General features: G+C 48.0%; 1 protein-coding gene across 7 annotated transcripts; it reads left to right on the top strand.

The window, feature by feature from the left end:
* Positions 1 to 4,851: 4,851 nt before the first annotated feature.
* Positions 4,852 to 28,230, top strand: CHST1 (carbohydrate sulfotransferase 1). 7 transcript variants are annotated; one of them, XM_080641565.1, is made up of 4 exons: positions 4,852 to 5,340; positions 23,968 to 24,116; positions 24,920 to 24,993; positions 26,105 to 28,230. In XM_080641565.1, exon 4 carries the CDS (start codon positions 26,147 to 26,149, stop codon positions 27,380 to 27,382), a length of 1,236 nt encoding a protein of 411 aa, XP_080497691.1. In that variant the 5' UTR covers positions 4,852 to 5,340; positions 23,968 to 24,116; positions 24,920 to 24,993; positions 26,105 to 26,146; the 3' UTR covers positions 27,383 to 28,230. The 7 variants fall into 7 exon arrangements, with proteins under 7 accessions (XP_080497691.1, XP_080497692.1, XP_080497697.1 ...); XM_080641566.1 differs by having other exon boundaries at positions 4,890 to 5,340; positions 23,974 to 24,116; XM_080641567.1 differs by lacking the exon at positions 4,852 to 5,340 and adding an exon at positions 5,684 to 5,938.
* The last annotated feature ends 42,796 nt before the right edge of the window (positions 28,231 to 71,026 follow it).

Raw genomic sequence — 71,026 nt, forward strand, 5'->3', positions numbered from 1 at the left:
GCATGTTCACCATAAGCTTCCTGAAGTATACAATAACTTTCAGTAGCACTTTTCTTCAAAATAAAGTAATGAATTAAAACTTGTCATTGTCCCCCATGAGACAGGGGAAATTGAGGATCCCCGATGCAGATCTTAAAGCCTGGACCATCAATCTCCCAGAACAGATTGAAGTATCAAGGTGGGTGGCACATACTACCCCTGCATGGACAGGCAAGAGATATTAAAAAGCTGAAATCTTGAGCCCCCAAATCCCTTAACCAATTTCCAAATACCCTAGGGATCTGCCTGCTGAGGGGAGAAGAGGGTCTTTGGCCATCTTAGCCTTGTTAGCCATTGGTCAGTCTGTCTGTCTCCTTGTGGCTCTGTGGCCGGCTGTCTCAGGGTCTGGCCTGGGTGGGGAGCCTGAGGCGGAAGTCTCCTCCAGATGAACAAAGGCCGGCCTGTGGCCACCTCTCCACTTCCCAACAGGCAGGCTCTGGAAAGCACCGGGAAGCGTGGGCCCTGGAGCACCCCTGGATTTTCCCTAGCCTGGGCCCCCAGGGGGCAAGTGTGGCAATGCCTGCAGAGTGGCTTAGGGAAGGTCAACTTCTCTGCTGGACCTTTTCCCTAGAGGGCAGCAGGAGCAGGCTCTTCCTCAAAAGGAAGTGGACGCCTGGCCTCTCTGACCTCTTCTTCCTCCCAGAAACTTTGGGGCTTGAATGAGACTCGCTTTGGCAAGATCGGGCCTGGATCACGTGAGGCCAGAGGAAAGAAGAGGGAGCCTGGAGGATGGGATAGGGACAGCGTCAACGGGCTGAGGACCAACACAGACCACTCCTATCTTCCCCTATGAGGCCTGAAAGTGCAGAGCCCTGGGGTGCCCAGGACGGTCTGGGCAGCAAGCGTGCTGTGAATTAGGTACTTACCAGAAAGAAATCAGTTTCCATTTCCTCCCATCCACCAAGATTAGTTGGCATAACCTCTAATTTACCTGGTGGCATTTTATTCTGTAATTAGAGCATGAGAGGGAATGTCTATTAGGGGTGGTTCCAAGAAGTCCGAGGAGGAAGATGGGAACGATATCCCCTCCTCCCTGGCCCCTTGGCTTACATTTGAGGCGAGGGGTTAGCTGTTGCAGCCACCAGCAAGACAAGCTCTTTGTAGAGAGGTCTTGGGAGCCTGGGGCACAAGCACTTAAGCTTCGGGACCTTGGTTCATAGGGCCCCTGTGTTGGGGAGATGCTGCTCTTTCAGCCTCTGGAGGCCCAAGGACTGGGGCTATGGGAGCATGAGGAGTCACCCCATGGCCTGGATGCTAGCTTCTCCACAAGGGCCATCATCAAGGAAGCATGGCGAGGGGTGGGGTTGGGGGTGGGGGATTCCCTCAAGTAGCCTTGTGGTCTTTGGCAAGTTCTAGGACAGGAAGAGGTAAGCATGACAGATGGCCAGTGGGACTGCAGCGGATAGGCTGGTCAGGGAGCAACGCCACGTCCCTTTGGTAGATTCTCGGAAACCCTTGTCAGTGGGGCAGGGAGGTGACGTTTCAAGGGGCTTTGGCTGAGAAACTGATAGGGTAGGAAAGGACAAGGACAGGAATTTTAGGGTTTGGGCCAAAATAATATTGTCTTTTGAATCAGGAGCTGGCCAGGCCTGGCGACTTCTGGGCCCAGTGACCCATGGGGATCTTATGAGGAGGAAATGGGATCATACATATCTGAGGAACCAGTTTAGTATTTGGCCCAAGGTAAGGTCCTCAAGTATTTGTTTTATCTCAATCACAGAGGAGTTCAGGTCCTCGATTCACCCAGAACAAGAATTCATCTAGAACATGGCAGAATTGAAAGATGAAAGGTATATAGTAGTCCTTTGTCTCAAATAGCTGGAGACCCAGCAGAAGGTTTAATTCATTTCCTGTTGGCCTTGGGTATGTCACTTAACCTCTCTGGGCTTGGTTTCCTCATCTATGAAAGGAGGGAGTTGGTTCAGCTCCTCGGCGGCACCCCTTTCACATCATCTATGAGGAAACTGAGGCTCCAGAAGACGGGTCCTTGGGCCTGGCTGCCTCTGCCCAGGCTTTTCTGATTGGAACCTTCTCTACAGGTGCTGCGAACTCTCAGGCCTGAAGTTCGGGAAGAAGGAGCCATCCTCTGTGTGACGGCTGCCTTGTCATTGTCCCCAGAGAGACAGGGGAAATTGAGGATCCCAGACGCAGATCTTAAATCAAAGCCTGGACCATCAATCTCCCGGAACAGACTGAAGTAACAAGGTGGGTGGCACAGACTACCACTGCATGGACAGGCAAGAGATATTAAAAATCCTGAGCCCCCAAATCCCTTAACCAATTTCCAAATACCCTAGGGTTCTGCCTGCTGAGGGGAGAAGAGGGAATGCCTCATTTTAGATTTCCCAGGAGGGTTTGGGGGCTCTATTTCAGGAAAATCCTCTGTCTGGGGCCTTCTGAAGGCCTTACCCCCTGCCATTGTCTTCCCTAGCCCACTCCACCTCCTGTTCCTCCCTGCAAATGGGAATGGTAATACCTACTTCATGGGGTTGTTTTAAGAGTTATAAAAATAACCCATACCAAACAAATAGCACAGTACCTGGCACAGGATAAGATCTCAAACATTAGCCGTTAATATTAATCTTCCTATTATCCCACAAGTAAGCTCCATTGGACTGCTGTTTCCTCTCACAGGCTCTGCTGCTCTTTTGCCTTTTTACACCTTATCCATCCCTCAAGCCTCAGTTTCACTGCCTCCTCCAGGAAGCGTTCCCTGAATGACTCTCCAAGGCTCCATCTTCTTCTGATTTTGAAGGCTACATACTAGTATTTTAGACTCAATCATGTTTTCAGCAACTGTTCTTTGAAGCTTCATTGTGTGGGATAAAAATTCCCTGAACAAAGACCTCTGCTTCTGCATTCTCCTCATCTCTTAACACCTGCTACAGTGTAGTGCACACAGTAGGTGCTCACAAAACAATTATGCTAGTCAACTGGGAGATTCCAGGAAACTGGAAACAGAATCCCTGTGTTCCCAAGACGAGGCTTTTTGTCTATTTTTAGAGTTTAAATGTTTTTTTTTTTTAAATATTTTTCCAAATTCCACTCTGTCTTTACATTACAACCACACCAATCTTTTCATGTCAGCCAGATGTACATTTCTTCCTCTCCACCCAAAATATACCAGAGTTTGAAAAATGAGGTGCTGGATCTGAGAGCACGAGATAGAGAAAGTGCTCTCTAAACCCTGCCTATTCTTGTCAGGCTGAAGACCTGGAGGAATTAGCTCTGGGTGAAAGGGAAGGTTCTGATGGCTCAGCTCTGGGCCGTTAGACGCTGGTTTTCTATGGAGGGACAAATGGGACTTTGAAACATGAAGTCCTTGCTTCTGGAGGGTCAGCACTCTTGTCAGGCACCTCAGAGCACTCCTCAGGGGACAGGCGGGGAAACATCTGGTCACACTGAAGTCAGGATTGAGGATTGGCCCTACTACCCTGGCTGCGGTGGCCACTGCAGGAAAACACTGGTTCACACGCCGGCTTGATGGGGGTCCATTGCCGGGCTGGTGGTGGTGGTGGTAGTTTATAAGTACAAATTTGCAATTGTCACCAAGATAAATGACCATTTGGCCTGGTGGGACCCTGGAGGCAGGGGCCTTCATCCCATGTGGTTCTGGGTGTCTGGAGAGACTTGATGGTCCCAGTACTGAGTCCTCCAGAGGAACACAGAGGCCACGGTCTCCTCTGGGTGAGTGAGTGAATGCTGGTTCCCGGCTGCCCTGAACACCAACCAGCCAACAGCAGTAACAAGACCGCACAATTATTAAGCACTCATCATGTGCCAGACACTGTGCTGAGTGCTTTACATGTATTTTCCCACCTGGTATTTTACAGTAGCCCTGAGAGGTGAGGACTAGCGTCTCCATCTTCCAGATTAGGAACCGCCTCTGAGGTGGCCAGCCCCGCAGTCATAGGTGACAGCAGAGCTGGGACTCCCCGTGTCCTCTCCAGCCCAGGGGCCAGTGATCACATGGTGTCTCTGCCCCTTTGCCAGTGCTTCTCCTCCACTACACTTTGGGAGGCCAGGGGTCCGTTTGTCTTGTCACCAACGAGTCCCTGGTGCCCATGCAGGCCTGGCCTGTGGGAGATGCTCAGTCAATATTTATTTATGCAAAGAGTAAAGGACTGAGGTGCTCAGCCTGTCGGCTGTGTCGCCAGGTCTCCCTTCATAAGGACAGCAGTGGCTCCCGATTCCCACCTAGGGGGCCAGCAGTGGTCCTTAGGAAGGAGATGGGCGGTGGGGTGCAGGACTGGCCTGGAACGCTGTCTGCCAGCAAATCCACTCTAACACCCCTGAACCGCCTCCCCGCCCGCCCCGCCCCTTGACCCTGCCCAAGAGGCACAACTGGAGTCAGTCCTTCCCATACCTGAGAAGTGAAAGGGTGGGGGATGGGCTGGGGTGTGTGTTGGGGTATTGGCGCTGAAGGGTGGTTGGCTCTTGTTCTGGGTTCTGGAGTTCCTCGGCTGCGGCTCCAGCCGGACTGGGGGGTGGGCACTCAGGCCAAGGCCTTAGAAGAGCGCCTCGGTGCGGGATGGGTGGGTGGATGGGAGGGCAGGGCAAGAGGTGCTAGTGCGCAGCCTGCGTCCTCGAACGCCGGCCTTCCAAAACCTGGGGTGTGGGTGTGGCTCCCCTCGCGCGGGGTGGGTGGGGGCTGGCACAGGAGCTGGCCTGCGGAGGGGGTGTCCGCAGCGCTGGTGGCTGGGGCAGAGCGGGGGTTAGGGGGCGGGAGCGGGCAGGATCGCGCGGGGAGCGGAGGGCGCGCGCTGGCGGGGTGGGGAAGAGCAGGGGGCGGGCTGCCACCGAGGGGCGGGCGGCTTTGGGGGGGTGGAGCCGGGACCGCAGCTCCCGCTGCTGGGATCGGCGCTGTAGCCGCCGCCGCCGCTGCTGCTGCCGCCGCCGCTGCTCTGGGCTCGGGACTCCGGACTCCAGGCAGGCGGCAGGCGCTCGGCGAGGCTCCGGCGCCGCGGCTGCTGCTCTTCTCCGGTGCCCGAGGCTGCGGCGCTCTGGGACCCGGCTGCTGGCCCGGTACCCCTCCGTTCGGGTCCCGGGTCCCGCGTCTTGCCCCGGAGAAAGCACTCCGCCAGCTGAGCCGCCCGGGCTCGCGCCCTCGGGCCATGAAGTGGGGCCAGTGAGGGGCGCGCGGAGGAGGTGGAGGAGAGGGAGGCCGCGGAGGAGTGCGCGGGAGGCGCAGGATGCCGCCGCCACCGCCGCCGCCCGCCGACCCGGGGCGAGCCTGACTCCAGACCCGAGGATGGAGCCTGCGCTGGGCGCTGCGGCGGCTCCCGGTGCGCCCCCGACCAGGTATCGGCCGGGCCGGCTGCTCCCGGGGTGGGCGGGCGGGCGCCGACACTCGCTGCAGCAGCCGGGAGGGGCGCGGGAGTAGCGGGAGACGCCCCTCGGCTCGGGGACAGTTGCTACGGGCTGTGCGCGGCCGGGGGACAGCGGCGTGTTGGGCGCAGGACGGCTCCCCGGCTAGCGGCGAGTAAGCCCCGCGATCACCCTAGCCCACCCGCCCCCAGGAGGGAGGGCAGCAAACTTGAGACGCGCAGCAGCTGAGAACTCGGGGGCTCACTGTCCCGCAGCCTGCCCGCCTCCGAGCTGCTGAGTCGCCTGGAGACCCTGAGGTCCCCACACCTGCACCAACTTTCCAAACCAGGGCTGCACTCAGAGTCAGGGGGCTGTCCCTCCTGATTGCGGCTCCCAGTCCCGGCTCCGCACCCCCACGACCACTTTGCCGTGGGCCCCCGGGCCCGGGGATGGTGCAGAGCCCCCCATGGGAAGCCAGAACCAGCCGCCCACTCTTCCCCCGCAGGACTCTGGGGCACCCTTCCCAGGCTCTAGGAACCCAATGCCTGCTTTCACAGTAACAGCCCAGAACAGCCTGGCTGGGAAGCCAATGGTAAGACCCGAGGGTCCTCGTGGGGTGGCATCTTGGTGGCCTGATTTGCTATGCCACAGGGTGACCCTCCCCCCATCCCGGACCTGCCCTTTCCCAGGACTGACTCCTCCTCGCTGGTGCCGGTTTTCTTCCGTGGATTTAAACACTGCTCCTAAGCGGGAGGCTCCTAAGAAGGGCGACAGGGGAGTCCAGGTGCCAGAGGATGGGTGCCGTTGACGGAGAGGTGGAGGCAGGAGAGGGGAAGGCGGATGTCCAGTCAAGGACAAACATTGAGCCCAGCATCTTTCCGAGGGCTGGTAAGGGCGGGGGGGGGGGGGGGGGGGCAGGGGGACCTAGGACTGTGGCCAGGAGATGGGTTCCCTGGCTGGGAAGGTAGCTGCTTTGGCAAGCCAAAGGAAGCAGTAGGTATAGGAGGCAAGCAGGTGGGGACTGAGTACAGGTACCTGCCCCTAGGGGTTCCTCAACCCTTCCAGTAGGGCCAGGTGTCTCAGGCAGAGAGCTTACCTGGGCAGGCAGGTCCCAGACTCCAGTCCTCAGTAGCTGGGGACATTCGCAGGCATCACCATGACCCTGTTTCTTTTCTAAGCGCTCGCACTCACCGTCATGACTCACACATTGGATTCACCAGGGAGGTATCAATCCTCAACCTCTTTTCTTCCCTTCCCTCCTGGGTCTTCAGGGAGCTGCCGGGAAAGGAGGGGGCAGATTTGGGGGCCTTAGTCCCCTGTGGAAGGCCAGGAGCCTGGAGATGCAAACTTTCATTTCTCTGCTATTGTCACAATCAGGGCAAGTGAATGGCCATTGGTCAGGCCAGGGTGGAGGGCAAGTGAGAGGAAGTCTCTGCTAATGATCCCACTAACCCTGTGGTGGTGGGGCGGTGGGGGGAGAGGGAAGGTAGGCTTTGAAATCGTGGCCAGTGCCTGCTCCCAGCACATAGGCTAACTAACACCCAGCCGCCTCATCTCCATGCAGAAAGAAACTCATTTCTCCCCCTAAATTCCAAATTTCCCTCTTTGCTGAATGTTGCAAAGCTCTTGGCCAGAGGTTTCCTCCTTAGCATCTGAAGTCAGGCTTCTCTTGTAGACAGCTTCCCTTCTCCCCAGCCCCCTGCCCCCTCAGCCATTTGAGGTCCTCATTAAGAGGAATGTAGAGCCCCCTTACCTCCTGCCCTCCCCCACATAGTGCCATAGTTCCATGGGCAGGCTGGTGAGGATGGCGCCGATGTTGGGGTGTGTGTGCCAGCTGTGCACACATAGAGGAGGTGTACATCTGTGCTCCACTGAGTCTGCAGGGGACCCAGATGTTAGGCTCTCACGGGGGGGGGGGGGGCAGGCTTACGCCCCCTCTCCTTGCCTACTTCCCTGCCTTCCTTCCTTGCCTACTGTGTCTCTCTACTTTTCCAACTCACTTTGCATTGGTGCGGGGAGGGAGCATTTGATATTCATAATCTGGTTCAGAGAAGGTCCCGAAGCCCTGAGTCACTGTATGGTTTCCATGGAAACAGACTTGTTCAGAGGACTCGGTGTAGTGCGGTGGTGGTGGGGAAGAGGGAAACATATAGTAAAATCAGGCTCCACAAGTGTGGCAGGAGTTGGATCAACTCCCTTCAAGGGGGCCAGGGAGAGGCTGGGCAAGGCACTGGGGGCCTCATAGGAGGGGCTGCTTATCCCACCCATTGGAATCTCCCATCAGGGGCTGCTCATCTCCCCTGTGGCTCTTGGCAGGCTGCTGCTTCTCCCTTGGGCCTTCTGTCTGGGTGCTAAGGCTCCTGGCTGCTACTCTATGCCTCAGTTTCCCCCTCTGTGAAATAGAGAAAAGAGCACCTACCTCAGGGCTGCTGGGAAGGTCAAACATGTTACTATGAAGAACACACTCTGAATGGAGAGCTATAGTAAGTGTTCATAAGTGTCATTTTTACCAGTTCAGGGCCTTTGAAGACACTCCCCCAGCACATTCATCTGGAGCCATCCTCTGTGTCCTGGTAGGTGGTCTTGACATCTGGCAGGTCTGGCCTCGTGCTTTGGAAGAGCTGCCCTCAGCAACCTGGTGCACCCCCAGCTGGGAACCAGCCGTCCATTTCTTCCTCCCACCGAGCATTTATTAAGGTTGCTGGGGGCCTGGCACCATGCTAGGGAGCCCTGGCTCCCGTTGAGACCCCACCTGTCTAGGAGCTTTATGGGAACAAATCCAAGTCCAGATGAATGGGCAGCTTCTTGCCTTAGCTCGCATGGTATCGGGTAGAGGGCGAGGGGAGGAGAGTCCCAGCTCTGAGGACAGAGAGAAGGGATGGGGGCAACTTTCCTCGATCCTGGAGAGGCCAGTTCACGTAGCTGGAGAGGCATCTCCCTCTTGATGATCTGCCCAAGAGGGATCAGGGAATTTCAGAAAAGTAACAAACCCTAACCTTCTCCCCCGTTCCCCACTTCCCCGGCTCAGGTTAAACCTCTATCACATAAGTGTTCCCAGCATACCATACAGGTCTGGACAGGCTCAGGGCTCCCGCCTGTCCCACCAGCAGGCGGGGAGAGGGGCCTGACCACTGCTGCTGCTTACCTGGGGCAGTGGCTCCGGGACATTCTGGGTCCCAGTGACGGCTCAGCCAGCGTCTCCCTCACCAGCCTTCTCCATGCTGCCCGCCCCTCCCTGGCCTGCAGACAAGCCCTGCTCTTTGTGTCACTGGTCCTCTCCTCCCGTGAGGTGGGCTTCAGCTCCAGGCTCCCATCACTGCCAGCTCTCAGAGCTGCAGGGCCTCCTTCCTCTCCACCAGCCCCGTGTTACAGATGGGAAAACTGCGATTCTTGAGGTTGTCTGCTTGGCTAGCTGTGGCCGCTCCCAGCTCCACACAGCCCTGGGGTGCCCTTCCCTCTTCCCGGGCTCTCCAGGTAGCCCCAGATGCTGGCTAGCACCCCGCTTCCCTCCCCCCAGACTCTCAGTTTCCTGCCAAGTTCTCCCCCCCAGGTCTCTCTGGACTGTTTTGCTGTCCTCATTGGTGTTCACAACACCTTCCAATGTAATATCCTCTGCAAATTTCATTAACGGACTGTTTACTCCCTCTCTCAGGATCATTAATGAAGATGTTAGATAAGATCTGACCCAGGCTGGGTCTTGGCAGCCCTGCCCCCACATCCAGACTCTGTCCCTCAGTCCTTCATCCTGTACTTGCCTCCTCCACTTGGGACCCTTGGGACCCACCCCCTCCTGCTTTTGGCCACATGACAAGTGCTTAGGGCCAAGTCTGTTTGAATTAATTTTGTAAGATTACTCGGGGCGCTATATCAAATGCTTTGCTAAAAATCAAGATATATTACCCTGCCTGCATTTCCTTCATCTACCAGTCTTGTAATTCTATCAAAAAAGCTATCAAGTTTGTCAGGCATGATTTGTTCTTTATAAATCCCCACGGTGCCACGTGGGGCACAGAGTTCCCGCGCTTTCTCAATGTTTAGAGATTCCCTCTTTGTGTTTGCTCCTTGATTAGAGCTGGGAATTGTCAGGATGCTCACTGTGTCCTCCTCGGGGATGGGGAATAGGGCACAGCCCTTCTCTACTCGGGTTCTCTGCTGGGGGAGGTAGTCTGGGGTCCCAAGCTGGTCACCAGGGTGATGGGTGGTGGAGGGAGGGCTGGTGCTCTCCCTTATGGATTCTGCAGGCAGATGAGGCGACAGACAAGTATGATGCCAACACTCCAAGGCATCATTAACTGAGTAATTGCTGTGTCCCAGGAAGTATGCTAAGAGCGTGATGGGTGAGGGGATCTCATTTAAGCCCCTCACCTGCCCTTGGAGGTGGGCTACTGGGGCTCAGAGAGAGTCAGGCTGTCCAGGACCCGAGGTCTGGGTTGCACACACTGCTGAGTTTCCTGTAAGCACTTACAGGATATGTACAGGATCAGGGGAGCTGCTTGGGGTGGTTCAGGTCAAGGGTATTAGGAGGTCAGAGGGGAAGGAATGGAAACCTGTAGGGAAAACCTTGGAGGGTGAGGACCTCGCGGCATTTGCACGTTGCACACAGCGCCCATAGTCTGAACGCAGTTCCCACCCTGCCACCTCCCAGCTGTGGGAGCAAGTCCCTTAGCCTCTGTGAGCCTTGGTCCCACACCTGTGGGATGGGTCCCTGGTGAGCAGCTGCCATTATGTCTACTTATGAGGTCCCTGTTGATGTAGGGGCAGGAACACTCATCGGTTGTCATGTTACCAATGGGTGGCTCTCCCTAAGGCTTGTCCAGGCGACAGAGGAGTGACAGGTTGAACTGTGCTGGCATCCGTGGGACCAGCTGAGGGCTGGGGGAGTTCTGAGCTTAAGGAGCAGGACGACCTTCTCTGGGCCTTGAGCCCAATCCGGAGCCCCAGTCCAGACCATTCAGGCCAGGTGGTAATGAAGACGTGCTTGGTGTCTTCTGGCTGCATAGGATCTCAGCATTCCTGGGCTCCTGGACCACGAAAGCACCCACTCCCCCCTGGACTCTCCCAGCCAGCCCTGGAGCCCCAGGCTGCAGAGGGGGAGGTGTGCTGGCTGCTGTCTATCAGGTGCTACAACAGGCAGGTCCCTTCTAATCTGTGATAATCTTCCTTTTTGCCATTCAGCTCGGGAGAGAACTGCCAGGGAACCAGGCAGGAGGGGCCATGAGCAGCCTCTCATGTCTCCAGCCGACACCCGGGGACCTGATCCTCAGAGATGGTCGGTCAATGGGTGTTTGTTGGATGAGCCCATGCCTGGGCTGGGATAAATGCCGAGGTTAAGGTGGGCACCAGCGTGTCCTGGGACCCTGGTGGCCACCTCAGCCCTGCACTCCTTGCCCCTCCCTCCTGGTCTCCAGGTGCTGGGTGATGCTCTTGCTCTTGGGTGGGGTCTGGAGGCTTAACTTTGTGCTTAGGGTCAAGGCCAAGGCCAGGGCTCGGAGCTGAGCTTGAATCCTGGCTGCACCACAGATGAGCTGCGCGTGCTTGGACCAGCCCCCTCGCTGCTGCTCATCTGTGAAAGATGGCAGTTGAACCTGCGGTAAGGGCCCACTTGATGGGAGCCAGGACCCTGATCATCTCTGAGTATCCATTCCTGTAGCCCCTCCATCCTGTGCTCAAGCCCCAAGGGCCAGGTGAGCCTCCCACATGCCCAGCCCTCCCTTCTCCCCAGGGCCCAGCTGGGCCTTAGGCAGGTGGCTCCGAGACTGGAGACTCTGAGATCCAGGGACAGACGGCCCTCCTCCCGACCCCTCTGGCAGCAGCTGCCTGTACTTGAGCTCCTATTGGAGGTTTCCCATCCTTGAAAATGGGAGGATGGGGCCAAGCCCCGGTGTCTAGGGGGTGAGGCCTCAGTACTATTCCCACTCTGACCATGGCTGCTGGGGAGGGGAGGGAGGACAGGAAACCAGGCCTTCTGCCCAGTGTCGGGGCAGAAGGGTTCCGCTTGCCACCCGCCAGGCTGGCTATAAGACTGGCCTGAGGGAACTGGGCCCTTCTGACTCATCTCTCCCCCAGCGGTGCCCGGCACTCTGGGCCTTGTGCCAGGAGGTCAGTCACTCTCCCCACTGCTGGGGAAAACTTTCCTCAGGTCGGGAGCTGGGACCCCGCTGGCTGGCTGGGCCCAGGGCAGGACCCCAAACAGCAAGGGTCCCCAAGCACACAGGCAGGGTGAGCTTCAGTAGGGGAACCTTTAACATTTCATGTCCTTCAACATTCGCAGGCCACTGTTCCCTGTTTGCAGGTTAAAGTATCCCCTAAAAGTCACGCTCAGGATTCCCACTTCCCGGGTACTGCTTGGTGCCCAGCACTGTGCTCAGCTGTTGGCATTCATCAGCTTTCTGTCTCACAACCCAACTATTGGAAATACTCTGTGGTCCACTGGCTCATTTCATAGATAACGGAGGCCTGTAGAGGGCAAGTGCCTTCACCAGCGTCTCACAGCGATAAAGCCCCAGCAGTGGGAGTCAAGTCTGAACCCAGCCACCCCCCCAGCCTGCCTCTTCCCATGCACAGGTGTCCCCAATGTCATCACTGTGGGCACTGGAGTGACCTGCTCTGGAGACACACGAGCTCAGAGAAGGCAGCGGGCCAGTCCCTCCTTGTGCTTGTCTTTGGAGCCAGGATTGTGAGAACTCATCCCCACTGGAGTCACTGAAGGATGTACTGGTTCTGCCTGTAGAGTCTGTGGGTAGGCCTTGGGGCCCAGGGTCTCTAGAGATTGCACAACACAACACCATGTTTGTGTTGGTGCAGATGCTGGGGAGAAGGTCTGTAGACATCACAGTGTCAGGGGCATGACCCCACAGCGAAGCACTCATGCCTCCAGTCTCCGGGGGCTGACCCAGGCCACGAGGCTAAGTCTGGACACCAGATCGCCTCACCTGCAGGGTTGCATTGGCTGGATTACGCGCTGGCACACTGCTCACCTTGAAGGATGCTCTAGGACACAGCCCCAGGAAACTTGTCCGGGGGCTCATTAGGCTTGGGGCCTGGAGGACGGGAAGACATGCTCGGGGCTCCCGAGGAGACCCTTCAGGAGAAATTTCATGCTGAATTCAGTATCAGGAATAGCTGGGTATCTCCTGAGCAGATGCTTTAATCTTCAACTCATGGATCCTCTGAAATATATCCATGAAATATTTCCCTTTTCCGATTGGCTGCCGGGGAGCTTTGACCTATATGTGAAGCCCAGAAGTAGCTTGGCTCTTGCACACTGACCTGACTCCTATTTCTTTCCCTTTCATATCCCCGTTTTCTACTTTCCGCATTTCATCGCCTCGTTTTCTGTAGGAAGAAAAAACCTGTTGTTTTATGTTTTAGTCTTGAGCAAACAAACAAACAGACAAACAGTGGATCAGTGCTGGCTACTCCAGACATAGGGATTATGCATTTCCTTTCTGCAGTCCCCATCCCAGAGGTCTGTTTGCCAGCTCCTCCCTCCCTGTCCAGTTTCCCTTGCCCCTTGCTCCAGTTCCAGGGACTCCAGAGCCTTGAGGTCCATCCATACCAGCTCCTGCGTGTGGTTAGAAATATGATATTCAGATTTTTTTCTTTGCTTTCCCTACCTCCCTAGAGCTTCACAAACTGTTTTTAGGGAGAAGAAGCTGGGAGGGCAGTCATTTCCCCAACCAGGTCCCCTTTGAGGTCTCGCTCCTTTTCAGCTCCTGCTCTGTCTCAGCAGCCCCAGCTGACTGCTGTCCTTAGTGGCCTGTCTGAGCAGACAGAGCCCCATTCTGGCGGAAAGGTGGTGACTCTGACCCCAGTGCCTTGGAAATGGAGGAGGAGAGAGCTGGCTGGCAGTGCCCCGGGGACAGAATAGTTGGCACAGTGAGGTGCCAGTGCTGATTTTTGGACCCCACCCTGTCATTAGTCCTCGGTTCTTATATGGGTGGCTTCACTCCATCCCCAAAAGTTAATAAACTCAAACTGAACCAAAAGCTCAGTGTAAACTGTGCCTTTCTCGTACCCCTGTCTCCTAGTGGCCTCCCTCCCCGCCCTCACCCCAGGACTTCTACAGTTACTGGCTCAGCACAAGTTCTTTCAGTAGTTGTTTATGCACATACACACACACACACACACACACACACACACACACCCCTGTTCAAAAGTCAGCAATGGTGATGTAATATTGCACGCGGGTTTCTGGCCCTAGTTGTTTACTTAATAGCTGGGTGATGTGTGTGGAGCTTTCTCTGTTGGTGTTAATTGAAAAGAAAGTCTTAGAGTTGGGAGAGTGCTACTAGTAGAAGGTTCCTGGACCTCCTGAAGCCCACTCATGGGTGCCCCTTTTCCCTAGAGGCTTAACCTCTCCAATCCTGTGTGTAAAATTGTGGGCACAAATGGGTCTTTCTGGGAGGAGGCGTTGTGTCTCTCCAAGGAGTTTGTGGCCCAGAAAAGGCAGAGTCACAACTCTGGGTTGCATGGGATTTTATGGGGGGAGGGGGGCGGGAAGGGATGAGGCTGGGGACAGGGTGGGGCAAATGCAGCAGAGGGCAGAGCCCCGTGTTTCTGGGTCCCACTGGGACAGCTGTGGATCGGACTGAGGTGGGAGGCAGAGCTGCCCAGACCTGGTATTTTCTTGGAAGATGCCTGGGGCCTTACTACTCCCAAAGAAGGGTCCCCTGTGTTCAGTGAGAGTGGCCCTGACTCTGAGAGTGGAGTATGGGGCCTTCCTTGGATCAGAAATGCCATGGTCAGACCTGGGAGTCACTGGATCTATGGAAAAACAGAGGCACAGAGACCAGGGGGAAAGTATAAGATCACAGGCCAGGGAAAGGCAGAGGCTGTGGGCTGCCCCTGCCTGTGACAGTTCAGTGTTCCCTCCCCTGCCAGAGCAGAATGAGACACGGGAGGAGAGGCCCTCGGGATGAGGTTTGGCTGCCTGTTGCTGCTTGCCTTTTGGCGTGTGGATAAGGAAGAGGGGGGTGCACAGAGCAGAGACCACAGCCAGGGTGGGCGTGTAATCATCACACCTCACTGCATCCTGCAACCTCACCTCCCGTTGGCTGCCTCCTCACATTAAGCTGCAGCCAACCAGGCAGGAATTCTGAACCGGCAAAGACGCAGGACTAAGAGCTGCACTACAGAATATGACCACTAGAGGGCAGCAGGAGCGCCATTGCGGTAGCTCAGCATGAGAAGGTAGCCGGGCTGGGAGAGGAGCCCCTGAGGAAGGGATGGTGGGCAGAGGCCTCCTGGCAGAGGTCTGGGCACAGAGGTCAGGGAGAGTGTGTGCCACAGTCAGTGATGATTTGTTCTGAGGCGTACCTCGAGATAAAAACCAAATACTACATTTAATGATGATGATAGTCAGTTACATTCATTGAGTGCTTACTCTATGCTAGACACTATTAATGAATGAATCCTCACAACAGCCTTGTTAAAATTATTCCCATTTTGCAGGTGAGAAAACAGAGGTCAAGAGAAATTAAGAAACCTGGCCATCAATGGGGCTGGTGTCAGAGTCCATGTCCCAAGCCTGAGGCTGTGCCATATTCTATGCCTGGCATTGACTAAATGCTTTAAGTTCTTCGATTCTATGATGAGACCCACTTTACAGATGGGGAAACCTAGACTCAGAGACAGTGAGTCACCCGGGTCCACACACCTGTTAAGTGACATCTAAGTGAGTGTGGTTCCATGGCTTGAGCTCTTGGCTCGGAATTACAGTTCTCCCCTGCAGAGGTGTTTCCCACCCCCTTCCCCCACCATGCCATAATCTGTGCCCTAATATTAAGGTGGCTGACACGGAAATCTGAGCTTTCTGCTGGGAGTGGGAGTTCACCAAGTCTCCCACCTTCCAACAGAAGTTACAGATTCTAGGTCTAAGATTTGCCTGGATTTCAACTAACCAGAGGTAGAGGGAGGCCATGCCAGAGGCTGCTAGAAGCTCAGGGAGGGGACCTGGCTTTGAGGTGGAGGGCCTTGTGGAGTCCCTTGCAGTGATCAAAGCTCCCCTGGGGACAATGGGACCTGGTTCCAGGGCCTCTGTTTTTCAGGGCACATGCCTCTAGCATACCAAAAAGGTTTGGCCAGCCCTGGCCCCTGCTCTGCCAGGCCGGCAGGACAGCAGGGGCATTTCTAGGAGGACCGACTTCCTCCATCCTGCCGTTCCCATGCCCTGGTGTTGCCCTTCTGGGGGAAAGGCGATGGCTGGCAATGGGGCCTTTGAACGCATTCCCCTCCTTGGTACCCAGGCTGCACCTTATGAATCTGAGTCCCACTTTCTTAGGGATTTAGAACATCGAGATGCTTCAGTTACTTCTGCTTCATTAGTAAAGGCAGTAGCTTCCAATCCTGCCTTAAGTTTCTCCGGGTGGGGGCAGGGAAGGAAAAAACTGAAACGGTCCCCTCCTTGCAGCATGCTCCTCTTTATTCTGTTTCTGCAACTGGAATTCTATAGTTAAATGAAGTCTCTTTAAGGGCTCTGTTTCCTGTCCTGGTGAGGACCAAAGAGGGTGGAATGTGAGTGGAATAGGGATCAGGGAGGAGGATTCGAACATGGACTCCAGAGCACAGTGCCTGGGCTGGAATCCTGACTCTACCCCCTACTAGAAATGTATCAAACCTTTCAGAGCCTCAGCTTCCTTATCTGTAAAATGGGGATATTACAGCATCAGTCTTACATGGTTGGCACGAGGGTGAGATGCGCTGCTGCCTGTGAAGGGAGCATATGCCCGGGAGAAGCATCATGAATGCCCAGTAAGTGCTTGCCTTCCTTTGTGCTTTTACCCATAGTGCCTGTCTCATGCTGAGCCACGGGCAGATGTCTGCCCCCTTCCAATGTCCAGTCCCTCTCTGGCTGGTTCACAAATGGGCTGGGGACATTGATCAAATGCATGTTTGAAGGCCAAGTATGTGTAAGCTGGAGGAACAGAAAGTCAAATCTCCTTCGAGGGAAAACAGTGTGGGCTCTGGAGAACCTGCTAGATGTGGGTTAACCTAGACGTGAGATCAAACAGTTTTCTCCACTCTCTGTGCCTCAGCTGCTTGTGAAATGAAGCTTATACTGGCTTCCACAGGAAGTTCTTTTTTTTTTTTTTTTTTTTTTTTTTTTTTTTTTTTTTTTTTTTTTTTTCATGGAAATGAGAAAAGTTAAAGCCGTTCCATTTTTATTGGTATTGATAAATAATAATAGTCAATCCATTGACAATAAAGCCTTTGAATATCTCTTGTTGAGTCAGGGGAATAGGATCTATTCATCTAATTAGGCATACTCCACATTAAAAATAAAATATTTTGCATATAATTTCCTTTGTAATTAAATCTAAAAACTATAATTTTGAGAAGTAGCCATCATAACTCTTTTTTTTTTTTTTTTTTTTTGGCTTATAGAAATCCTTACAGAGGATTTTCTTTTATTTTTTTTTTATTTTTTTTTTTTATTTTTTTTTTTCAAATTTTTATTAAGGTATTATATGTGTACATATCTTACCATTGCCCCCCACCCCCACCCCACTCCCATACATGCCCTCACCCCCCAATGTTTTGCATCCGTTGGTTACTCTTATATACATGCATATAAGTCCTTCAGTTGATCTCTTATTTCCCCCACCTCTCCCTAACCTTACCACTGTAATTTGACAGTCTGTTTGATGCTTTACTGCCTCTGTAACTATCTTTTTGTTCATCAGTTTATAATGTTTTTCATTATCCCCAAATGAGTGGGATCATGTGGTATTTTTCTTTCATTGACTGGCTTATTTCACTTAGCATAATGTTCTCTAATTCCATCCAAGTGCCTACAAATGGTAGTAATTCCTTCTTTTTTACGGCAGCGTAGTATTCCATTGTGTAGATGTACCATAGTTTTCTGATCCAGTCATCTGCTGATGGGCACCTAGGCTGTTTCCAAATCTTAGCTATTGTAAATTGTGCTGCTATGAACATAGGGGTGCATATATCCTTTCTGATTGGTGTTTCTGGTTTCTTAGGATATATTCCTAGGAGTGGGATTACTGGGTCAAATGGGAGTTCCATTTTCAGTTTTTTGAGGAAACTCCATACTGTTCTCCACAGTGGCTGCACCAGTCTGCATTCCCACCAGCAGTGCACGAGGGTTCCTTTTTCTCCGCATCCTCGCCAACACTTGTCGTTTGTTGATTTGTTGATGATAGCCATTCTGACAGGTGTGAGATGGTATCGCATTGTCGTTTTGATTTGCATCTCTCGGATAATTAGTGACTTTGAGCATGTTTTCATGTGTCTCTTGGCCTTCCTTCTGTCTTCTTTCGAAAAGCTTCTATTTAGGTCCGTTGCCCATTTTTTTATTGGATCATTTATCTTCCTTTTATTAAGTTGTATAAGCTGCCTGTAGATGTTGGAAATTAAACCTTTATCAGTGATACCATTTGCAAATATGTTCTCCCATACAGTGGGGTTTCTTGTTGTTTTGTTGATGGTTTCTTTTGCTGTGCAAAAGCTTTTTATTTTGATGTAGTCCCATTTGTTTATTTTCTGTTTGGCTTCCATTGCCCTAGGGGCAGTATCACTGAAAAAGTTCTTTTGGCAAATGTCTGAGATTTTGCTGCCTGTGGATTCCTCTAGTATTTTTATGGTTTCCCGTCTTATATTTAAGTCCTGTACCCATTTTGAGTTTATTTTTGTGTATGGTGTAAGTTGGTGATCTAGTTTCATTTTTTTGCATGTATCTGTCCAATTTTCCCAACACCATTTATTAAAGAGACTGTCTTGACTCCATTGTATGCTCATGCCTCCTTTGTCAAATATTAAGTGCGCATATTGGTTTGGGTCGATATCTGGATTCTCTATTCTGTTCCATTGATCTATATGTCTGTTCTTGTGCCAGTACCAGGCTGTTTTGATGACAGTGGCTTTGTAATACAGCTTGAAATCTGGTATTGAGATCCCTCCTACTTTATTCTTCTTTCTCAGGATTGCTGTGGCTATTCGGGGTCTTTTTTTATTCCAGATGAATTTTTGGAGAGTTCTTTCTAGGTCTGTGAAATACGCCGTTGGTATTTTAATGGGGAGTGCATTGAATCTATAGATTGCTTTGGGTAGTATGGACATTTTAATGATGTTGATTCTACCAATCCATGAACATGGTATGTTCTTCCATCTGTTTACATCTTCCTCTATCTCTTTTTTCAGTGTCCTGTAGTTTTCCGCATATAGGTCTTTTACCTCCTTGGTTAGGTTTATTCCTAAGTATCTTAATTTTTTTGGTGCGATGGAAAATGGGATTGCTTTTTTAGTCTCTCTTTCTGTAAGTTCACTACTGGTATATAGAAATGCCATAGATTTCTTGGCGTTAATTTTGTATCCTGCTACATTGCCGAATTCATTTATTAAGTCTGTTAGTTTTTTGATGGAGTCTTTCGGGTTTTTTATGTACAATATCATGTCATCTGCAAATAAGGACAGCTTTACTTCTTCTTTTCCAATTTGGATGCCTTTTATTTCTTCTTCTTGTCTAATTGCAGTGGCTAATACTTCCAGTACTATGTCAAACAGGAGTGGTGAGAGTGGGCATCCCTGTCTTGTTCCTGTTCTTAGGGGAAATGGTTTTAGTTTTTGCCCATTGAGTATGATGTTAGCTGTGGGTTTATCATATATAGCTTTTATGATGTTGAGGTATGATCCTTCTATTCCCACCTTGTTGAGAGTTTTTATCAAGAAAGGGTGTTGGATTTTGTCAAATGCTTTTTCTGCATCAATTGATATGACTATGTGATTTTTATCTCTCAATTTGTTTATGTGATGTATCACATTTATTGATTTGCGGATATTGAACCATCCTTGCATTCCTGGGATAAACCCTACTTGGTCATGGTGTATGATCTTTCTGATGTACTGCTGGATCCGATTTGCTAGAATTTTGTTGAGGATTTTGGCATCTACATTCATGAGGGATATTGGCCTGTAATTCTCTTTCATTGTGTTGTCTTTATCTGGTTTTGGTATTAGGGTGATGCTGGCTTCATAGAAGGAGCTTGGAAGTGTTCCTTCCTCTTGAATTTTTTGGAATAGTCTGAGGAGGATAGGTTTTAGTTCTTCCTTGAATGTTTGGTAGAACTCTCCTGTGAAGCCATCTGGCCCCGGGCTTTTGTTTGCCGGAAGCTCTTTGATGACTGCTTCAATTTCTTCCATAGTTACTGGCATGTTGAGCTGTTTAGATTCTTCCTGATTGAGTTTTGGAAGGTTATATTTTTCTAGGAATATGTCCATTTCCTCCAGGTTGTCCAGTTTGTTGGAATAGAGTTGTTCGTAGTATTTTTTAACAATCCTTTGTATTTCGGCGGGATCTGTTGTTATTTCACCTCTTTCATTTCTGATCTTGTTTATTTGGGTCCTCTCCCTTTGCTTCTTGGTGAGCCTGGCTAGAGGTTCATCAATCTTGTTTATCCTTTCAAAGAACCAGCTCTTGGTTTTGTTGATCTTTTGTATTGTTTCTTTGGTCTCTATGTCGTTTATCTGTGCTCTGATCTTTATTATTTCCTTCCTTCTGCTTACACTGGGCTTTTCTTGTTGCTCTTTTTCTAACTCTTTGAGTTGTTGGGTTAGGTAATTTATTACCCCTGTTTCTTGTTTTTTGCAGTAGGCTTGTAGAGCTATGAACTTCCCTCTCAAGACTGCTTTCGCTGTGTCCCATAGATTTTGGATTGTAGTGTTTTCATTGTCATTTGTTGTCATGATGTTTTTTATTTCTTCTTTGATCTCTCTGGTAACCCAGTCATGGTTTAATAGCATGCTGTTTAGTCTCCATGTGTTTGATTTCTTTGGGTTGTTTTTATTGTAGTTGATTTCCAGTTTTATGCCACTGTGGTCTGAGAAGATGCTTGATATGATTTCTATCTTCTTGAATTTGAAGAGACTTTGCCTATGTCCCAACATATGGTCTATCTTTGAAAATGACCCATGTGCGCTTGAGAAGAATGTATATTCTGTGGCTTTGGGGTGAAATGTTCTGAAGATGTCAATTAATTCCATCTGGTCTAGTGAGTCATTTAGGATTGATGTTTCTTTGCTGATGTTTTGTTTAGAGGATTTGTCCAATGGTGATAGTGGGGTATTAAAGTCTCCTACTATGATTGTATTGCTGTCAATGTCTCCCTTGATATCCTCCAGGAGTTTTTTTATGTATTTGGGTGCTCCTGTATTGGGTGCATATATGTTTACCAGAGTTATTTCTTCTTGTTGGATTGCTCCCTTTAGTATTATGAAATGGCCTTCCTTATCTCTTGTTATGTCCTTCAGTTTGAGATCTAATTTGTCAGAAATAAGTATTGCTACCCCAGCTTTTTTTTCAGTTCCATTTGCCTGGAAAACCTTTTTCCATCCCTTCACCCTCAGTCTGTGTGCGTCTTTTTTTCTGAGGTGGGTTTCTTGTAGACAGCAGATATATGGGTCGTGTTTTCTTATCCAATCTGTTACCCTATGTCTTTTGATTGGGGCATTTAATCCATTTACATTTAAAGTTATTATTGATAGGTACTTATTTGTCGCCATTCCTATTCTTTACCCCTGTGTTACTTCTTCGCTTCCTGTTTCTTTCTTTCTTTCTTTCTTTCTTTCTTTTTTTTTTTTTTTTTTTTTTTTTTTTTACAGTAGACCCTTTAGCATTTCTTGCATTGCTGGTTTGGTGGTAATAAATTCCCTTAGTCCTTTTTTGTCTGTGAAGCTCCTGATTTCACCTTCAATTTTGATTGACAGCCTTGCTGGGTACAGTATTCTTGGATTCAGCCCCTTCCTTTGCATGACTTTGTATATTTCATTCCATTCCCTTCTGGCCTGATGAGTTTCTGTTGAGAAATCAGTTGCTAGTCTGATGGGGGTTCCTTTGTATGTAACTTTCTGTCTCTCTCTTGCTGCTTTTAAGATTCTTACTTTGTCGTTGGTGTTTGCCAATTTAATTATAATGTGCCTTGGCGTCGGTCTTTTGGGGTTCATTTTGCTTGGGACTCTGTGAGCTTCTTGGATTTGTGTGGGTTTTTTCTTCCCTATATCTGGGAAATTTTCTGTCATTATTTCTTCAAAGAGGTTTTCTATTCCTTGCTCAGCTTCCTTTCCTTCTGGAACCCCTATTATGCGGATGTTGTTTTGTTTCGTGTTGTCCCAAAGTTCCCTTAGACTCTCCTCCTGCCTTTTAATTTTTTTTTCTAGAAGTTGCTTTTCTTGGGTATTTTTTTCCATCTTGTCTTCTAGCTCACTGATGCGGTCCTCTGCTTCTTCTAGTCTACTCTTGATGCTTTCTATTGAGTTCTTTACAGCAGCGATGTCATTTTTCATTTCTTCTTGGTTCTTCTTCATTTCCTCTTGGTTCTTGCTCATATTGTCGAATTTGTCTTCCATTCTTTTCAGCCACCTTATGACCATTTCTCTGAATTCTTTTTCTGGAAGGTTGCTTGCCTCCATTTCGTTTACTTCCTTTTCTGGTGATGCCTGCTTTTCTTTCATATGCGGGCTGCTTCTTTGTCTCCCCATGGTCTCTCTTCTCTGGGTGTCTGGTTATGTAGTTCTCTCTCTCCTGGGTTGATTTAAAGGCACAAAATACAGCACTACCAGGTACAACTCACAAGGCACTGAACAGGAATGTATTCACGATATTAATAACCTCCAATAAAGGTGACCTCCAGAGAAAGGCAAATTAGGTGATAGGAGAGACAGAAGAAGAGGAAAAAAGAAAGAAAGAAAGAAAAAAAGAAAAAAGGAGTGTGAAAATGAAATTGGGAAAAGGGAAAGTAAAGAGAAAAAAAAAGAAGTAAGAGACAAGAAATTGACTAAGAGAGAAAGGGGAACAGACTATATATATTGGGGATAAAACTCCAATAGAACAATCACTAATCCCAGCAAATGCCAGCAACAAGTGCCTGGGGATTAGTACAAACTACAACACCAACTAATATGGAGTGAGGCAAGGTTAAGCTGAAGCACAAAACAAACAAAAGAATAAACAAAAGAAGAATAAGCAAAATAATCTCACAAAAAAAGCATAAAAATTGGATATAATCTACATTCAAGCAAACAACAACAAAAGGACAGAGATAAGGACAAGTTTATGGATAACTCAGACAGCGAAGGGAGAGGTGTATGTGGACTTGGAGCAGGGGATTGGAGATTAGATATGTAAGTAGGGTGAAATTTTAACAAGGGGTAAACAGAAAGAATAGGGAAAATCTAAAGCAGTAAAAGGGTAAGACAAACAGGACACTGAAAAGGGGGAGGTTAGGAAGAGAGTGATGGCCTAAAGGTAGAGTTGAGATAGAGTAAAACGATGCTAAAGGAAAGATAAAAAATAGAATGTAGAACCCTAATCCCAAAATAAAATGAAGAGAAAATAAAATGACACTTTAAAAAAATAAAAAAAAAAAGATAAAATAGCAGTAGTAATAATACGGATTGAAAATAAAAATGTAATCATTAAAAAGGCAAAATCAAGTGATGAAAAAAGAAAAAAAAGTTTCTTGATTAAAAGATGCAAAAAATGAAAATTAAAAAAAAAATAAAAAAATAAAAAAAATAAAAGGTAAAAATAAAATGTGGAGTAGTGAAGGTCATTCACTTCCTCTGTTTTTCTGTTTGGCACACCTGTTTCTCAGTCCAGACAGTATTGCAGTTCCCTGCGATCCACTGCTCTTCGGTGTTGTAAGCCAGTCCTGATTTTAAGCAGGCGGTGTGTCTTAATTTCTCGTATTCCTTTATTTTTGATTACACAAGAGTCAATTTGTGATTCAGCCCCTGGGTGGCAGTGTTTCTGGATTGACTTCCGGGTCTATCTATGGCCTCTCTAGGCAGTGTTAGAGCCTTCTTTCCCTGTGGCACTGGGGCCTGTGGGAGTGGTCTGCCTCAGAGCTGACTCTCTGATGGTCACTCCCCGCTCCGATCCCCAGGTTCCAGAAAAACAACCTTCCCCTGCAGTCTCCCAGGGTGTCCCCAACTGGGTGATCCTATGTATTGGGCTTAGTAATCAGAAGCAGGGATTTGAAGAGAAAAAAGCCTAAGTGTGCGAACTCCGGGACTGCGAGTAAGCCCAGGCACCCAGGGAGCGCACGGGCTGCGCGTAAGTCTGGACTGCCTGAAATTCTTAGGGTGTCCCTGCACTTCAGATCAAAATGGGTTGCTTTTTAGAGTGCCCTTCTCTTAGCAGCTCTGAGGACCCCTTTCCACAGTCACAGATCACGCCAGCCCCTACAGCCACGGATTTTTCTAGGCACAGACTTCCCTGGTCCTCCAGCTCCCGCAAAACGCGCGTTCCTCTCTCCCGCCGGGACCAGAGACCTCACCTTATCCCAGGCGAAATCTGACCTTTCCGTGGTGGAGTGTAGAGCTTCTCTGAACCCGTGTGGTTGCGCCAGTTGGGGAGCGTTGTTCTGGGGCTCGCAGCTGTTCCTGGGGTGCCGCAGTTGTGGATTCTCAGGCTTCAGATAAGCTCCACTTTCCGGATCAAGATCCACAGGAAGTTCTTGCGAGGAATAAATGAGCTCCCAGGTAAAGGGCTTAGCACATAGGCTGCACTCAATAGATGCTAACCAAAATAATGCTATGATCTTGGTGTTTTAACTTAGAATCATCGGAGAGCATGAAGGTCACGTTTACTTTTGCTTTGAGTTTCAGGTAGCCTTTCTCCATCGGGCGTGGTTGGCAGAAGACCCTCCCTCCCCAACTCTCGCTTCCTGCAGGGCTCAGCATCTGGGCTGTTGTGACTGAGCTGCCATCCCGCCCCCTGCAGTCCCCCCCCACCCCCCCGGAGGTGTGAGGTGAGCCCCCCCGCCCCCTGCCCTTGCTGATTTCCACTAACCCCCTCCTGGGTAGTTACTGAACAAGTTGGAATTTGAAAGGTCAGGCTGTTCTATTGATTTAAAATGCAGAACCAGCTGGGGTTGTGCGCCAGCCCAATTTCTGGGATAAGTTTGACATTCTGTTCCATCATTAGAGGCTGAGTGCTGAGGCTGGTTGGGTGGGTCTGGTCACCAGAGCTGAATGGACAGAACCAGCTAGGCCGGGAGTGTCTGTGGCCAGTGGATTTCTTTGCAGCTCCATTGTGTGATGAGTGTGTGTGGGTGCCTCCCTGGGGTGTTTTTCCATGTGGGGTACCAACTCTTGGTCAGCTAGGGGTGCAAGCTTGCCAGCTCTCTGCCCACTGGTCCTGGTGTGAGCGGAGGGACTGTGGCTGGTTAGGAGGGCATGGGTAGGTAGGTGGGGAAAGTGAGAGGAGGGGTATGATGTAGCCCAGGACTCAGAGGGCTGGATGCAGGGGGTCAGAGATGGCACTGGGTTATTTGGAGCCCTGCGTCAGTGATAGATATGGGAGAGCAGGCAGCACCTTCATCACCCAGCCCTCCTGGGGGACAGGGGGGAGTCAGTAGAGCACAGGACACATGAGAGGGGAGGGGACCTGGCTTTGAGGTGGAGGGCCTTGTGGAGTCCCTTGCGGTGATCAAAGCTCTCCTGGGGACAATGGGACCTGGTTCCAGGGCCTCTGTTTTTCCCAAGGGGTAGGAAGGGAGGTGCTGGGAGCCCAACCCCGTTTACAGACCCCCTCCTCTCCCTGTCTCTGCAGCTTGCTGGCCACAGGGCTGCTGCACAGGAGACCTGGCGGCTGTGGACTCCCCAGCTCGGAGCAGCCCCTCTTTGGTGAGTGGTGGTCCCTCCCTGCATTTGCCCTTGGAGTAGCCCCAGCCCGCCCCCAGGGCCTGCAGCTGAACTAGCCTCTCTTGGGGGGACTTCCAGATGTTCAGGTTGGCTCCTTGCCCCGAACCCTGGGCACACCGTTCACTTTCACAGCTCTTCTCATCCCCATGCTTTCCTTGAGGTGCTCCTTCTGGTCCACACCCTCCTCTTCTCTCTGGTTCTCTGGGGCCATTGCTGGGCTACCGGTGGGTCCCCGAGCTCACTCTGTGCACAGAAGGGGCTGAGGGCGCTTGAGGACTGGCTGAGGTGGAGGGGTCAGTTAGCTCTGCTGTCACTGGGGGTCACCTGCCCATGGCCTGGACTGCTTCCCTCTGTGGCTGGGAGCAAACCAGGAGGACCCTGGGGCCTGGGAAAGGATGATTCTCAACAGCCCCTGGCCTTGTCTCTGCTCTGGGCCAGGTGACTCTTAGAGCCCCCACGGGCCCCAGGAGTCCTCATGTGGAGTAAGCTGGTCACTGCATCCATACGTCAGGGGATGGTGGTGGTTGACACAGTTGTCCTCAGCGGGCATGGCTGAGTGGATACTGGCAGCTCACTGACTCACAGAGCACCAGGGTCCTTTCCGCACGGGGCTTAGGAGGCATCTGACATGGAGTCTTCTTCCTCCAGGGGGTGAACAGGGATGGAGGAAAGATGACCACGGGGCTCCGTTTGTGAGGGTGGGAAGAAGATGCAGGTGGGCCCAGGAGATGCCAGCAGGGGCGACAGGTGGTGGCAGGGGAATGGCCACACCCTATATGTGGGGTTGGGGGAGTTAGTGTCTTGCCCTAAGGGCCCCACTAAGGAACTGAGAACTTCTGCTGGGAGGCCCTGCGGCCTTCCGTAGCTTAAACCCTGCAGAACAGGGTCCAGGGAATCGGTTTGTTCAGTTCAGTGACTCCCCCAGAGAATGGTGCAGCCCAGGGTAGAAGCTACTCGGGCCTTAGGTGCAGTGAGTGAGCCCTGGGCAGGGAGCAGGGGGGACTTCCCTGCACCCCCCTGGAGTCTGACTCTTATTCTGTGTGAGGCACCCAAGCCTGGCTGCCCCCTAATGGCTGCCCGCCTTTGCCTGCAGAGCTCGAAAGGTGGAGAAGCAGCCCCATGAAGGTGCCCAGCCATGCAATGTTCCTGGAAGGCCGTCCTCCTCCTCGCCCTGGCCTCCATCGCCATCCAGTACACGGCCATCCGCACCTTCACCGCCAAGTCCTTACACACCTGCCCGGGGCTGGCCGAGGCGGGACTGGCCGAGCGGCTGTGCGAAGAGGGCCCCACCTTCACCTATAACCTCTCCCGCAAGACCCACATCCTCATCCTGGCCACCACGCGGAGCGGCTCCTCCTTCGTGGGCCAGCTCTTCAACCAGCACCTGGACGTCTTCTACCTGTTCGAGCCCCTCTACCACGTGCAGAACACGCTCATCCCCCGCTTCACCCAGGGCAGGAGCCCCGCGGACCGGCGGGTCATGCTGGGCGCCAGCCGGGACCTCCTGAGGAGCCTCTACGACTGTGACCTCCACTTCCTGGAGAACTACATCAAGCCGCCGCCCGTCAACCACACCACCGACAGGGTCTTCCGCCGGGGGGCCAGCCGGGTGCTGTGCTCCCGCCCCGTGTGCGACCCGCCGGGCTCCGCCGACCTGGTGCTGGAGGAAGGCGACTGCGTGCGCAAGTGCGGCCTGCTGAACCTGACCGTGGCCGCCGAGGCCTGCCGGGAGCGCAGCCACGTGGCCATCAAGACAGTGCGGGTGCCCGAGGTGAACGACCTGCGGGCTCTGGTTGAAGACCCCCGGCTAAACCTCAAGGTCATCCAGCTGGTCCGAGACCCGCGGGGCATCCTGGCTTCCCGCAGCGAGACCTTCCGGGACACCTACCGGCTCTGGCGGCTCTGGTACGGCACCGGGAGGAAACCCTACAACCTGGACGTGACCCAGCTGACCACGGTGTGCGAGGACTTCTCCAACTCCGTGTCCACCGGCCTCATGCGGCCCTCGTGGCTCAAAGGCAAGTACATGCTGGTGCGCTACGAGGACCTGGCCCGGAACCCCATGAAGAAGACGGAGGAGATCTATGGGTTCCTGGGCATCCCCTTGGACGGCCACGTGGCCCGCTGGATCCAGAACAACACGCAGGGCGACCCCGCCTTGGGCAAGCACAAGTACGGCACCGTGCGCAACTCGGCCGCCACTGCCGAGAAGTGGCGCTTCCGCCTCTCCTATGACATTGTGGCCTTTGCCCAGAACGCCTGCCAGCGGGTGCTGGCGCAGCTGGGCTACCGGATGGCCACCTCGGAGGAGGAGCTCAAGAACCCCTCCATCAGCCTGGTGGAGGAGCGGGACTTCCGCCCTTTCTCGTGACAGGGGCTCGTGGGTGGGGGTGAGGGGCACATGGCGTCGGTTTTGATAAAATGGACCGTTTTTTAACTGTTGCCTTATTTCCCCTTCCCTCTTCCACCCTGTCTTTGTGTCCTTCCTGCCCCTTGCCCACCTCCCCTCTCCCCCCACTTCCTCTGCCTCTTTTGTCTCTGAAATTTGCACTATGTCTTGGACAGGAATCACTGGGGCAGAGGGGGAGTGAAGTGGGGTACAGCCCACCCCCCACCCCACCCCATTCAGACACACGGATGTTGGGTCTCTGTGTGGATGGTGACAATGTTTACAAGCACCACACTCACACATTCACATATGTGCACATACACACAGGCGCCCACCAGGAGAGACACCCCGAACCACACAACTTCTGAAACTTTTGAATAGACGAGTGGTCAGGGCACGGTAGTTTTTGCACTGTCTTACTTCTACAAGGTAAGAGGGTCATAACAAAAGGCCACCGCTCTCTAATTTATGAATGGTGTCTGTCCCTCCTCCTCCTGCTTCTTGCCCCCAATGCCCGCTGCCCCCTTTGGAGCATAGAAACTGCCCCCTCCTGCCCACCCTTGCCTGTTGGGGAGCAGGTTTTTACTGTGAGGTGAATGTGGACCTTGTTTATTTTTTCCAGACTGTGGCAATGCTGTCTGTCTGTCTGAGTCTTGTGGCTGCCCCTGGACCAGTGATGGCTGATAAATCTTATGGGTTTCTGATTGATATTGGGGTCCATCTGTGATACTTCTTTGTGCCAAAAAGAAAAAAAAAGAGTGGATCAATTTGCTAAATGAACATTGAAATGCTTTATCTGTGTTTTCTGTAAATAAAAGAGTGCAATAATATCTGGGTGTGATGGTGGGCTATGCTGCGTGGGTGAGGGCAGGCCTGGGTGGGGTCTAGGTGCTTCTGGCTTTGGGGAGGAGAGAAGGAGTTGGAGGTGGGGATTCAGTGTCTAGAGCAGCCGTGGGCAAACTACGGCCCGCAGGCCGGATCCAGCCCGTTCGGCTGTTCTATCCGGCCCGCAGAGCCGAAAGAGCGGAGGGTTCTCTTGCTCTCCCCTCCGCTCCTTTACTTTGAATTTATATTAGTTCACACAAACACTCCATCCATGCTTTTGTTCCGGCCCTCCGGTCCAGTTTAAGAACCCATTGTGGCCCTCGAGTCAAAAAGTTTGCCCACCCCTGGACTAGTCCCTGGCTTTAAGAACTCATGTCATCCCCATCACCCTCCACACTGAATTCAGGGCTTCATTTCCATTCACCAGTTGAGACCAGGCACCTTAAAGCCTGGGGTGATATTCCAAACATTTAACAAGTGGTATGTCCAGAGGTCAGGAAGAGGTCCTGGTGACCCCTTCCTATGCCACGCATCACTCTTTCAATTGCTGGGTCTGGGGCAAAGATAGCTGGGGAGGGGAACATTTGAGGGATGGGTTGGGTCAGGGCAGTAGCTGCTTATCACCTGGCCTGGAAGTATTTCAGTATTTTAACAATTAGTGCAGGTGTCTACACAGGTGGAACATCAAACATGCTTATTTCCTTGGCAATCTAGCAGCTTCCTCCAAACAGCTTCCCCAACTCTTATTCCAAGAAAACAGCTGGTTCCTGGGGTGGGGGCCACAGCTCTGTTGTCCTGGGACGATAAGAGTACCTGGAATGAGGAAGCTCCAGTGGTCCAGGGCTTCCTGAGGAAACCTGCTCCTGGCCTATGTTATATGAGTCAGGAGGGTAGAGATTCAGCCGCCATAGCAAATACCTTAGAGCTACTCAAGATGGGCTATTTTGTTTCATTCTCACGAGCAGTGCACGTGTCATAAGCTGGTCAGAGCTGATATGGTGGCTCCCAGGTTGTGTGCCCAGATATAAGGGACCCTGGTTCTTTCCATGTTACTGCTGCTCCATTGTTCTAAGGTGTTGCCCTTGGCTCTGTGGTCACTAGGCAGTGGTAAGGAGAAAAACGAGGCACACCTCTGCCCTTTGTGAGTAAAACTCCAACGTTACAGACATTAGTTCCAGTCATGACACATTTAGCTGCAAAGAAAGCTGGGAAATGTAGTCTTTATCTGAGAGGTCTTGACTTAAAGTGGCCAAAGGGTCAAAGGCTTATCTCTCTGGGCTTCAGGTGTCTTTTCTGTAAAAAGGAGAGTATGATTTAAACCAGGGGTGGGCAAACTTTTTGACTTGAGGGCCACAATGGGTTCTTAAACTGGACCGGAGGGCCGGAACAAAAGCATGGATGGAGTGTTTGTGTGAACTAATATAAATTCAAAGTAAAGGAGCGGAGGGGAGAGCAAGAGAACCGGATAGAACAGCCAGATCCGGCCCGCGGGCCGTAGTTTGCCCACGGCTGATTTAAACCCTCATGTTTCAAGACCAGGAAGCTGGTATGGAAACATCTCTGTTAAGACTGGTGGGCAGGGCCTGGAGCTTTTGGGGCCCACTTCTCAGCCCTGGTTCACAGGGGTTGCTTCTCCAGCTTGTGGTGAATGAGTTATCCTGTGGGTTGGCTTCCTGGCACCAGTGCCTCCCACATGCCCCTGGTCAGCTGTTCTAGCACCCAGGGAAGACCTGCTCCAGTGGAGGCCACCGAAGGTTGGCTCTCTCCCTGTTATGTGCTGTGCCAGCATGGCCAAAGGGTGAACCTGAGTGGAGGCGGTGAAGGATTGAGAAAAGACAGACAAGAGAATGAAAGCTGGGTCTCAGTGGGACACTGTTTCTCTGAGAGACGGCAACGACGCCCACAAGCCGTGTCTTTATTTTATAGCAGATGCCACGAGGCAAAGTAAGGGTGTGGTCAAGATGTTTACAACAATCTCCTGGGTTTCGATCCTACTCAATTACATGCACCTGATCAAGCTTTGTTTACTTGCAGCCTATATCACTTAGGCCGGGCGGCGGGCACATGGGGCCACATGTTCGGACCATAGGGTCAGGCTTACAACTACAGCTGTTGGCTATAATTGTGCTGGGAGGGCTCTGCCCTCCAAGCTGGGACTTGCACGTGGCCATGAGAGGACTGTGTCCTCTCATTAGTCCGAGGTATGAACCTGTCCAAACACTGTAGCCGCTCTTCACACTGTTACAGTAAATGATGTTGAGCACTTGTCTCCCAAGGACCCCCTTCTCTTACTCCCATACTGCCATGCCTTGGATTGCTCCAGAACCAGGGGGCTTTTCTCCTCTGGGTGGGTGGCTTTACGTTGGAACTGGAAGGGAGACACTGGAGCTTCTGGCCTTCTTGGAAAGACACCCTCCCCTCAACTGTCATGACAAAAGACTTTAATAACACTGGCTGGGGCTTTCAGAAGAAAGTCCTGTTTAGTGATGGAATCATTCATTCATTCATTCACTCAAGTGTTTCTGACTTTTCTATGTGTGGGCTCTGAGGTTATGGGCACTCCCTAAAGAAAGATAGTCTAGTGGGTGTTAAACATAAAAAGGTTACAGCGTGGGCAAAGCACTGTGCCCACAAGTGTGTGCCATATAGGTAGGGCTGGGTCATGCGCCAACCTGGTTTTAGAAACCACAAGGCCAATATAGTAAGTCCCAGACTTATTCCCTAGGCCTCCTGGTGTCATTTGATGTGTCCCTTGTCTTGGGGCTTAGAGACGTCAGGGAGAGTTTCTCTGAGGTGGTGGTGCCTGAATTGAGTCTTGGGAGATAGGAACTGGCCCTAGGTAGGGTGTGAGAAGATTGTTCCCAGCTGAGGGACAAGGAGGTGCTGGGGCACAGCGGTGGGAAGGCATGGGCATTTACATCTATGTGGGCTGTGGGCAGGGATGTGTGGGGTGGACCATGCCCCACATCCTGCCCCTTGCTTCTGAAGCTTAGAAAATCCATTTTACTAGTTCACCCAAGGCAGTTCAGCCTTCAGGGATTTATTTATGCTGACCAAACCCACAAGACAGAGAGGGCTTGCCTGCTTTTAGGGCAAAGACCCAACTCTTTGTGCTATTGGAGGCCTTGCATGTCCTGGCTCCCACCCACCTCTGGCTTTTCCGTGCCACGCGCTCCTCTTTACTCTCCACTCTCTGGTTTCCCCACTTTCTTGCAATTCCTTGAACACACAGAGGTAAATTATTGCAGTTCCAGCCCCCAATTTGTTCACACTTGACTCTGGGCTTAGCTATGTGTCTTGCTTTGGGCAATGGGACGATAGCAAATGGGATGGATGCAGAGACGTGAAGAGTACCCGAGCTTCGGAGCTTGTCCTTTTTGACTGCCTTGCACTGTCATGGGAAGGAGGCCAGGGTAGCGTGCTGGAGAAGGACAGACCAAGAGGGGAAGAACCAAAGAGCCCCAGCCAGTGGGCAGCCGGTCCACACAGGTGCACAAGAGCGCCTCTGCCAGCTTCAGCCACAACGTTACCTGGTTGTTGGAACTCCCTGGCTGAACCCAGCCAGGTTCCTGGCCCACAGAATTGTGGGTTTTTAGCCGCTAAGTTTTAGAGTAACTTGTTATGCAGTAAAATCTAACCAATACACAAGCGATTCTCTCTTTGCAGGGTCTTTGCACAGACCACTCCTTTCACCTGGGTTACTCCTGTTTATATAATTTATGTCCACTCATCCTTTGGAACTCAGCTTCATTATCAACTCTTCCTCAGTTTTATCAGTTCTATTATCCTAATGATAGGCCCTTATATAACTGATTATATATCTTATATATCCCGATTATAGGCCCTTCTGGCACTGTGTACATCTCTTTTATGGTCCTTACCAGAGTTATAATCACATTTTTTATTACAGGACCTGGCACACAATAGATATCCAATAAACACTGGTTGAATGAATAAAAGAATGAATAAAACAGGTGCTCCCCTCCTGATAAAATAAGTTGCTTGTTCCAGGCCTTCCCTAGGGGCAGGCAGGGCCTGGTAGGGTTCTGAATGGGTCTGAGGCAGCTAATGCCTCCCAGGCTGTTTCCCACAGGGTAGGGGGTGGGGGTGGGTTTGAGCTGAGTTTGTTCCAAGAATCCACATCCACGCTCTCCCGCTCCCATAGTCAACATTCTTTCTAACTCTAGGCATCCACATTTGCTCTCCTGTGTCTTTGTTGCACCTGCCTTACCACCTGTTACAGTTTCCAAAGTGAATACCTGGAAGGAGAATGAGAACAAACAGCACCTGTAGAGAATTCTGGGGTTTACAAAGCGGCTTCCCCTTCTGATTCCTCACACTTCAACGGGGCTGTTTCCTGTGGCCCAGAGGCATTTGTTTTTGCCAGGAAACGGTGGTCAGAGCCCCACGTAGGCAGGACTGGCCCTGCCCCCACCCCTTCCTAAGGAGTAATTTCCCGGTCTTGTCTCCACAGCCAGGGCCCCTCTCACCCCGTGGCTCTGGGGCCATGTCCTGTCCATTCTTTTAATCACAGACTTCCTCTGTTTGTGTGTTGCCACCTGCTCACTCCTTGTCAAAAGCAGACACTTCGGCCTCCTGGCCCCATTTCCCTGGGCCTCTGGGAAGCTCGCTGGACTCCACTTGCTATCACCCCGGAGGGTATTGTCTAGAACGAACCTGCCCTTCCTGGCTCATCCTCTCCCTGGGAAAGGAATTCTCCCTGCTGGAATGCCTTCCCCTGCGGGGACGGAAAAGATGTGGGCGAAGCCCCTTCCCAGGCCCAATGAGAAAACACATGTGCTACTGTTTCCCGACGGCTGGAAAACAGGCTGGAATCGAGTCCTCACAGGCAGGTAGCTGAGGCCGTGGTCACTAATTGGGCTTTATGTGCCTGCACAGGTGCAGCTGGAGGACAGATGCCCAAGATGCCGTTCTGTCTGCCCTGGAGGCTGCAGCCTGCCTGCTCAGGACACACCAGAACAGGGGTCCTCAAACTTTTTAAACAGGGGGCCAGTTCACTGTTCCTCAGACCGTTGGAGGGCCGGACTACAGTTTTTTAAAAAAACTATGAACAAATTCCTATGCGCACTGCGGGCCCGGGACGAGTCGGCTGCTAAGCAGGACAGGCAGCGGCACCCGGCGGGCCGGATAAATGTCCTCGGCAGGCCGCATGTGGCCCGAGGGCCGTAGTTTGAGGACCCCTGCACCAGAACAATTACAATCACAGAGCCCAGAAATGCTCCATCTAAACCTTGGATGCGCCAACCCTGCCTGCCTCCCTCAAATTACCCTTCCGGCTGCTGGGAGTTCCCAGGTGCTGATGACTTGTAATTGCAATCAGGTCTACTCACCTTGGAAACGCTGCGGTCAAAAGCAAGGCTCTAGGTCCCAGGTCTATACTTGCTGCATGACCTTGGATGCATCATTCAACCTTTCTGAGCCTCCATGTTCTTATCTGTCCAGAGATAATCATAACACCTACGTTAGAGGGCTACTCTGAAGGTTGCATCAGGTGCATGGCATCGTGCTTCGCTCATAGGGAGTGCTCCAAGTGTCTGGACTAGGATAGCTGCTTAATGAACATTTGGTGAATGAATGAATTTACTATAATTTTTTTTTTTTTTTTTTTTGGTGTGTGAGCTCTTCTAATTTGAACCGCTACCAACGCACAAAGGTACACCTGAACAAAATGGCATGGAGCCCCTATCAGCCAAGGCCTAACACTGAGGACTAACTAGAGGGAGAGAAGTGGGGGATTGCCAGAAATGCCTTCAGGATGGCCGGTTAACATAGGGACAGACTGACTGGCCTACGCACAGTTCAGTACCTGAGGCTCCGGGCACCTTGGAGGAGAAGTCTGCTGAGTTAACCAGCTGTCTGCTGGCCACATTCTCGATTGTCTAACTCCCCAGGGACATGGTTTCTGCAGTGGCCCCACGCCACCTGCTCAGCCACCACCTCTAGGTCAGATAGACTTGGCCCTTTAAGGCACCTGCATCTGTGCTCCTTTCCCATTCACAAAAGACCACTTTTAGCGTGGCGCCCAGAATACCTCCTTCCTCTCCGTGGGCCAGGGAAGGCCACTGTCTTCAGTGATGAAGGATGTTGAGTTTTCGTAAGCCTGAATCTTCCAGCTCCCTGGGGCGGGTTGGGAACAATCAGCCAATCACACCCAACTGCTGGAGGCTTCCTCCTCTGGCAAATTGTAGCCTGTAGGCTGCAGGCAACAATGCCTTTTCCCGCCTTGCTTCCTGATGCCTTCCTTCCTTGGTAACACCTCCGCCTTCAACAATGTCACCCTGGCTGGGCTGGCTGTAGGAAGCCGGATGTGGCTTTGGGACAAAGGCGTTTGTACTGGAGAGGAGAGCGAGGCTACAAGCATCCAGGAAGAGGAGGAAATTAGAGATAGGAAACGGGAGACTCACCTTGAGGCCTTGTTCCACCGAGTCTTGCTGGACCAGTGAGGACTCTTCCCTGAGCCCTGGTGTCTCAGCGATAGCCCGGGGACAAGGATGTGTCTCCTGCAGTCACCGGATACAGTGAGCTACAGCATTCATCACGTCAAATTAAACATATTGGCCAAATATCTTTCCTGTCTTAAAAACAATCTGCTTCTCCTAATGATTACTGAGAAAGGCGTGTTAACGACTTCACACTAGGATTGTGGGCAGATTGATTTAAATGATCTGTTTGCCCATGTAGTTCCATCACTTTTTAGCTTCTGATTTTGAGGCTGTTTTAGGTGCATACAGTTCTAAAATTGGTATGTATTTTAATTTATGACCTGAAGCTTTTGTCGTTACGAAAAAACGAAGTGTTCCTGTTTACCATTGTAATGCCTTTACCTTTAAGTCCATTTTGTCTAGTGTCAATATAGCAGCACCAGCCTTCTTGGGTAGAATTTGTGTGAATTATTTTCCCATCTTTTAGCCCATAAAAATGCCTAGTAATTACTGATTATTTAAATTTATGACTATTATCTTATTTTGTGCTTCCTATGTGTCTCACCCATTATGTTCTTTTTTAACCCCACTTTTTTTTTATTTAAGAGTCTTAACTGACTTTTTGAGAGAGAGAAATGTTGATGTGAGAGTGTAACATCAATCAGCTGTCTCCTTCATACCACACACTGGGGATCGAGCTTGCAATCTGGGCATGTGCCCTGACTGGGAATCAAACTGGCAACCTTTTGGTGCATGGGACGATGCCCAACCTACTGAGCCACACCAGCCAGGGCTTTACCCCACTTTCGACTCAGTATTTTTTGTCTATTATATCTTCTTCCCTTCACTGATTAGAATATGACACATATGTTTCTATTTCTTTAGAGGTAACCTTAGAAATAACAAATTCCTTTCTCAGTTTATCCAAGTCTTAACTTTATGCAAAGTTAATCAATATCTTTACCTTTCTCTTGAAAAACACACTTAATACCTTAATACATTTTAATTCCATTCACCTTCTTTTAAACTTCTATGTTGTGATGGTGCATTTTAAAAACTAAAGCATTGATTTGTGGTCTTTTGTGTTTTTTTCCTAAATAATCAACTTTATTAGATCATCATTTACACACAATAAACTTCACTCATTTTAAGAAAACTGATAGATTTTAAAAAATATATATTTTTATTGATTTCAGAGAGGAAGGGAGAGAGAGATAGAAACATCAATGATGAGAGAGAATCATTGATGGGCTGCCTCCTGCACGCCCCCTACTGGGGATCAAGCCCGAAACCCAGGCATGTGCCCTTGACAGGAATCAAACCAGCTAGGGCTGTTGGATAGATTTTGATAAATGTATCCACCACCACAATCAAGATATAGAACCTCACCCTAGCCGGTTTGGCTCAGAGGATAGAGCGTCGGCCTGCAGACTCAGGGGTCCCGGGTCAAGGGCACATGCCCAGGTTGTGGGCTCGGTCCCCAGTAGGGGGTGTGCGGGAGGCAGCCAATCAATAATTCTCTCTCATTGATGTCTCTCTCTCTCTTTCTCTACCACTCTGAAATCAATAAAAATATATTTTAAAAAAAGAAAAGATATAGAACCTCACTATCAACTCTAAAGTTCCCTTGTGCCCTCTTGTAGTTAGTCTCCTTCCCCCGACCCAGTCCCTGGCAACCATTGAACTTCTCTCTGCCACTATAGTTTTACCTTTTCTAGGATTTTGTATACGTGGAATCATATAATATGCAGCATTTTGGGTCTGGCTTCTTTCTCGTATGATGGTTGGGATTCATCCATATTGAATGTGTCATTGGTCTGATTCTTTCTCTTCATTCCTTTGTGTGGATCCAAATTTCCACCTGGTATCATTTTCCTTCTGCCCGAAGAGCTTTGTATTTAATATTTCCTGGAGAGCAGATAATTCTCCCAGAGTTTGTCAGCAATTTTAGCCTTCATTTTCGAAAGATATTTTTGTTGGCTTTAGAATTCTAAGTTGGTAGTTTTTCTTTCAGCAATTTAAAGATTTTTCATTCATTATCTTCTGCTTTGGGCTGTTTCTGATGAGAAGTCTGACATAATTCTTAATTTTTTCCCTTTGTGTGTAAGATATTTTTTCTCTGGCTGCTTTTCAGATTTTCTCCTTATCACTGGTTTTCAGCAACTTTGAGTATGATGTGCTTTCACATGTTTATCTTTATTCTGCTTGGGGTTCATCGAGTTCTTGTATTTGTTGTGTTTCTATCAAATCTGGAAAAGTTTCAGCCATTTTTTTCTTAGAATATTTTTTCTGTTTCCTCTCTTTTCTGAGACTCTGATTACAAATGTGTAAGGCCCCCTGACCTTGTTTCACAGGTGATTGATGTTTGTCAACTTTTTTTTTTTCATTCTTTTTCCTCTATGCGCTTAATTGGATAGTTTCCAGTGCTGTTCTCAAGTTGTCTGGTTTTCCTCTGCAATTTCTAACGTACTGTTAATCCCAGCCAGCAAATATTTTTTTTTCAGTTCAGATTTGTATTTTTCATCTCCTATGATCCTTGGGTCCCTTTATTTTGCATATTCCATTTTATCCTCATTTTATTCATGTTCTCCTTTGTATCTTTGGACATTTTTATAAAATTTATAATGTTTCCAAGTCCTTGATGACTAATTCTAGCATCTCTTTTATCTGTTGGTCTGCTTTTGTTGACTGATTTTCCTCCATACTTACCTGCTTTTTTTGAAAGGCAGAAATCACATTGGTAATTTGAACAGGAACAAATTAATATAAATTATTATTAGCTAGTAAAATGTGTTTCTTTTTTCACTAAAAGGGGAATGGAGGACTCTAAGGAATATAGAAATAACAAATGCAGGAAGCCCTACTTCCCCTAAGGCAGAGGGAGAGAAGACCAGGAAGGAAATAAGAAATTAGAAGAAGCATTCCTACCCCTACCCCTGCTTAGATTCAGACCTTGTTGCAGAGGGTGTGGCTGCTATATGACCACATGGCCTTCCAGTGAAGAAGAAACTTGCCTGAGGATGTGGGTCAGAGATTTCCAGAGCAACAGTCCACTGGATGGCTGGAAAACTCATTAGAGGGTATAGACGGGCCATAGCTGGTCTACAGGCTCTGCCTGTCAACTAGCCAGTAAGCTAGGGCAGTGGTTGGCAAACTCATTGGTCCACAGAGCCAAATATCCACAGCACAACGATTGACATTTCTTTGGAGAGCCACATTTTTTAAACTTAAACTTCTTCTAACGCCACTTCGTCAAAATAGACTCGCCCAGGCCGTGGTATTTTGTGGAAGAGCCACACTCAAGGGGCCAAAGAGTTGCATGTGGCTCGCGAGCCACAGTTTGCCGACCACGGAGCTAGGGTGCCAGTAAACCAGGTCTCAAACTCCATTGTGTGGGGAAGTATGGGACTTGGTTGGAAAATCTGTAACGAGGAATCTCCGAAAGGTCACAGGCCTCTATGGGGACCTTGCCGAAGGCAGCAGACCCTGCCTTGACTTTTCTAAATAAGTCTGAGCCCCCAGATGTTTTACTGGAATCTTTGTTTAGTCTTTAGACGTCCTTGTTGAAAGGACACTGCAGATGCGTGTGTTTCCTCAAGGATACTTACCCTGCTGATAATATCTAATAGTTAATTTTAGTTCAAGCTGTTGTTACAGTAAAAGCCTGAGGAGGCCGGCGAACAGGGCTCTTTGGTTTCTCAAGCCAAGCAGTCCTGTAGCCCTCTCTTTTACAGAAATGCATGTCAGAGTAATCATCTGTCGCTCAGGGTCTGCTGGTCAGCCCTGGCACCATTGGCAGCTGTGGAGATAAAAAACACCAGAACCAGGAAGAGAAACATCTTGCAACGGCCTTGCAGTGACACCTCCCCGCCTGCCTCAACATACTTTAAGGACCAAGTCAAACATAGCACCAAGAGTTCAGGATCTAGTTCCAGTGGCACAAGGCAGGACAAAAAGGGGTGCATCTAGAGTTAAGAAGCAATAAACTGCCATGTGGACAATATGAATTTTCTGTTGTTGAATGCTGGATTTTGTAGGATTCTTTATATAGTATTGGAACTTACTCTAGCACACAATTAAGTTACTTAGGATTCTTATGATCCTTCAAAGGCTTAATTTTAAGGTGTGTTGGTGGGCGCCACTACTAAAGTGTGCCCCTTCTAAGGACTCTATTCAGTGTCCCATGGATTGTGCGGTGCCACCACTCTGGATGGTGTGAGCATGAACAATTTCCCTCTCTTTGTGGACTCCTGGACTTGTTTTGTCTGCTGTTACTTTCCAATGGTTCTTTCTTGACCCCTGACCTTGTAGAATTTCACCCAATGCATGTATATATCAGTATTCAGCCAAATACCCCTCTGCAGATCTCTTCCCCTGACCCCAATTGATCTCTCTGCACCTGTTCCATTTCTCTGGCAACCTGCCTCACAAACTTTAGCTACATTGATTTCCCTACACTCTGATATCCATCTACTTAACTCAGTTAGACCACTGGGATCTGTTTGCATTATCTGTCCCTGCACTGCAGTCTAGAAACTGTCTCCAGACAATGAGCTTGGACAATCATAGGGCTCATCCCATTTGGTTTTCTTCTTTTAGTGCACAGTCCTGTGCTGTTTATTTTCCAGTATCTGAAACCAGCGCGCTCTCTCTCTCTCTCTCTCTCCCTCTCTCTCCCTCTCTCTCTCTCTATCTCTCTCTCTCTCTCCCCTCTCCTATACATTTTCCAAATTGTTTATGGTGATAGGGAAATCCTGTGGAAGTTTAATCTTTTCTGCATTTAAATTCTGAACTTAAAAAAATCCTCTTGATACATTCCTTTTTATGTAATTTCATGTAGTCAATATTTGATTAGATTTACCCATATAGTTACTACTTCACTTCTTCTATCTCAGACCTTCTTTCTGGAATTTCTTTTCTTTATTTTTTTCCATTGTACAACTTTCATTGAGGGTCTGCTAGTGGCAAACTCTCAATTTTCATATATCCAAAAAATTAAAAAAAAATTAAACTCTTGATATTTTAAGATAACTTCTCTGGGTATGAAATTTTGGCTTGACATTTATTTATCTCAGCATGTTGAAAATAACATTCCATTTTCTTCTGGTCTCCATGGCTGCTATTGAGAATCAGTCATCATCTAGTGGTGCTCCTTTTAAAAATAGTATTTCTTTCTGGCTACTTAAAAAATCTTGCCATTGATTTTGGAGTTTTACTGTGAGTCTAAATGTGGGCATCTTTTTATTTAATCTGGTTGGATTCACTGGACTTTTGAATCTAAGGGTTGATGATTTTCATCAGTTCTGACAGGTCTCAGCTATTAGTTTTTATAATATTGCTTCTGATTCATTCTCTTCATTTTCCTTCTCGAATTCTAATTTGCCGTATATTAGACCTCCTTTATCATTCTTTTTTGTCCCTTTAATAATTTATCATTTTGCATTTTGTGTTTAATTCGGGATAGTTTCTTTGTAATTATTTTTCAGTTCACCAATTCCCTCTTTAGGCGTGTTTAATTTGCAGTTAAGTATGCCCACTCAGTATTTAATTTTAGTTATTATATTATTCATTTCTACATGTTGTCTTTGTTTCTTTTTCAAATCTGCTTAGTTATTCTTTACTGTTTCTTGCTCCCTGCACATATTTTAAGACTTATTTTCTATTTATTCCAAAGTAGCACTCATATTTTCCAAGCTGTATGATAAGTTCAGTACCTGAAACCCCAGTCGTTTCTGTTGGGTCTCCGTCACGATGCCTTGTTTTCTCATGTATTTGGTTAGTTTTGTAGTGTGGTTTGCTCATTTTCCTTGAATTTCTATTTATGGAAATTTGTGAGACCTGTGATTGCAGAGGGCTCTTCCAAAGAATATTTGTTTTTATTTTTTTGCATCTGCCAGGCCACTGGGGCACTTCCTGGCAGCAACCACTGTAAATTAAATTCTTGGTTTGTGGAGTGTGGGACCACCCAGGTCGTGTGAATTCAAGTTACAAACGTGTATAAGGGATGGCTGATGGTTCCAAATTCTCAGTAGTTACTTTTTCCATTTTTCTTTTTTTTTTTTTTTTTTTTTTTTTTTTTTTTTTTTTTTTTTTTTTTTTTTTTTTTTTAATCTGAACAATAAAGATTTATTAAATTTAAAAAAAATAAAATGAGCATTTTCCAATGTTCAGCATTATTTTAAGTGGTTTACGTGAAAATACCTCACTTATTCACCCCATCCTGGTGGTCAGATACCTTCATAGACCCTCCTTACTCAGTAAATAAAGTCTAAGTCCTTCTGAGGACAGGCTCACCACCTCATCCCACCTTCCCTGCCAAATGTTACCACTTGCTTCTCGGTCAATTATCTTTACAGTTTATACAGGCTGTTTTTTTTTTTTTTTTTTTTTCAAATTTTTATTAAGGTATTATATGTGTACATATCTTATCATTGCCCCCGACCCCCACCCCACTCCCATATATGCCCTCACCCCCCAATGTTTTGCATCCGTTGGTTACTCTTATATACATGCATATAAGTCCTTCAGTTGATCTCTTATTTCCCCCACCTCTCCCTAACCTTACCACTGTAATTTGACAGTCTGTTTGATGCTTTACTGCCTCTGTAACTATCTTTTTGTTCATCAGTTTATAATGTTTTTCATTATCCCCAAATGAGTGGGATCATGTGGTATTTTTCTTTCATTGACTGGCTTATTTCACTTAGCATAATGTTCTCTAATTCCATCCAAGTGCCTACAAATGGTAGTAATTCCTTCTTTTTTACGGCAGCATAGTATTCCATTGTGTAGATGTACCATAGTTTTCTGATCCAGTCATCTGCTGATGGGCATTTAGGCTGTTTCCAAATCTTAGCTATTGTAAATTGTGCTGCTATGAACATAGGGGTGCATATATCCTTTCTGATTGGTGTTTCTGGTTTCTTAGGATATATTCCTAGGAGTGGGATTACTGGGTCAAATGGGAGTTCCATTTTCAGTTTTTTGAGGAAACTCCATACTGTTCTCCACAGTGGCTGCACCAGTCTGCATTCCCACCAGCAGTGCACGAGGGTTCCTTTTTCTCCGCATCCTCGCCAACACTTGTCGTTTGTTGATTTGTTGATGATAGCCATTCTGACAGGTGTGAGATGGTATCGCATTGTTGTTTTGATTTGCATCTCTCGGATAATTAGTGACTTTGAGCATGTTTTCATGTGTCTCTTGGCCTTCCTTCTGTCTTCTTTCGAAAAGCTTCTATTTAGGTCCGTTGCCCATTTTTTTATTGGATCATTTATCTTCCTTTTATTAAGTTGTATAAGCTGCCTGTAGATGTTGGAAATTAAACCTTTATCAGTGATACCATTTGCAAATATGTTCTCCCATACAGTGGGGTTTCTTGTTGTTTTGTTGATGGTTTCTTTTGCTGTGCAAAAGCTTTTTATTTTGATGTAGTCCCATTTGTTTATTTTCTGTTTGGCTTCCATTACCCTAGGGGCAGTATCACTGAAAAAGTTCTTTTGGCATATGTCTGAGATTTTGCTGCCTGTGGATTCCTCTAGTATTTTTATGGTTTCCCGTCTTATATTTAAGTCCTGTACCCATTTTGAGTTTATTTTTGTGTATGGTGTAAGTTGGTGATCTAGTTTCATTTTTTTGCATGTATCTGTCCAATTTTCCCAACACCATTTATTAAAGAGACTGTCTTGACTCCATTGTATGCTCATGCCTCCTTTGTCAAATATTAAATGCGCATATTGGTTTGGGTCGATATCTGGATTCTCTATTCTGTTCCATTGATCTATATGTCTGTTCTTGTGCCAGTACCAGGCTGTTTTGAGGACAGTGGCTTTGTAATACAGCTTGAAATCTGGTATTGAGATCCCTCCTACTTTATTCTTCTTTCTCAGGATTGCTGTGGCTATTCGGGGTCTTTTTTTATTCCAGATGAATTTTTGGAGAGTTCTTTCTAGGTCTGTGAAATACGCCGTTGGTATTTTAATGGGGAGTGCATTGAATCTATAGATTGCTTTGGGTAGTATGGACATTTTAATGATGTTGATTCTACCAATCCATGAACATGGTATGTTCTTCCATCTGTTTACATCTTCCTCTATCTCTTTTTTCAGTGTCCTGTAGTTTTCCGCATATAGGTCTTTTACCTCCTTGGTTAGGTTTATTCCTAAGTATCTTAATTTTTTTGGTGCGATGGAAAATGGGATTGCTTTTTTAGTCTCTCTTTCTGTAAGTTCATTGTTGGTGTATAGAAATGCCATAGATTTCTTGGTGTTAATTTTGTATCCTGCTACATTGCCGAATTCATTTATTAAGTCTGTTAGTTTTTTGATGGAGTCTTTCGGGTTTTTTATGTACAATATCATGTCATCTGCAAATAAGGACAGCTTTACTTCTTCTTTTCCAATTTGGATGCCTTTTATTTCTTCTTCTTGTCTAATTGCAGTGGCTAATACTTCCAGTACTATGTCAAACAGGAGTGGTGAGAGTGGGCATCCCTGTCTTGTTCCTGTTCTTAGGGGAAATGGTTTTAGTTTTTGCCCATTGAGTATGATGTTAGCTGTGGGTTTATCATATATAGCTTTTATGATGTTGAGGTATGATCCTTCTATTCCCACCTTGTTGAGAGTTTTTATCAAGAAAGGGTGTTGGATTTTGTCAAATGCTTTTTCTGCATCAATTGATATGACTATGTGATTTTTATCTCTCAATTTGTTTATGTGATGTATCACATTTATTGATTTGCGGATATTGAACCATCCTTGCATTCCTGGGATAAATCCTACTTGGTCATGGTGTATGATCTTTCTGATGTACTGCTGGATCCTATTTGCTAGAATTTTATTGAGGATTTTGGCATCTACATTCATGAGGGATATTGGCCTGTAATTCTCCTTCATTGTGTTGTCTTTATCTGGTTTTTGTATTAGGGTGATGCTGGCTTCATAGAAGGAGCTGGGAAGTGTTCCTTCCTCTTGAATTTTTTGGAATAGCCTGAGGAGGATAGGTTTTAGTTCTTCCTTGAATGTTTGGTAGAACTCTCCTGTGAAGCCGTCTGGCCCCGGGCTTTTGTTTGCCGGAAGCTCTTTGATGACTGCTTCAATTTCTTCCATAGTTACTGGCATGTTGAGCTGTTTAGATTCTTCCTGATTGAGTTTTGGAAGGTTATATTTTTCTAGGAATATGTCCATTTCCTCCAGGTTGTCCAGTTTGTTGGAATAGAGTTGTTCGTAGTATTTTTTAACAATCCTTTGTATTTCGGCGGGATCTGTTGTTATTTCACCTCTTTCATTTCTGATCTTGTTTATTTGGGTCCTCTCCCTTTGCTTCTTGGTGAGCCTGGCTAGAGGTTCATCAATCTTGTTTATCCTTTCAAAGAACCAGCTCTTGGTTTTGTTGATCTTTTGTATTGTTTCTTTGGTCTCTATGTCGTTTATCTGTGCTCTGATCTTTATTATTTCCTTCCTTCTGCTTACACTGGGCTTTTCTTGTTGCTCTTTTTCTAACTCTTTGAGTTGTTGGGTTAGGTAATTTATTACCCCTGTTTCTTGTTTTTTGCAGTAGGCTTGTAGAGCTATGAACTTCCCTCTCAAGACTGCTTTCGCTGTGTCCCATAGATTTTGGATTGTAGTGTTTTCATTGTCATTTGTTGTCATGATGTTTTTTATTTCTTCTTTGATCTCTCTGGTAACCCAGTCATGGTTTAATAGCATGCTGTTTAGTCTCCATGTGTTTGATTTCTTTGGGTTGTTTTTATTGTAGTTGATTTCCAGTTTTATGCCACTGTGGTCTGAGAAGATGCTTGATATGATTTCTATCTTCTTGAATTTGAAGAGACTTTGCCTATGTCCCAACATATGGTCTATCTTTGAAAATGACCCATGTGCGCTTGAGAAGAATGTATATTCTGTGGCTTTGGGGTGAAATGTTCTGAAGATGTCAATTAATTCCATCTGGTCTAGTGAGTCATTTAGGATTGATGTTTCTTTGCTGATGTTTTGTTTAGAGGATTTGTCCAATGGTGATAGTGGGGTATTAAAGTCTCCTACTATGATTGTATTGCTGTCAATGTCTCCCTTAATATCCTCCAGGAGTTTTTTTATGTATTTGGGTGCTCCTGTATTGGGTGCATATATGTTTACCAGAGTTATTTCTTCTTGTTGGATTGCTCCCTTTAGTATTATGAAATGGCCTTCCTTATCTCTTGTTATGTCCTTCAGTTTGAGATCTAATTTGTCAGAAATAAGTATTGCTACCCCAGCTTTTTTTTCAGTTCCATTTGCCTGGAAAACCTTTTTCCATCCCTTCACCCTCAGTCTGTGTGCGTCTTTTTTTCTGAGGTGGGTTTCTTGTAGACAGCAGATATATGGGTCGTGTTTTCTTATCCAATCTGTTACCCTATGTCTTTTGATTGGGGCATTTAATCCATTTACATTTAAAGTTATTATTGATAGGTACTTATTTGTCGCCATTCCTATTCTTTACCCCTGTGTTACTTCTTCGCTTCCTGTTTCTTTCTTTCTTTTTTTTTTTTTACAGTAGACCCTTTAGCATTTCTTGCATTGCTGGTTTGGTGGTAATAAATTCCCTTAGTCCTTTTTTGTCTGTGAAGCTCCTGATTTCACCTTCAATTTTGATTGACAGCCTTGCTGGGTACAGTATTCTTGGATTCAGCCCCTTCCTTTGCATGACTTTGTATATTTCATTCCATTCCCTTCTGGCCTGATGAGTTTCTGTTGAGAAATCAGTTGCTAGTCTGATGGGGGTTCCTTTGTATGTAACTTTCTGTCTCTCTCTTGCTGCTTTTAAGATTCTTACTTTGTCGTTGGTGTTTGCCAATTTAATTATAATGTGCCTTGGCGTCGGTCTTTTGGGGTTCATTTTGCTTGGGACTCTGTGAGCTTCTTGGATTTGTGTGGGTTTTTTCTTCCCTATATCTGGGAAATTTTCTGTCATTATTTCTTCAAAGAGGTTTTCTATTCCTTGCTCAGCTTCCTTTCCTTCTGGAACCCCTATTATGCGGATGTTGTTTTGTTTCGTGTTGTCCCAAAGTTCCCTTAGGCTCTCCTCCTGCCTTTTAATTTTTTTTTCTAGAAGTTGCTTTTCTTGGGTATTTTTTTCCATCTTGTCTTCTAGCTCACTGATGCGGTCCTCTGCTTCTTCTAGTCTACTCTTGATGCTTTCTATTGAGTTCTTTACAGCAGCGATGTCATTTTTCATTTCTTCTTGGTTCTTCTTCATTTCCTCTTGGTTCTTGCTCATATTGTCAAATTTGTCTTCCATTCTTTTCAGCCACCTTATGACCATTTCTCTGAATTCTTTTTCTGGAAGGTTGCTTGCCTCCATTTCGTTTACTTCCTTTTCTGGTGATGCCTGCTTTTCTTTCATATGCGGGCTGCTTCTTTGTCTCCCCATGGTCTCTCTTCTCTGGGTGTCTGGTTATGTAGTTCTCTCTCTCCTTATCCCAGGCGAAATCTGACCTTTCCGTGGTGGAGTGTAGAGCTCCTCTGAACCCGTGTGCTTGCGCCAGTTGGGGAGCGTTGTTCTGGGGCTCGCAGCTGTTCCTGGGGTGCCGCAGTTGTGGATTCTCAGGCTTCAGATAAGCTCCACTTTCCGGATCAAGATGGCGCAGACTCCGCGTCCAAGCCCGCAGCTCCGGGAGGGGACCCAGCCGCAGTTGGTGCTGCCAGGTCAGGGGAACCCCGTTCAGCAGTCCCCCACCTCCTTCTGGAATTCAGCTGTCTCCCAACCAGCCAACAAACACTCCTTGTGCGTCCCTCAGCTGTTCTTTCTTTCTGCTCCGGGACAAGGCTCGGAACACGTCTGTCTATTCCGCCGCCATTATTCCCTTTTTCCTTTTTCCATTTTTCACTTAGTGCTTAGTTTTAAGACAATCCATTTTTCTTGCAACCCCCATAAAGGAGGGGGTGGTTGGTATTTCTCCTTTGTCTTTAACCTGAGAATTTAGCCTTTTGAAGTCTCAACTATTTGAGGGAAGAAACTCCTATCAGACTCTCCACCTTGGGCACACCCTTGGTTTTGTCAGCTTACCCTACGATACCAGGAAAAGCAATGATCAGTTTCACAAAGTTCAGTGAATATCCCCTGGGCAAACAGCTGCTACTGTCCTTAGCTTTTTGGTTCCTGCCTTCATTCATTCAATTTTTTTTTTTGTTTGCCTCATGCATTATTTACTTTCTTGCCAGCTTATCTGACATTTAAGACGATTTTTTTCTTATTTTATCCAGATATCTTAATTGTTTTCAATAGGAGGGTCATCCCAGGGCTCTATCCCTTTTTATTACCAAAAAAGTACTGGGTGCTGGGATCTGCAGTACTGGGATCACACTCAGTATCCTTCTTCAGTACCTAACACATAGTAGGTTGTTAGACACTCTTTGGAAAATACACGAATGAACAAGGGAATGAATGAAGACATATACACACAGTCTTGGCTGCAGAACTATTAGCCAGTCTGGAAATACCAGAAGTCAGGGACCTTGCCTGATGAGCTCACCACTGCCTGATACTCTCTGTAATGACCCATGCTGGGGTCTAGTCGATGTCAACGGCTCTCAGAATTGAGTGGCCGAGAGGCAACAGGAAATCTGTCCTCATGGGTGACACTTGCTCTATGTAGAGAGCAACTTTCCAAATCTGTGGGCCTTGGAGATGATTGTTTTTCAAATGGTGGGGATGGGATTCAGTGACCCTTTTCTGCTCTTTCCCTGACTCCTTTGGGACTGTTGGCTGCAAATCTCCTCTCACAGTGATGGAGTCTTGTCTTTGGTTTCAGTGCCCTGATGCAAGCCCTTGCAGTTCAGCGTGGTTTATGCCCCAGCAGCATCTGCCTCACCTGGGCGCCTGTTAGAAATGTAGAATCACGGGCCCCACGCTGACTACTGATTCAGAATCTTCATTTAAGATTCCCATGTTATTCATGTGCACACGAACGCTTGAGAAACACTGCTCTAACCCACTGTTTGTGCGCGACATATGGGTTTCAGGTGTGCAGCAAGAAACCGATTCTTGTAGCCGTCAGGTGGCCATGTAGGATGGCCAGCTCATTTCAGCTTGCCTGGGACTTTCCCAATATTAGCACTGAAAGAACCACAGCCCAGGAAACCTCTTAGTCCCAGGCAAACTGGGATGGTCGGTCCCCTTACCAGACAGAGCCCAGGAGGCATCCTGGTCTCTCAGAGGGAACAGCAGGCTTCAGGATGACGAGCCACACTTGCACCAGGTTTGGCTGATCCTGGCTCAGGAGGTGCTTTGCCTGGACACCGGTGTCAGCAGCCAGCTGTAGAACACTGTGTTCTGTGGACAAGGAGTGCCTGGACTTGAAGAGGAGTTCACCTCCCTGGTGTCCTGGAAGCACGGAGCCCAGTCCAACGTGGGCCAAGTTATGAAGTGGGGGATCAAGAAGTTGGTCAGGATCTCCACTGTGAAGAAACTCTAGGAGACGGCTCCATACCCCCGGCTTTACATGAGGTAGAGGCGGAAGCCCACCTGCAGGTGAAGTGCCTCTTTGGTGGCATCTGTGTTAGCTGCAGGGAGAGAGCGCTAACAGTACGTGCACTCGCTGCAAATTAGAACTTCCTCTTTATTGTGAAATCCTTGATATGAAATGTTTGATTGTATCCACAATCCATTCACATTATAACAAGGAATTTCAACATTATGTTTGTCAAAGAAAGAAAAAGAAGAGCTGTTAGGTTCTTTTAATAAAATTTCAAGTGTTATACATTTTTGAATGGCTATAAAATGGTCTTACATTTTTTTTTATCATGTACTTGTATGAACGAGTTTCCTATCAATAGTAACTTTCAAGAGTTTCAATAGATCATCATTAAAAAGCCCCCATCAAGCCTGGCCGGTGTGGCTCAGTGGTAATTCAGATTTTACAAAACCTGAATTATTTGATTTATGAACCAGAAGGTCAAGTTTGATTCCCAGTCAGAGCACATGCCCGGGTTGTGGGCTTGATCCCCAGTAGGGGGAGTGCAGGAGGCAGCCCATCAATGATTCTCATCATCTCTCTCTCCCTCTCCCTTCCTCTCTGAAATCAATAAAAAAATATATTTTTTAAAAAGGGCCCCATCAAGAACTGAGTATGACCATTTCACACATAAAGCCTGATAGTAAAAAACTGTTCACGAATTAAATATTTTGAAAATGTTTTATTGGGAAATTTTAATGTTGAAATTTCTTGTTATAATGTGAGTGGATTGTGAATATTCAATATTTAATATTCTCCCTATTTTTGTACTCATTTTTCTTATCAAAATTATATAACATAAAGAAAATGTAATGCTAAAGTTTTTTTTTCCCACCCAGTTCCCAGTAGATGCTCCCAGTTGCCTCCAGTTTACCCTAAAGGGTTGTGCAACTTTGGCCATTTTCTCTGTGTGTCCGGGTTGGAGGTACCTGGGAAATTTTGCTGTAACCCTCTGCGCTCCCCACTTCTCTGAACTGACTCGGGCCCCTCTGCCCACTGGGGCAGAGAATGAGGTGACCAACAACACCCTTCAAGACTTTGCCTCCCTCTCCTCCCCTTTAATCTCCCTCCCTTTCTGTGAGGGACCCCTTCTTGAGAAAATCTCAGCTAACTCAAATGGTTGCTATGGCAACCCTAGAGCTGGGAGGAGCAGGGGTTGCCTGACTTGCAGATGGGCTTTCATGGAGGAGCTGCCCCTTTTGGGGGCAAAATTGTGATGGTGGGTAGATGGGGCCAAGGCACTCAGGGGCCAGCCCAGCCTCAGGTCTGCCGGGGCCATGTCCTGGCCTCAGGTCTCCCAGACACCTGGTTCCCACACTTCACAGAGGTCTCAGGGTTTATTCATCCTAAGGCCACACTCTGACCACAACTGGTTTCAACTGGCCTTTCTTCTAAGGCCCCAGGGGTACCTCCTGCCTCACCTGTTGCACTGTTAGCGGCTTGAACCTGACTTTGGCCTCCAGAGTTTTGCAGTGGGACTTGACTGCACAGGCACTGTGAGCCTTGCGTCAGGGCTTTGGAGCCAGAGAGATGTGGGTTCTCTGCCACTTACTAGCTCTGGGGTCTTGGGCAGGTCATTTCACCACGCTGAGCCTCACTCTTGCATACAGATGATGGGTTATTAAAGATCCATCTCATAGGGTGGTCAGGTGTGAGCGCCCACTTTGTCAAGCTCTCGGCCCAGCTCCTGATATGTAGTAAGTCCTGAATTAATCAAGTTTGATGTTATTTCCCCCTCTGCTCCCTGAGTTGTCTCCTCTCCTCTCCTCTCCTCTCCTCTCCTCTCCTCTCCTCTCCTCTCCTCTCCTCTCCTCTCCTCTCCTCTCTTCTCCTCTCCACCCCTCTCCTCCCCTCCCCTCACTTCCCCTCCCTCTTCCTCTTCCTCTTCTTCTTCCTCTTCTTTTTCTTTCTTTTCTTTTCTTGTGACTGCGACCTCCTTAGCTCTTTATGTAAACCTGACCCTCAAAGAAAACAGTATCCCTTGGCAGAAGAAACTGAAACTTTGTGCACAAAATCCAATAATTCTGCACAAAGCGAGGGTAATTAATAAATGAAACCACTAGGCAATACCCAGGAGAGCTTATTACAGAAAATAACGCTCAGAACAGCCACTCAGGGTTGTACTCGGCTCAGCGTTTTGAGACTGTGCTCCACTGTCAGCGTCGTTTGATGACCGATGCTCTGGTCCCTCTCATTGAATGTATGGCTGGAGGGGAATTTCACCTGCTTGTTTTGAAGTTTGTTATTTTTTTGGGTAGTAAACTAATTAAAAATGGTCAGTAACAAATAATATTGAAATAATTTTTATTTATTTATTTATTTATTTATTTATTTATTTATTTATGCTGCTTTTTAAGCAAATTTAAAAATATCAAATAGCGTTTCAGGCTGGCTTCTCCGGGAAGCAGCTCTGGGTTGAGTTGAGTGTGTGGAATGTTTATCAGAGAGGGCCCATCCCCTCCAGCTCTTTTCTCTGCACCTGATACATTTGCTTTTATTTTTATGATTTTACAAAACCTGAATTATTTGATGTGCATATATTTTAATTTATGTAAATAATATTGTGCTAGAAACCAAATTCTATTTTCTTCCTTTTGCAGCATCATGGTTTTACAGGTCTATCCAGGGTGCTGTGTGCCCCTCCAGGCTGTCGCCACCACTTGCTGAATCCACCATTTATTCATCCCTCACAATAGAGCCCTCCATTGCCTCTGAACCTCATCCCCTCCTCCTCCAACAACCCCACCTCCAACAACCCCACAGTGCAGATCCTCACCTTCTCCCTCCAGATCTGTGTGCCAATTTCTCTTGGATCTATACCAAAAGGGAATTTCTGGTAAAGGTGTATATGCAGACTAATTTAGCTAAATAGACTTTCACTTTCCATTCTTAAAGGGCCCTGCACTCATCAATACCCAGGGCTCGCTAGATGATGAAATCTCTCAACTTGAAGACGCTAGAAAATAACTTAAAAAAATTTTTTTAAGCACTTTGCCTGTCAAACAGAACACAGGAGATGGATTTGGATCACTGGAATTCAGCCGACACACTCCGGGTGGGAGGCCCAGGCTCGAACTAGCCCTCACCTTGGCCTTTGCACTCAGAGGTCACACATTCCTGACATCTCCCCTGTGTCTCTCAGGGTGGGGTCTGGTTCACATTAACAAGTCTTGAGTGATGCTTGGGCCTCTTCAAACAGTGCTGGTCAACGTTCTGTAGGTCGGAGGGAGAATGTTAGCAGCCTGCTGACTTACCTTATCTCTCCAACGCCAGTCTTCTGGGACTGCCTGTCCGAGCAGATGAGAGTCACCCAGCGGGAGGCGCTCCCTACTTGTGTTCCCTCCGCCAGCTCCCGCGTTCTGCCCGCAGCCCCTCCCTGCAAGCTGAGGAGGGGACGAGAAAGCCTGGGGAGGGGGTTTGTCTTAGTCCAGGCTGCTGTAACAAAATACCATACACTAGGTGGCTAATACAAAACAGAAATCTATTTTTCATGGTTCAGGGCCTGGAAGTCCAAGATCAGGGTGCCAGGGCGGTTGGGCTCTGCTGAGGCCCTCTTCTGGGTGGCGGCCTGCAGACTTAGCTGTGTCCTCATGTGGCAGAAAGAGAGGGTGAGCGAGCTTCTGGCCCCTTCTGTTAAGGGCACTAATCCCATTCATGAGGGATTCACCCTCAGGACCCCCTTACCTCCGGAAGAGCCCACCTCCTAATACCATCACATAGGGGATCAGACTTGAATATATGCCCTTTTGGGGGGACAAAGACATCCAGCCCATAACAGAGGCGCTTGGTGCTTGTTCCAGCTCCTCCAGCAAAAACGACAATTGCTGTTCTGTTCCTCAGGAGTCTGAGAGAGCCCTCGACAGTGGGGAATATCCCAAACATCGTGTGGCCTTAGACAATAGTCACAGGTGTCCAGATACTGTCTGTAACATTTGTTTTGAAAAGAGAAGAGTACAATAGCTTTAAATCTTCCTGTTTTAAATCAGAGCCTCTGGGGTTCCCGTCCATCCAGCCATTGATTCCCAAATCGGCAGTAGGGTTTACTGAAGTTGGCCCTATTCCCCTGATGGCGTCTGGACTTCCTAAGGTAAGACGTCCACCCTCCAGGCCGCCCTTTGTACAACAGAGGGAAAGGATTGGGAATTTCAGGTTCTGGAGTCAGACAGTCCTCGGTACAAACCTGACCCGCTGCTTACAGGCTGTGACCTTGGACAAGCCTCTTCATGTCTCTAAGCCTCAGTTTCCTCATCTGCAAGATGCTGATGCTACCACCCATCTGAAGGTTAGATGAGCTAATAGTTGCAAAGCTATCCAGTTAATGGATGGGAATTTCAAGCAGCCGCCCAGGGGATCCTGGGATACAGATGAGTTTGGAGAAATACATGATTAATGAGTATTTCCTTGGGCCTACGGTGTGCCAGGCACTGTGCCAGATACAACACCTTGGGCGGTGTCCTGCTTACATGGATGGAGGCTGCTGAGGGACTTGGCCATTCAGCAAGGAGGTGAAGAGAGGAGGCAGGGCTTAGGCCGCGCAGTGGGGCTTCCTCTCCAGCCTCCAGTGTGAGAAGTGACTTTAAAACGTCTATTTGCCAAATATTTATTGAGTTGCAAATATTGGAATTCACTAGGGCTAGTTTAAGCAAAATAGGGATTGATTAAACTATAGGAGAGAATGCATAGGCTTGTTGGGAGGGCAAGAGAAAGACTTGAGGGGAGGCTAGGAACTCAGAACCTCCGTGCAGAATTGCCCGGATGGGGCAAGTATCGCCGCTGCCAATGGGCTGGATGCCAGGAGCTGACCTCACTGCAACCACAGTCTCTCCTGCCACCGGAAGTCCACCTTGTGACTAAGGCCACCGGAAAGCTGACTGCAAAACAGAAGCCTGTGCCTGCATCTGCCTAAAGTTTGGTTCTGAGTCAAGAACTGTCAGGGCAGAACTCCGGTCACATGCCTGTGTCCTTGCTGCAAGGGGCCTGGGAACTGAGCTTTGAATATAAGGGGGAGGGGGGGGGAGTAGGTTTACAGTTGTGAGTATGCTGAAATTTTATTCTTATATTATTATTTATTAATTATTGTATTATATTCCATACAAACAACTGTAACTCTACTTTTGCCCCACCCTGTTCTTGGGAAGGCAGAACTCAGAGGGACTTTTTCAAAATGAAAAGCTTTTTTCATGTCCCTATGTCCTTCCTTGAAGTACCATGTGGGGAACGTGGGGGCAGGTGAAGGGGGCTGGAGAGGTGCCCACTGTCTAGTAGGAAAGACAGGCATCCACATAAGTAACAGTGCAGGTGAATGGAGGGGTTTCCAGGCGCATGGGCCGTCTCCCCACCCACTGCACGCTTACCTGCTCCAGGGCTCTATTTGGTATACGAGGGTGACTCTGTGACCTTCTTCCCATTGGTGATGCAGAGCAGTGGAAAGAGGAGGGTCAGCCGACTTGGGGCCAAGTACAATGCTCCCATCGACCACCCATGTGATTTTGGATTTCTTAATTTCTTGGAGTCTCAGTTTCTTCATATGTAAAATAGGGACAGTCACACCTGCCATGTAAGGGTCAGTGTTCACATTAGAGAGAAGTATGTAGACTGCTGGGTAGATGTCCAGTTGAAGACAGTTATTTTAGAGTGATTGGCGTGAGTGTGATGAGAGAGGGTTCTTTTGGTGGGGACTAGGTCCAATGCTTTTAAGAGGTAGAGGAAGGATGGAAGAGACAGGAGGGTCCAGAACCCATTCATCTGGGAGATTCTGGGATGTGTTGCCCTTTGCTGACAAAGGCATCCTCAGGACAAATGAGAACAAACTTTAATTTGTCAAGCTTCAACTTCAATTGCCATTAAATAAAAAATACCAGGACAGCCCTCTCCCGCTAATACCAGAGCACCCTTCTTCCGCCCCAAAAGGGTGTTTTGGGTGCTTTCCCCACAGTCCCTATGCGAGCAGTGAAGAGCAGGCTTAGGGTTCTGAGTCACTGGCCAGAAGGCGAGCTCCATCCTGCAGCTGGGAATGCCCTGCCGGTGGGCACAGGAGGTGAGGGAGTGAAACCCGCCCAGAGCGGGCAGTAGCTCACATGGTCAGGTCTCGGGTGTGGAGACAGGCAGGGGCAGGGTTAGAGCAGGCAGAGTCCACACTTGACCCTTCCTCCTCAGTCTCCTTCGCGTTCCTGTAAGGTGCCAGCCACAAGGTGACCTCCCAGCGTGTCTAACACTGACAGTTGTCTGGAGGACGCCACAGAGGCAGGGCAGGGACGACATGGGCCCATCCCCAGACACGTACAACTGGGGCACCTGGATCCCCGACTGCTGGTTTCTTTCCTGGGTAAACTGAGTCAATCTCTACTACCTTTTTCTCAAGCTCCGACCTGCCCACATGGGCTGCTTCTCAGAATGGACCCAGAGAGGTGCCTCAGAATTCTCTCCTTAGGAAACAATAGCCTGGAGGGGACAGTTTGGGGGAGTAAGAAGAATGGAAAGGCTTTGGAGTCAGGCAGACTTGCTTTTGACCGCTGGCTCCTTCTCCTACCTTTGGAGTGACCTTGGGCAAATGGCATTTAAATATTTCTTCCACAGGGTTATTGGAAGATCAAATGTGATAACATATGTACCTGCTAGAATTTCCTGCCTCAGAGTAAGTAGGCTGGACAACCATTTGTATCCTAACCTATTCTCCATCTGTTTGTTTCTCTCTCTTTCTCAGAGAACCAGAGCAGCTGAAAAATAGTCTACCTGAGTCAATCCACAGGTGACAGGCAATGACTTAGAAAGACAGAGCTTTGAAACGCCCTGAAAAAAGATGGGCATGATAGACACATTTGACGAATGATATAAATGATTCATGGCATGAGACTCAAGAAAGGGTTGGGGAGTTCTAAAAAAATACAATTTAGACCATTCGATTCTAAATAATTCAATGAGGATTAATGTCTGAAGACATTAGGCTTAAAAAAGACAGCTTCAAAGAGGGAAGAAAGGATACAAGTAGCAGAAAACCCTCTTCAAGCTGGATTAAACTAAAAGAGACTTTATTTCAGTGTATAGAGATAGGTCTGGTTTCAGGTACGGTTTGATGCAAGAACTAAGATGATGTTATGGGATGGCACAGAGTCCATGCTGGCTCCGTTCTCTCACAGGAGCTCCTCCCATGAGAGCCAGTTGCTGACTTTCATGTGCCCAGGTCCAAGTCCAGCAGAAGGTGGAGGCCAGCAGGCCTAAGAAATGTCGAATTGACCAGGTTGGCATCATGTGCCCAGTGGTGGGGGTGAGGACAGGGTGAAGTCAACACCAGCCCTGTCCATGAACTGAGAGCTGGAAGGGGTGACTCCCATGAAGGAAATTAAGCACCATTACAAAAAAGAGGAAGAGGAGGAGGAGGAGGAGGAGGAGGAGGAGGAGGAAGAGGAGAAGGAGAAGGAAAAGCCTGGCTGGCATGGCTCAGTGTTTGAGCACCGAACTATGAACCATGAGGTCAACGTTGGATTCCCGGTCAGGTCATATGCCCAGGTTGAGGGCTTGATTCCCAGTGTAAGATATGCAGGAAGCAGCCAATCAATGATTCTCTCTTGTCACTGATGTTTCTATCTTTCCCTTTCTCTCTGAAATCAATAAAAATATATTTCTTAAAAAGTTTAAAGAAAAAAAAAAAGGAAGCAAGAAAAAAAAAATAAAAAAGGATACTGGGTGGTCCACAAAGCAAATGCCTCTCCACTAGGTGCAAGTAGACAGCTACAGGAAACGGAGGCCAAACAAGCCACGTCTTTCTAAAACATCAAGGATAACAGAAATTTTGTAAAATTTACAGCAAAAAGAAACTCGGGAATAAAAGATTCACTACTTGGGTTAAAATGGTGTATTTAAATTTTTTTTCTAATTTGTTTTTTAAAACTTGTATTATTTATTTCTAGTTTGTAACACTTGGTCAGATAAGGTAACTTGGATACTTCCTACTATTTGGAATTCACTGGAGTTTGCTTTGTGACTCGGTATATGATCAGTTTTATAAAAGTGCACAGACACTTAACAAAGATAGAGTCTCTGCGGATATAAGTTCAATATCTATTAATTCAGGAATTAATGATACAGTTTGAATCTCTTTTGCTTTATTAAGTTTGCCTTCTTGATCTTACATGAGTTGAGACAAGTATGCTTAAGTCTTCCACTGTAATTGAATTTCTGTCAATTTCTACTCACACTTCTAAGAGTTTATGCTCAATGTATTTCAGTGCTATGTTCTCTGGTCCATTAAAGTTCATGGACTGGACTATGATTTCACTATTGATCATAACTTTTATCAATATCAAATGCCCTATTTAATGCACTTTGCCTTGAATTTTATACTCTTCATTTTCCATATTGCCATTCTCTTTCTTTTGGTTCCCATTTTCCTCATCTATTTACGCTTTAGGCTCAGCAGAGCTTGGGGAAGATGGCATAATGTCTCTAGGAATGGGTGGAACAGAGTTCTTCGTCGCCTGTGTTGCTCCTGTCTCTTCTCTTTGGCAATACAAACATGGAATAGCAGCATAAGATGGTGAGAAAGTCACCTGTACTCACCTGGCTGCTCTGGTACTGTTCTCCTGGCTAAACAGAACTCATGGTCCCAGACACTTGCAGAGAAGACCCCTGAGAAATTGCAGAGTAGGGAGTGTTCCTGAAGACAGGTGAGGGGTGTGTGCCCTTCCACTTCTCAGAAGGTGAAGAAGGTGGATTCTGAAACGATAGACCAGCATACTTTCTACATGGAAGATATCAAGATGGATTATTAGACATTTGGTTCGTATCTAGAAAAGGAAGTGGACATTTTGGACAATGGGTTTGCTCAGAACATTTCTTGCCAGAGAATACAATTTTTCTCTTTGACAGCTCTACAGCACTTAAGCAAGTTTTTCTTAAACTTTTATTTTAAAATTCAAGAAAAATGTAAAATGGAAAGAATAGCATAATGAACCCAACCTATCCATCTCCCAGCTTTGACAATTTTCAACTCAATTTTTTAACATTTTGTTTCACTTCCAACCACACCTCCCCCCACCCCCATTATTGTGAAGCAATTCCTGGACATTCAATAACTATTTCACTGTGCCTCAGAAAACCGTAACCACAATACCATTATTACACCTGTATTAGTTGTCTGTTGTTCCATAACAATCACTACAAAATTTAGCAGCTTAATTAATGGTGAGACCTAGAGATCTGATCAGCTTCAGGTTCAATTTCTTTTTCCTTTCTTTTATTTTTGGCAAAGTCCTATACCATTTAGGGGTCCGGTAGGGAAAGCAGAAACCACACCACACTGGGCCTTTCAGCAGAGGAGATAACTACAGGATGCAGTCACCATCCCTAAGGATCAAGATAAGGGAATGAAGTTGGGAGGACAGAATTCAGTACTGAGGAGCATGGCCACCACCCAGCTGCTGCTGCTAGGTCCTCCAAAGGATCACAATGAAGGGTCAGAATCCAGCAAGGAGTTAGTAAGTCCCTTCTCCCTTCTCCTGTCTTCCAGTCTTCCCTTAGTGTCCCCATGGGCAAGCTGAGCATGAAGTCAACTGGCAAAGGAGAAGGGTGTGTCTCAGAGAGCCAGCCCAGCATCTCAGAGCGGGGAGGGGTTGGGGCTTGGAGCTGAGAGACAAGAGCTGAATGACTGGCACCCCTCTGCAAAGGAGTATATGTATTCATCAGGAGGTCCATAATGCTTAGATGATTCTCTTCTTATATGTTATTATCTACCATTGATGGTGATGACCTCAATCCATTAATTCATTTGGGATTACAAAGTCAGCAAAGTATTTGACAAGAGATGTCATGATAGCCATGTGGACCAGGCGGTGAGATAAGGAGTAGAGGAAAGCTATCTGGGTGGAGTAGTGTTTAGATGAACACATGCAATGGTGATGAATGTAGCTCAATGTCTGCCCAGAGGGAGGTGCCTGGTGGTTGGGTTTTTGTCCTTGACCCTGCACTGTTAAGCGTTTTATCAATGACTTGAATGAAGATGAAAAGTATGTAGGGATCATTCAAAGAGATTCGTTGAGTACAGTATTGCAGGCTTTCTTTTTCCACATCATGGCATTCATGGAAATTGTTAATACTGTACAGTCCCCGGGGGAAATCAAAGAGATGAAATCACAGCCTAAGGTGACTGGCCTGGAATCTGGCTGTTCCAGGCTCTGTTCCAAGGACTGAGAGGATCAATACCTCAAAACCCAAGGGATTAATATCTGGGCCACACCCAAACTTACCACAGCTCACTCATTTGGAAGCTCTGGTCTGAAGAGGTGGGTATGGCCAGAATTCTGCCTCAGATCACAGCCAGCCTCTCCCCTTGAGGGTTCCAAAGGAGGAGAGCAAATGGGAAGTCAAATTACTGCTTTATTATTGGCTGTGTTGAGGTCTGAACACCCAGTGAAGAGCTCTTTGAGAATCAGGTCTGGACCACATGGAGTATGCTTGAGGCTTAGGTGGGGTGAGAAGGAGCTGTCCCTTTTTTCAAGCCCAAAGTAGGAAGTCTCCTAAAACCAGAGACAAAATGTGCCTGTTTCTAATACACATCAAGAGACTGAGCCCCCTCCCATGCAAGAGAGGTTAGAACCTCTTGTTGCTGCAGCATGAGTGAGAGGAGAGGGCAGCACCTAAGACAGAGCAGAGGCTCTGGCTTCCTGCCATCATGGGAAGACCCTAAGCTGACTAACTGATTAGACAACATGGATTAAAGAGGAAGAAAAAAAGAGCTAATCCCATGTGAGTAACATTTTCAAATGCACTGTGCCCTGTGACCATTGTTGTCTTGAAACCTGCAACCTAATGATCAACTCCTTGTCCCTGGATATGTGTGTGTGTGGGGTTATTGGTTATCCACTGCTACATAACAAAATACCTCCAACATTTATTATCTCACAGTTTCTGAGGGTAGTTTGGTTCTCTCATGAAGCTACGATCAAGATGTCAGCTGGGGCTGCCATCATCTGAGGCTTGACTGGGGTTGAAGGGTCCCCTTTCATATTTACCCTCTTGACTGTTGGCAAAGGCTTGGTATCCTGCCACATAGGCCTTTCCATGGGGCTGCTCAGGACATGGAGACCTGGATGGAATATTGGAAGTGAAATATTGTCACTTTGGTCAATAGGGTTGGTCTTGGTACAATATGGGAGGGGATTATAGAAGGGTGTGAATACTAAGAGGAGGAGACCATTGTGGGCTACTTTGGAGACTGGCTACAACTGATGGTGAATAGGCCAATAGGGAGATAACACCCCTCCTCTAGAGCCCTAATAGGATATGACAGGCCCATCTAATTGCAGAAGAAAAGAGTTCTGGGAGGAATAATAAATTCTTCTCATGACAGAACCAGGATCTAAAAAGATCTTTGTGGGATTGAGTGATGGACCAAACCTAACAAGATAAAACTTAACAGAAATAATGAGGGCTCTTGTAATCCCATCCCCAGAGAAGTACCCACAGCAGTAACTAAATTGGAGGATAGATCTTCAGTAGCAAATATAAAAATGATCTAGGTTTTAGCTGTCAGTAGGTACCAAATGACTCAACAGTATGATGTGGCTGCCAAAACTGCTGCTGTGGTCTGGGCCTCAGTTGATAGAAGAATAAGGAGGAGAGAGTTCTGTTTGACTCTAGTCTGGTTTGCCACTGACTTCTACTGGGTGCCAAAAGGGAGATGAGCTGAGATATATATAAAGGAAGGAGCCCAGGAAGGCCAGGAGACAGGAAACGTTGTCCTAAGGAATGAGAGAGGTTGTATGAGATGTGTGGCTTGGAGAAGAGATTATTGGGGATACTAGAGCTGCTTCTGTTTTTTGAGAGGGATACAGCTTGTTCTTTTCCCCCAGAGATGGGAAACAGAAAGGTAGCGTAAACTATTTAATTGTTAAACAATTAAAGCACTTATAGGATGAAAAAGCTTGCTCAGGAAAGTCATGAGTGTCTAGTCACCGAGAGTGTGTATGAGCTGTGCAGTGGGCTTGCACATGTATGGGGAATTAGGTAGGATGACTTTTATGCTTCCCTCTGACCTTCATATTCCATTATCTTAAGGCTCCTGTTGAGACTAGAGAAGACCCAACCTCACAGATTCACAGGGAGGACCTCTGGCTTTGGAAGGGTATGCTGTAAGCAGGGAGAAAAGAATCTTAAGCCGGGGGGAGTGTGGCCCAAGCAGACAGGGAAAGACAACCATCCTTGGGGTTCCTCACATCCAGGCATGGGCCTCTCCCCTAGTTCAAATATTCTGTGGGCTCTGTCCTGCTGTGAGTGAAAGCCCCCTACCCCCAAGACATGAAGAAACAAGCTTCTTTGGTCACTGTCATATCACAAATCCTGATGAATGCCCCTATCTTTGAGGCCTCCAACTACTGTTCTCAGGCCTGTGCTTACCCTGATAGTGTCCCTCACTGGCTGGGTCACTAGACAAGGGCAGCAGGTGGGGATTAGTTGCAAAACGCCATAGTATAAAGAAGGGCCTTGTGCTGCCATTAACAGAAGCCAGTCCTGTCCCTCTAGGTTAAAGGGTAAAGGGTGACATAGCCTGAGGTGAAACATGGGCTTGGCCTTCAGTGTAAGGAGGAAGAACTTCTTCCATCTTTGAGTTAGTCAGACTTACCCTTCCTCTTTACAGTGCAGGGACTCTTGCCAACTATAGCAGACCCACTTGCTGATCTCACCACCCTCATGCTTGTTATGGGCCATTGGTCACATCTACCTTAATAAATTACAGGCATTGGCTATAAATCCAGGTAATAGTCCCCAAGAGCCGCGCCCCCTCCCCACCCCTATGTTACATAGTGATGTTGGAAAATTCGCCCTCTAGATCACTTTACTTGCTAAGATTGCTATTTGGGTTCCTTCCTTGAATCCACCCAAGAGAAAAGGAAGAAGGTGAGTAACCAGGAGGATTCACTTACTTGAGTGGCATGATGTTGAGAAAACATCACCTATTCATGCATCCATGCATCTATTGCAAATCACCCACCATTCATCATCTACAAATTCATGTACTATGAATTTATCCATTCATCTTCCATGTATTTGTGCATCCACTCATCCATTTATCTGTCCATCTATCCATCATCCAGATGCCCATTTGCCCATCCATCCATCCATCCATCCATCCATCCATCCATCCATCCATCATCCAGGTGTCCATTCATTCAAACACCCATTCACATGTCATATATGAATCTATTCTCTATCCATTCAACTGTCTATCTAGTCAACTATGCATTTATCCATCATCTATCATCTATCATGTCCACCAGTGGTGAACACTGATGTGCTGCTTAGATCCCCTTGCAATGAAGGACATGTTGCCCCAACCTCTAAGAGTGCTTGTGTCAACATCCTTTAGAGGTCAGTTCCTTCAAGGATTACCTCAGCTGCAGAGAGTTGCCTTGCCCAAGGTCATGTCCCTTCCCAGGGCAGCCCACACCCAATGACTTGGGTGTGTGGGTATAAGACCTAATCATCTTGGCCCATTAGGACAACTCTGAAGGTCTATTCTTGCTTCAGAGTTCTTCATGGTGTTGGCCAAGGCTATTGTTGGGTTTGCATTGTGGCTTGACTTCCTTTCTGCCAATCCTGCTTCCTTTCCCTTCTTTCCACAGGTGCTGATTTCAAGGGCATGCCTTAATAAACATCCTGCACAATAACTCTGCCTCAGTGTTTGCTTCCTGGGGAATTCAACCCATGACTCTGATATCATCCTTCCATTCATAAATGCATTCCTCTATTCATGTGTCCTTCCATCAAATAAATAAACATTTACCTTATACTTGCTATTTGTATAAGAGTTGGGCATTATAAAGGATACAGACATGAATCAAACATGGGTCCTGCCTTCAAGGAGCTCACCGTCCAATAGGAATGATTAGGTCTGTCCACCAGTAGCTCCCACAAGGGAGTCAGAATGGGAATTGGTCTATTCAGGCTGAGGGGATCAGGGAAAACTTCATGGAGGAGGTAGCACCTGAGATGGGCCATGAAGGATGGAGGGGTGGGAAATTGAATTTGGTTATGTAAAATTAGGATGGAAGTGGCTTTTTATGTAATAAGAGTAGCTTGTGCAAAGGCATGTAGAGTATGAAATGAGAATTATCTACCTGAAGGGAAGAGGCAGGTATAACAACTGGGTGCAGCTGGACCTTGGATCATCTCATGACATCCACTTCCTGTGCTCCCCAGCATTCCTCCCCCGCCCACAGAGTCCTTCCTTTGCTCCCAGCTCTTCCTCCCACCTGCCTCTTCTCTGTCCCCACAGGAAGCACAACTTGGTCACCAGCCAAAGCTATGTTGTCTGGCCATGGGGAAAGGGTCTGGAGGCCACAGCTGAGAGAAGGGGAGGGTGCTTTCCTGGTTGTAGGGAAGAGAAGGCAATGGCATACTTGGCAAGCTGTTTTATACCCAAGGCTGCTCACTCCCCAGAAGGTTACGTCTTCCATCACACTTTTGGATTAATAAGAAACCAGATGGGCTCAGCTGGTTGGTGAGAGTCGTGGGCTAATGAGGCCAAGGTTGCAGCATGATTACTGGGAAGGCCTGGAAGCTTTACACACATAAATTCTGTTTACAGATTTCTGACCCAGGCACAGATGGTAACTTTGACCTTGGCTAGGTACATAGCCCCTGGCCCCTGCCATTGACTGAGCTTTGACCCTGATCACAGTCTGAGCCTGTGTGTGGCTGCAGAATGAGCCCCTAACACCAATCAATCAATTTATCAACCACCTGACAGCTCTATATGGAAGAACTTCTTGAACTGCTGAAAAATGTGGGCATTTTTATTATTAAGACAATCCACAGAAGGAGGGCTATCAAGATATTTGGGTTTCAGGCATTTGAGAAAGGTCACAATGAACTTGCCCCTCATAGCAGAGAGTAATTGCTAGAGGATCAGCCTGCGGCCTAGAGAAGGGATGGGGCTGTGAACCCTAAGAGCTTGTTCTCTGCACCCAAACCCCATATCCCATCACACTTCTAAGTGGCTCCTGAGCCTTATGTCCTGAGAGCTGGAGGGGCCAGGGACCCTCCATCCATGGGAAATACCAGGAAGCACTCCTGCCCTGGACTCAGGCAGGATCAGTACCATTCGGCAGCCTCAGTGAGAATCCCAGCAGCCTCTAATGGTTACCATGGCAACACTGCACAGGGAGGAGTAGGGCGGGCCTGACTGGGGATGGGAAGCCTGAGTTTTCAAGTCAGTGCTATCATCTGGTTTACTGCATAGTTAGGATCCCCGATGGGGATGGGGCAGGAGGACAAGCTGCTCAGAGATGACCCAGCCTTCCTGAGACTTGGGACCTCCAGCCTCAGAGCTGCCGGGACATGCCCAGGCTCCGGGTTCTCCAGCTGCCCGGCTCTTGCCTGTCATAGGGTCTCTCACCAGGAGCCTGGTTGTGACCTGTCCTTCACCTGGCTTCCTGCTCTCCTCGAAGACCCCACAATGATTTCCCAAAGCTCCCACAGCACCTCTGACTCAGGATGCACCCCAAACTCCTCAGAAGTGTCCTGGTGCTCAGGATGCTGCCAGGGAAAAATGTGAGAGGACTGAATGAGTCTTTAACTGAAATTCAAATGTGATCGGGTCTCTCTTCTGTGTACAAACCTTCAATGGCTTTCTAGTGTCCTCAGGATAATTGCCAGCCCTTTATCACTGCTTATGGGCTCTTGGCACCTACTCCCTCTATCCCCTCATTTTTTTTCCTGCTGTTTCCCACCTCACCCCCGAGCTCCATCCATACAGGAGTCATTAGGGCCTCTGGAGGGGGCACCCTCTCATCCCGGGCCTTGGCCTGTGCTATCGCTCTCTTCCTGGATACCTCTATCTGCTTACCTGGCTGCCTTCCACTCTTTCTCCCTTTCTTAGCCAAGATGCTGTGTCCCCTGGGAAGCTTATGGCAGGTTGAGAGCCTTTCTTTGGGCCCAGAGCACAGTCCTCTCATTGGTGCATGAATCTCCTAGGTCCGTGGTCGGCAAACTGCGGCTCTTTGGCCCCTTGAGTGTGACTCTTCCACAAAATACCATGGCCTGGGCGAGTCTGTTTTGAAGAAGTGGTGTTAGAAGTTTAAGTTTAAAATATTTGGCTCTCAAAAGAAATTTCCTTCGTTGTACTGTTGATATTTGGCTCTGTTGACTAATGAGTTTGCCAACCACTATGACCTAGGTCAGTTAGAATTGCTCCTCTACTTATTATCTTCTTCCCCCAGGGGCCACACCCCCAGCATGTGGTTTGGGTGTTCCCACAGGAGGTGCTTGATAATAGTCTTGGCATGAATGAGTGAATGAATGAAGGAAGCCCCCGCCTGTCCTTGGCCAGCTCTCCTGGGGGAGGTGATGACAGGGGCAGACTCTAGCACCCCCTTGGGGTTGAAGGGGAGGCTGGGAAGTTGCTGCTCTAAGAGTGTTAATACATCAAGCTTCAGAGGAAAAAAACAAACACAACCTTCGGCAGCAGGTCCCCTCATCAGTAAAGAACTGGGAAACCATTGAATCATCGGCCTTTGGGAACTGGGTCAGCCAGTCAGGTCTGTCTTCTCCACGAACTGTGCCATGATTCAAAGGTCCTCTGCAGACGGAAACCAGAGCCCAGGAGATCAAAGACCGCAGAAACATGGCAATGTGGCGATATGTTGGGATGACATGTTATATGTGAAAAAGCAGAATAAGAATTTATACATGCCCCAGGCTACAAGTATGTGACAATGTGTGCCTGGGTAGATGAGATCTGGGGTAGGGCACACATAGATGTGAGCCTTCCGCGCAAGGCAGAGGTCAGCAGAGACAGGGCAAGAGATAAAAAAGAAGAGAAGAAAAGGCGGCTTTCAAGCTCTTGGAGGAAAGGGAGTTCGCCAGCTTCTAAGAGGGAGGGAAAAAAGGAAGGAGAGAGAGAGAGAGAGAGAGAGAGAGAGAGAGAGAGAGAGAGAGAGAATGCCCTGTGCCTTGTTTCCCAACTCTCCAGCCTCTCCCCTTTGACTGGCTTAGGGTCCTGCTGAAAAGGGCCCAGCCGCCCGGAGAAGGCATTGCTGACAGGCCCAGGGAGTCCTGGGGTGGGACCCTCAGCAGCATCAACCAGAAACTTCTCTGAATCCAGGCTCATGCTGGCCCTGGTCCTGCTGCCCCCACCTCCCCTGGCCAGGAGGAAGCAGCACCAGGTGGCCAGTGCTCCTCACTGTCTGTGGCCCTCCCTGAAGCTCTGCTCTGGGTCTCAGTTTCTTTCCTTCCTGGCCCAGAGCTGTCTGCACTCCTACCACCCACCATCAGCCCCTTTGTCTCTGCCAAACACCCCTGTCCTCCGCCCTCAGAGCGTCCACATCCACGTCTATGGAGTGTCTGTTCTGAGGCTCCTTTTCTCTCAAAAGCTTTCCCATTTTATTCCTGCCTCCAGCCCTGGTTGTCCTGATACCTTCACCAGATGTCCTTTTCCCCAGGGGAGCTGGGAAGGGATGGAGTCCACTCCCATCCCAAGGAAGACCTTGCTTCCTGCCCCTTTCTTCCTCCCCGAGCTGCTGATCTTTCCCCTTTCCTTCTGGACCCTTGAGAGCCTGAAGCAGGGGTTGGCTTTTTTATAGATTCAATAATAAAGTCAATGGCCCTTTGTTAAGTGCCCAGAGGGTAATTGCTGGCGTAAATAATTGTCAAGCAGCCCAGGGTGGGAGACAGGTAGAGACAGGGACTGTGTTCTGGGGAAGGGGTCCACTCTTCCGTAGCTACCAGAAGCCCAGGCGTGTGAATTATGATCTAGCCAGTTCTTTGCAGTGTGGGCTGGACTGGTGAGCAGCTGGTCACAGGAAAAGTTTTGGGGACAAGTTGTTTACTCTCAGAGGTCCTTGCAAGGGACGTGGAGTCTCCTTGGTTTTCAAGACCAACAGTAATCTGTAAACTTGGATTTAAAAAAATCTGAACGGGAATTTCTCATCTGTGATAGCCCAGATAGGCTTTAAGAAACAAACCCCAAATGGAAAATTTCAGAGTAATTTCTATTGAGAGATTACTTGCCAATAATAGCACTTTTTAAAAAGTCATATAGATCCGGACTTGAATCCCAGATCTGCTACTGCATCCATTTGTTCTGCAAGTATTTACTGAGCATCCCAAGTCCTGTAGCGATTGGAGACACAGTGAGAAACAGCAGGTATGTGCCTGTCTTCATGGAGCTTATAGTCTAGTGGGGGTAGGCAAGAAACAAATACATGAATAAACTCAAGAAGTAATTTAATAGAGTGCCAAGTGTTATGAAGAAAATAAAGTAGTAAGTGTGTGGGTAGGTGGGAGGGTGAGACCCCTTGTTGGTGTGAGTGATGAGCTGTGATACTGAATAAAGGAGAATCCAGGCAGGAATGAGTGGGAGGAGCATTCCAGGCAGAGGGAACAGCAAAGGCAGTGACCCTGGGGTGCTGTTTGATCACTAGAAAGGTGGCCAGTGAGGTTGGAAGGGTGTGGAGGAGGGGCTTGGTCAGGCAGATCCTCATAGGTCAGAATGGGGTGGGCAATGGAAGTCCTTGGAAGATTTGAAGGAGCCAGTTACCCGCTGGGTGTACCTGTGCCAGTGATTTAATCTGCCTGAACCACAGTTTCTTCATCTATAAAGTGGGGATGATGCCAATCCCATATTATGATATTGTTAGAAAACTGGGCAACATGAGGCACACAAAGAACTAGAATGAGATCTTGCAGCTACTTGACAAATGCTAGTCTTCTTCCCCCTCTGGGCCTCACTTTCCCAGAAATTGAAAGGGTAGGACTTGGTGGTTTCTATGCCTCATCTAACTGGAACATTCTTAGTGCTTATGGAAAGAAGGAGAGTTCTAAAACTAAAATGTTAGGAACATCACTTCAAAATGAAGATAAAGTGTCTTGGAAATTGTGTTGTAAATCATGGCTGAAATAGGATTCCATTTATAAAAATTCAATTTGAGTGCAATTTTCTCAGGAACACACACTTACTGTACAGAGTAAGGTCAACCTGTGAGTAACACTCTCTCTTCCAGACTCTTCCCTGCCTTCTGGTGCAGGGGGCTGGGGCAGCTTTGGGGGGGTCATTCAGAGGTGACTATCCGAGGCCCCTCTAACTAAGAGCTCACTACCCTCATGCTCTAATTGAATGATCCCTATGCTCTGGATCTGGCAGAGTGAGGGACAAACATGCAGGGAAAAGGGAGGCCTTTGGGGAGGTCCTGGAATTTTAGGGGATTCACATGAGTCTCCAGACCTAGCACTGCCTATTCCTATAGTACAAGGAGTGCTGCAGAGGGTCATGCTACCAGGTCGGACTCCTTGATCTGGGGAAAGAAACATCCATGGTATCTTCTCATTGAGCTTAGATGTAGCCTCAGCATCCCTTTCGGCAATCTCTCCGGGCAGTCTCTACCAACTGACCCTAGTTGACAGGTGAGTAAACCTTTTTGCCATCCCTGACCACAGAGCAGAGAACGGGGGAACGGAATGAGCCCTTGGAAAAACCTCACAGCTAGCATTCCCCAGACCGGCCATGCACCTCGGGGAAAGGGCTCCATGGACATTAAGTTTGGGACCTCCTGTTTACTCTTATCCACGTTAACACAGTAACTTCTGAGAACTCCTTCAATAAACAAATTTGTTTACCTCAACGGTTCCCAATCACTTTGGTTGCTGGTTGCTAAAACATTTTTTTTTTTTTAAATTGAAACTTTCTTCCCTTTAGTTCATTTTGGGAGCTAAGGCTGATCCAGGCCTCCACTCTTCAGATGAAAGGTTGAGGTCCAGAGAACAGAGGGGACTTATCGAAGACCTGGCCCCCAGGCACGTTGACCCCCACCCAGACCATTGCTCTGTGGTCTGATACATTCTTCTCCTCTGTCCTGCTCTTGACCTCTTAAGCTCCAGATTCTGTAACAACATCGGCAGCACCCTGAGCTCTAGGGTTCACCCTAGCACAGTGGTCGGCAAACTCATTAGTCAACAGAACTAAATATCAACAGTACGATTGAAATTTCTTTTGAGAGCCAAATTTTTAAAACTTAAACTTCTTCTAATGCCACTTCTTCGAAAGAGACTTGCCCAGGCCGTGGTATTTTGTGGAAGAGCCACACTCAAGGGGCCAAAGAGCCGCATGTGGCTCGCGAGCCGCAGTTTGCCGACCACGGCCCTAGCAGATCATTGCTCTTCTTTCAGCCCACCGCACCTGGTGGCCTGGATTTTTCCATGTTGTTTGGGGGAGAATTCCTTGCACTGGTAGGGTGGGCTCATTCAGGCTTGAAGGAGGGGCTGTGAGAGCCTGAGAGGGCAGGAGGCTTGAAGCAGGTCAGCAAATTTCCAATATGTTTACCCAACACTTAGGCTGAGTCTCAATTCATTTACATTGAACATTTTGGTAACCATCTGCTCTTAAACTAAATGGAAAATTATCCTTCTACTGCGATGGCAGTTCCCTCAGATGTTTTTAATAAAAAATATCTATCATCTTAATGCAGACAGCTCAGCTAATAAAAATGATCTGTGCCATTAGTAATTATCCCACAAATACAATGCAAACTAGCAGAGAGGCCTACAGGGGCTTCTGCTGCCTGGAGCGGTTCCCCGGGGCCCAGCACCTGTGGGAGAACAGGAGAGTCTGTGGAGGGCAAACCCCTGGAATTTATACAAGTCCCAGCGCCAGGCAGACCCATAGAGGGTCTGGGCAGGGCTTTAGCCTGGAGGCATACAGCAGGAAGGGGCAACAGAAGTAATGTATCCCACCAGGGACTTAATATTAATGATGATTACTGGCCTTTCCCCAGCTTCAGTCATGTAATCTTGTGAACCAGAAACCACCGACCACATCAACCAGTCCCCCAGCATGGCCCTGCAGGAAAGGAAGCTGGAGGGTTCAACTAGGGATTGCAGACTCCAATGGCTTTGGGGGCCAGCCACATACTTTAAATGTGAGAAGCTTCAGGGGTGTAGAAAAATGAAATTGTGGGCTTTTGATAAGCTAGAGGAGACATTTCTCACCTAAGAACATTTAAATAAAAAAAATTAAACAGACTGGGCAAATTAAATATGTTGCAGATTGGACTTGGCCATGGTAAGTTTGAGAGCCTGGTCTAACCTATGAATTCCCCCCTCTTCGTAACTATCCCCCAGACAATGTTAAGCTTTACTAGCTGGGGAGAACTGGGTTGTTTCCACACTCTCTCAGGCTTCATATACACAGGGAGATGTGCAGGGACCTCCCTCCCCAGAGCCTGGAGGGTCTGCACCTCTGCATTCCAGCTGTGGGTTGAGAAGCAGATGGAGCCGATACCAGGAGATGGGAGACTGACAGGCGATGAATGGATCTTGGAAACAGAACCAGAAGCCTCCCAAATCCCAAGCCGTTCGAGGCAATTGGACCCTGGAGTTGGGGGAGGTGGTAGAAGTGAGAAAGGAGATACGGGCTCTCTACTAGTCTCAAGTTCAAGTTGGGCAGCCCACGTAGCTGAATGGGTTAGTTAAGACTCATTCAGAATGTTTCAAGGGACAGAAACTCATTTGGCTTAAAGCAAAAGAGGGGTATTTTGGCTTGTGTAACAAAAACATCTAGGAGGTAGTTCTGGGTTCAGGCACACCTATAACCAGGGGCACAAATGATGCCCTTCAGAAATCTTACTTTTACCCATCTCCCAACTCAGCTTTCCTCAATGATGCACCTGCCTCCTGGGGACAAGGGGGCTGCCAGAAGCAACAGGTGTATACTTGCCCCTCTCAGAAACCTTCAAGAAGCTTTTGAGAAAGTACCAACCCATTCCTAAAGTACCCGTTTGGCTCTGATTGGCCTGGTCAAACACTTCTGATCTTTGAACCAATCACTGTGGCCTGGCGATACCACACTCTGATTGGCCAGGCTGGCTCACAGACCCACCCCAGGGGCGGGGTCAGCCCACCTAGATCAGAGGGACTGAAAGCTGGGGAAGACCTGTTCTCTGGGAATACTAGTAGATGGCCAGAAGAGGGGTGATTGGATGGAGGGCAGACTCCACCCCACAGCGGAAGAAGGAAGGAGGGAAGTAGAGATGCACTGGGTGCCTCCTATGTGCTAGAGTGGTCTGCACATTGTGCATGAATGATTTTATTTCTACAGCCAGGTTACAGATGAGAAACTGGAGCTCTGAGGAGTTCTTTCGTTAGCAAGGATTGCCCAGCTGATGGAGAAAAAGCTGTGCTTTGTAGTTGGCATTGAACAAAGGGTATCTGGCCTCAGTGTGCACAGCCAACCCACACGCCGTGCTGCGTTCCTCTGTGTTTGCTCCGCTCCTGCAGAGCAGCTGCTCCTGGCGGTAATCCGTTTCTCTTTTGGGTCTGTGCCTTTTCTTTATTGACTAGTAGGATAAACATACACAGCCATAGTCGGCTGCAAGAGGGTCTGTAATGAGAAGTGCACATGACTGAACGTCTCCCCTCCCCATCGGACTAAATTCCTAGCAGGGCAGGGATTATGTCTTACTCGACTTTGCGTCCCCGAGTCCTATCTCACTTTTGGATTGGGGGAGGGATGGGTGGGGTCTGAATATCTGAATTCCAGTCTTGAATCTGTAACCCAATGCCCACCATTCTTGGCCTCCTCTCTGTCCCTGAGGGCACCTGAGGCACCGCTCTGGGCCCCTAAGGGTCCCCAGTACACAGTTTTGGAACTGCTGGGAGGGGGTGGGGTGCTCACTAAGCGTCCTTTGGACTTTAACATTCTCTGGGCTGTGCTGAGAGTTCTGCTGGTTGACTGCACGCTGGTTTGTCTCTGAATTCTGGAGGCCATGACCTTCCAGTTGGAAGCTGCCCTAGACAAGCCTTGGTTTCAGGAAAGAGTCCAAGAGGGATGCTGTCTCACCTGAGAAATCCAGGAGTGTAAGAAGGGCACCCGCATTTCTT

This window comes from Plecotus auritus (genome assembly GCF_963455305.1).
Source record: "Plecotus auritus genome assembly, chromosome: 9".
NCBI classification, from domain to species: Eukaryota; Metazoa; Chordata; class Mammalia; order Chiroptera; family Vespertilionidae; genus Plecotus; species Plecotus auritus.

Bases quoted from the DNA above. Each gene is read 5' to 3' on its own strand.
- CHST1 (XM_080641565.1), top strand. From the start codon at position 26,147: ATGCAATGTTCCTGGAAGGCCGTCCTCCTCCTCGCCCTGGCCTCCATC.